We start from the raw sequence: 72,089 nt of genomic DNA on the forward strand, positions 1-72,089 counted from the left end.
GTCATCCCTGATCTCCTGACAGGCTAATGGGAGTTTTTCCTCTCTGTAGTGAGGAAACCATCCTCCTCGATGTCTTTCAGAGTGTGGCTGTGGCTGATAACAACATAATTTCCCTCAGAAAATGTACTGCCCCCCTCCCTCTCACTCACTTTGCAATTTTCTCTAAAGGATGGTGTGGTGAATAACATGGTATTCATGTGGTGAATACTGCTTTAGTGGATGGGCACAAACTACTAAATGAAGGTCCAGGTACAGCTTTTCAATGGCTAAGTCACCTACCCACATGTGGGACACTGTGATCCTTAGTGAGGAGCAAACATGGGAGGCCTTGTTCACCTTAATCTGCGAGATCAGTACTCTCCCCTCACAATTGTGGGAAACCTCTGGGGCTGCAACTCCACACCTGTAGGTCACCTGATGGCAGTATCTGTCTACAGAATCTCCATGGGAAAGAGAAATGTGCAGAACCATCCATGCTTGCAGCCTCTCCTGAGGATGTGACCACTCCCTGGCTGGTCACAGAACAGTCTGGGCTCCTCAGATATGCAAGTGACTCATTTTCCATCCATCAGAGATGAGACTTAAATAAATAAAAAGGTACTTCGTGGGGCGGCTGGGCCTAATGATAAGCAATTATGGGAAACCAAATGAAGGCAGTGCTTTGTGCGGGGCCTGTGAAATTGGTTAAGCAAAAAGAATAATAGCCCGTTTCAGTGATTCATCCCTTTGCTCATTTCAGAGGGAGCATTATCTCAGTTAAGTGATGCAATTAATATGAAAATGAGGGAATCATTGTTTAAGGAGATGAGGGGAGAGAAGGGAGGGGGCTAGATGCCACAGTGGGAAAGAATAAGAGCCACTGAGATGGAAATTTGCATAGGTCAGTGACAATGTGACGCCTTTAGCACACATTCAAAGCTTAGCTTGCATTGTAATACGTCGTCATTAAATTCTCATTATAGTGACCTATGTCCAACACAATTCAATTTTTCAGAATATTAATGATAAAAAGTTAATTATACTGAGGTGAAAACCTTTTGTACTGGGCCCTAAAACAAAACACAGAGAGGGCACTCTGAGTTCCTTCAGGAATCTGTAGGTTGAGCCAGAGAAGCTTAATTCACTGTTTTATTAACCATCATATGATCTGTAAGTGTGTGTGTGTGTGTGTGTGTGTGTGTCCTTTGCAGATCTTTTGTAACAAAGTCAAGGGTGATAAACAGAGTACTTGTCTCTACTCATCATGTATCTTCCTTTCTCTGTTAGTATTTTTCATTCAGTAGTTTCCAGCTCAGAACTTAGAGTGAGTGACAAAAAGACGGGGGTGGGGGGGGGGGGGGGGGGGGGTGGTGTCATCTTTTAGGCTGGATTCTGGTGGCACGGATGTCTTCAGCTCACCTGGTACCCTAGGCATATCATTTCATATCCACAAGACTCTGAGCAGAGAGGAACAGAGGATAGAAACTGTATTTCACAGCAGAAAATTCCATCTAGCTTCTGTGTGTTCTTAGCTCTGTGTCCTTGAGCCAGTGGCCAAACCTCTTGGAACTTCAGCTTCTTCGTAGATAAAAGGTGACGTAACTTTTCTGACCAGAAGCTGTAGTGAATATTCTACTTCAGCTATAGCCAGAGTTTTATCCCAAGCTGAGAGACGATGAAGGCTTGTCTTCCTCTTCATGGCTATGGTGTCAGAACCTCACCCACACAGGGAACACAATGAGTGCCAATTACCCTCTCAAACTGTGTTTTCCTTTTACCCTTCTTAAGACAAAAAGGCAATATGGCCAAACATCTATCAGAGAGAGAGAGCCCAAACTGGAGATCTCCATCTATGGGGTCCCTCCCGCTTGGAGCCCAGGGAACCCGACCAAAGTGGGGAAGAAGTATTTTAAGAGCCAGAGGGATGAGGACACCATGAGAACATGGCCCACAGAATCAGCTAACTAGGGCTCATAGGGGCCCATGGAGAATGAAGTGGCAATCACAGAGCCTGAATGGGCCATGCCCGGGTCCTCTGCATATATGTGCTATGGTTGTTAGCTTGGGGTTTTTGTGGGACTTGCAAGAGTGGGAGTATCTCTGACTCTTTTCCCTGTATGTGCGACCCTTTTCCTCCCACTCTGTTGTCTTACCCAGCCCTAAAATGAGGGTTTATGCCTAGTCTTATGATATCTTCTTGGGCTGTGTTGGGTTGATATCCCTGGGAGGCCTGCTTTTTTCGGAAGGGAAAGAGAGAAGGGGATCTGGGAGACCAGGAAGGTGGAGGTGGGGGGCTGGGAGAAACAGAGGGAGTGGAAACTGCTGTCGGGATGTATTGTATAAGAGAAGAATAAATTAAAAAATGAAATAAAATAACCAAGAGTGTAAACAGTGAGGTCTAGATCTTCATGACAGAAAAATAACAGAGTTTCTTGTCTCCTGCCACATAACCCAACAGTGGGAAAAAAAAAAAATCTTAAAATAAGGAGTGGGAAGTTGAGGGATCACTCATGCTAGTACCAGGACTGTGAGAGGTCAAGAAAAGGTGACTAGATTCCTTAGAAGTGGCTGGGAAGGGGAGACAGCAACCCACAGTAAACCATTAGAAAGACATGGATAGCACCTCAGCCAGCTCAGGTGGGATAGGGACACAGTAGCACTCAGAATAATATAAGAGACACTAATACTGAGAGTAAAAGCAGCTGTGGTCTTTGATCTCTGAGCTTTTTACAGTGCAAACAAACTCTCATTGTCATTTATATTACATACATAAAGCAAGGGATACTGCTTCTTCAGTAGAAGCAGGAAAACTCAACTATAGAAAGTACTCAAAACATGCACCAATACCTACCCTGATGGTGTTGTGTGACATTTTGCTTGTGTTCTGACAAATAAAGCTTGCCTGGAGATCAGAGGGTGCAGCTAGTCACTAGTTAGCCATAGAGGCCAGGCAGTGGTGGCACACACCTTAAATCCCAGCCATAGGGAGGAAGCAGGAAGATCAGGAGTTCAAGGCCACCCTGGGCTACACCAGATTGAACTATTGTAAAAGAGAAACAAAGTCTTGGGTGTGGTGGCTCATACCTTTGATGCCAGCACTTGGGATCTTATGCCTTTGATCTAAGCACATAGGAGGCTCATGCCTTTAATCCCAGCACTAGGGAGGTGGAGACAGGATCATAAAGTGGGTGGGGACAGGATCTCAAGCACCCATTCAGTCTGAGGATTTGGATTCGGAGAGACTAATTAGGTTCACACTTTACCTGCCTCTGTGGTGGAGAATTTAACATCTGGAAGCAACCTGGCCAGCAGACTGTACTCTGCATACACTGGGTTTCATAAAGTAGACAACACTAGGTTTGGATACCAGAGAAAAATGCCAGCATCTCAGTAACAAATCAAAGAGAGAAGTTAGAATGAGAAACCAGAGTATGTGGTGGGGGGGGCCACGGAGGGGGTTATACAGAAAGAAGTGATGTTTATCCAATAAGCAATGGGGAGGAGGCTGTTTGAAGGTAAAAGGGATGTGCAGACATGATGGCAATATAAAAACAACAGACAAGAAATCACAATGATAGGGTAGCAGAGGTAGAGCAGTCAAATGGGAAAGAAGATTGAAATCTGGATGTCACTTACATGCTTCCTGCTGTGACACAAAGTACTCCTGAATCCATCTGTAAGCCTCAGTACTATAAGCCACAGTAGCCCTTTTGGTATGAATAAATCTTCAACTAGCTTGATTTATTTTATTGATCAAAACCTTCTTTTGTTTGTGTGTTTGTTTGTTTGTTTGTTTGTTTGTTTTTTGAGACAGGGTTTCTCTGTGTAGCTTTGGAGCCTGTCCTGGAACTCACTCTGTAGCCCAGACTGGCCTTGAGCTCACAGATCCATTGCCTCTGCCTCCCAAGTGCTGGGATTAAAGGCATGCACCACCACCGCCCAGCTGATCAAAACATTCTTAAAGACAGGTATTCCAGGACAATGACTCCTAGGCATGGGTTATCATACAAATGACCTAAAGTCCATGTGTCATACCAGACCAAAACTTTGGAATTAGAGCTAGCAATTGGTACTTCCAACAAGCAGTCTAGATCAGTCTACCAGGTTAGCAGGTCACACAGCAAAATGCTTGAAGGGACAGCAGCTTGGAGAACACTGTTCTACAGAGCTCAAAAGGGTCTACTTTCTGGTGAGTATTAAATATAAAACTATGCTTTACCACTTTCCTAAAACACTGGCTTGTTTACTAACAAACTCATTCATTAAATATATTTACTAAGTATATCAAATAAGCACATACATGAAGAATAAGGTTGGGTTCCTGGCATTTCCCAAAGAACTGAGTGTGTTAGGTGGCTCAGGGCCTGGATGGCATGAGTGGAGTGAGATCAGGTTCCATAAGGGTGCACAGCATTGAGTATTGGGTATTTGAGTTTGAGTTCTACAATCATAAAAGACGTGGCCTTTGAACTAAGCCCTCAAAGGATGTACAGTATTCAACAAGAAAGCAACAATGTCCTTGCTAAAGGACAGCACAAACACATGGAGAAATAAGAACATAGAAGGCAGTTCCAGCTGATGACACAGGGCACATCATCTGGAGAAGACTACTGAAGGCCTTGAGCATCTTGCTTGGACATTGGCCTATTGTTGGTGGACTATGTGGAGACATTGGATATGTGGAAAGATGAAAGTGGACAGGAGTTAGTCTTATTCTAAGAAAATGAATCTCCAAAGTAAACCAAAAATGAAAGAGGCAGCTTAGGGCTGGGGTGAGTGCTAGGAAAATAGAGCAAACAGATCTGAAAGACCTGCAAAATTAGAAAGGAAAGAACAAGCTAGCCCTCTAGAAAGGCCAACTTAAACCAGCTCTAGCTTGTATCACTGGTGCAGGCTCAGAGATGCATCCAAGTGTTGCAAAGTAATCTATGGCTCATTGTGATGCTAAATCTCACATCCCTAAGTAGAGATTTGAGATGCTAATGAAAGATACAACACGTGAAGTGGCGTAAATGTATCAGACAAAGGCAAAAGTAGACACTATTCAAACAAACTCCAAATCTCCTTACTAAGGTAAAGTAAAAGTCTCTACCCTGCAACCCTGAGCAGCTAAATTTCATCTGTGCTTGGGCTCCCTTCCTCCCTTGGAAGTGAATTTTCTCCTGGTAAAAACCATCTCTGCTTCTACTTCAACTGTTTCTCTTTTCGATTCTTCATTCAGGAACACAAGAACCTAGGGTGCTTCCAATGGCATCCCCTGAACTCAAATATACACCAATATCAGAGACGCCGTTTAACTGACTGCTGAAAAGGTCTAAGTAAGAATGAGCAAGTGCTTTCAGGCTGGAAAGGAATCAATACAACAACTCTCATCTCAAATTTGTCACTTAGTAAACACATGTCCTTGAACAGAGCAATTCATGTCCAAGTCTCAGTTTTTTTCTGGTCAAATGACATTAATGTGCCCACTAATAAGTCTCCCCGGGATTATTATAGCACAGGTCATCAGAGCAATGCTTCAGAAGGGCCAGTATGAGGTTGACAAGGTCTCTTCCTAAGAAAGGAAAGGAAATAGAAGACAATCTGCAGATCAGTGACTCTTGGTGCAGTTGGGGGAGGCTACCCCCACCTTCTATGAAGCCTTTTCCAATTTCAGATGTTCAAAGCTCTCATTAAGTCTGGCATACAATTCAAAAAACCTTAAATCAACTGCCCATCTCTATCATTGTCATCTTAGGCTATAAGCTAACCCACAGCACCAATGGATCTTAGTTCATATATTTACCCATGAGTCATGCATTCCAGCAGTAGGGTGTATTTAGAAAGTGATATAAAAATCTGCATCTTACCCAAGGCTTGATGTCTCTAGGCAAGTTAGTGAATGTTATACAGATTTCCTCATAAGGAAAAGGTGACATCTTCTCTGACAGGAAGAGAGAAAGAAGTACAATATATAGTTCTGCGGGGACAAGACTGGGACCATAATGCTGAAGACATATTTCACTCTTTTCCTTCAGGCAAAGGAGGCTATAGGAAGAGTCATGATTCAGCACATCAGTGGCGTATGTGAGCCCATAGGGAACTTCAGCTGTATTTCCTATAGAGTTCTATGTAGCGTGAATCTTAAAAGGTCTTATTAATAAAAACCACCCAGAACCAGGTATTAGGGTGAATGCTAAATCATCAGAGAAACAGAACAAGTCACATCCAACCTCACCTTGCCAATTCCTCAGCTGATGCTGTTTCCACAGACTGAAAGCCTCTGAATCCTCATCCAAATGGATCTCAGCTGAACTGATGCTAAAACCTAAAAGCTTAAAAAGGCTCTAGTTTCTGGTCCTCATGCCTTATATACCTTTCTGCTTCCTGCCATCACTTCCTGGAATTAAAGGTGTATGTCACCATGCCTGGCTGTTTTCAGTGTGGCTTTGAACTCACAGAGATTATTCAGACAGATCTCTGCCTCTGGAATGCTAGGATTAAAGGCATGTTCTACCACTGCCTAAACCTATGTTTAATATAGTGGCTGTTCTGTTCTCTGACCCCCAGATAAGTTTATTGGGGTGCACAATGTATCAACCACAGTTCTCCACTTGTCTTCAGTTCATCTTTCTCCATCAACTGCTTCCAAGATCCCTGTCAAGATGCTCACACTCAAGGCCCTATCATGACTCATTTACACATGAATGTCACACAGAAACTTCAAGTTCCAAGGCCCTACCCACTCCAGCAATGACTTCTAGCTCCAAAATCTGTTTGTTCTCCTTTCTTTGCTCTCAGAAAACCAACAGTTCAGACCAGAGTTCATCTCTTCTACTCCTCACTTGCAATCCCAAAGTTGAGCCTGCTCACAGGGTGGTCTCCATTCCTAAAGCTGATCTCCAATGTCACATGATGGACCCGTGCCTACAAAGAACAAGAGGTCCCCAGCATCCAGAGGTCCTGACTCACAGCCTGGAACTCCCTGCCATACTATAGAACCCCCTAACTCAGCTCAGTGTAAAGAGAAAGGTCAAGCGGAACCATCCCCAAATCCAGTCATTATACTGGTAGCTGACACTCAACAGATTCATGGAGAAACCAGAAAACTGGGATGTTAATTATCATCATTATATTCTGTAATACAGAGATTAAATGACTTATAGCTAATTATACTTTTTCATCTGTACAGTTGCTAAATGGTAAGATATGATATAGTTGTGAAAGAGAAGGATTTGCTCATGCCCTATGCTAAGCCATGCAATGGAAAGTGAAATTGAAGTGGTAAAAGGATTCATGAGAAAGGAAGCACCACCTCCCTCCTTTGTGGTTCTTACTTGGAAAAGAAACCCAGACAATTGACACCCTGCACTTTGATGCTTCCCAATGCCTCTGAGCTTCAAGGTGTGTCCGAGTGTTCTGGATCAGGTTATAAATCCAAGATGGTCCAGAATCTATATCCCAATCACATGTCCAGGGTCCCAACCCTTCTTAGCTCTGCAATTTTATGTTCAGAGACTTGTCTTCAAAGAGCAAAATTAACACCACTGTTGCCACCATCTTCAACATGCTATGTGTCTTTTATAAATGTATGAGTCCTCATTTCCAGTTTGTGCCATCAATCAAAACAGCACCTATCTCCATAGCACAGTCTCTCATCCACCAAAATCACTCAGTTCCTGGGAATTGTTCATAACATTAACTATAGTGTGATACCAAGCCAAAAGTTTCCTGAAGTCAAATATACCTACTTGACTGAGGGAAGTCCACCCAGGCCAGTTTCTACCACCTAGGCAAACTTCCTTGATTTCTTTTAGATGAGACTGAAACAATCCAGCACTTCACTGTTCACAAGGGAATAGCCTGGCCTTCTACCTCCATTAGTGACCTTTGCTCTAGTATTCACAGTGTTAGACATAAGCACGCAACATACTTACATAGGAGACAATAGCAATGAGGAGAGGTTATCTTAACAGCGATTAGAGGAATCCCCACCCTGAAAACCTTAATTTTTTTACAAGAAGATGACAGATCAGACATTTCAGATCCCAATATGCAAGTTAAAATATGATGTTTTCTGTGATTCCTTCTAAATACATGGAGCAGAAAAGGATGCCTATGAGTTCAAGCAGCTTCCTTGCTATGCTGACTGGACTTATGTCAACTTGACACACAAATTAGAGTCACCTGAAAGGATGGAACCTCAATTGAGAAGATGCCTCTATAAGATCCAGTTGTATGGCATTTTCTGTGATTGATGAGGGTGGGGGGCTTAGTCCATTGTGGGTGTAGTTCCATCTCTGGGATGGTGGTCTTCAGTTCTACAAGAAAGTAAACTGTGCAAGCCAGTAAGCAGCACTCCTCCATGACCTCTGCATCAGCTCCTGCCTCCAGGTTCCTGCCCTGTTTGAGTTCCTGTCCTGACTTCCTTGATGGTAAACAGCAATATGGAAGTATAAGCCAAATAAACCTTTTCCTCATCAACTTGCTCTTTCGTCATTGTGTCACACCACAGTAATAGAAACCCTAACTAAGACACTTACTCTCTCTTCTAACAGACTCAGAGTATCAGGTCTTATATTGAGGTTCTTGATACGTATGGAGCTGAGTTTATACTTGGGGAGCCATGAGGATCTAGTTTCATTCTCCTATTTATAGCTAACCAGCTTGACCAGCACCATTTGTCAAAGATGCTCTCTTCTCTCCAGTAAGTGTTTTCAACCTCTTTGTCAAAAATCAGGTGGCAATAGGTACATGGATTTAAGATCTGGGACCTCAATTCTATTCCACTGGTCAAGGTGTCTATTTTTATGTCAGTATAATGCTGGTTTTGTTAATATAGCTCTGAAATATAACTGGAATCAAGAAAGGAGATACTTCCAGGAGTGCTTTTTTTACTCAAGATTGACTATTCTTATTTTATATGTATGTATGTCTTTCCATGTGCATTTTAACCTTTATTTTTCAGTTTCTATAAAGTATTGCACTGGAATTTTGATGAGGATTACATTACTTTGTATATTACTTCTGGTGGGATGGCCATTTTTCACAATATTAAGCCTACCAATCCATAAGCAAGTAAGGTCTTTCTTCTGGTATTTTTGTCAATTACTTTCTTGAGAATCCTACAGTCTACATTGTACATGTCTTTCCTTTTCTTAGTTAGAGTTAATCAAAGATATTTGAGGAACTATTATGAACAGAATTGTTCCCCTCCTTTTGTTCTTACCATGCTTATCATTGGAATATAGGAAAGCTATTGATTTTTGTATAGAGTTGCCAGTTCTTAAGGGTAAAGCATGAGAGTCCAGGCCAGCAGAAACAGCACCTGTTAATCTTTTGTAATTGACATTCTCAGCAGGTCTCCAGCATGTGAGAAAAAACAGAAAAAGAGTCAAATTTAACTTTATCTGATACTTTCACCACAAGATTAATATCCAATAATCAACACACTTTGATTCATCACTAAGTCAAAAACATCATTTTGACTCTTTCCACTCTTCCCACCACACAGGAAGGTAACTCAGAACATTGTACCTCTATGAACAAGTATCCTTAAGCCTCCTTAGATGGTTTCCTGTTTCAACAGTTCACCATTACCCTCCAGTTGAGCCTTTACAAAATGGAAAGCAACATGGTTTTTGATCCACATTTTTTTTTCCTAAAGAAAAGTCTTAAGCTTTTTAATTCTATTTTTACCAAAACCTCCAATACAAGGTCTTTAATAGAATGATGTAGTGTAATGAAGAAACCTTCCTTGATGATGCTACTTTAGTTAAACCTTACACACAAAAATACATACATACATATGTATAAATATATATATATATATATATATATATATATATATATATATATACACACACACACACATATATACACATGCACACACACATGCATTCATACACACACACACACACATGCTTGACATGTTTGGATTTCTTGGTAGACACTATACTTTTGTACTAGGTAGACAAAATAGTCACTATATGTGTTTGAGGGTTAGCTGGTATCTGTAATGCATGAATATTAATTAGCTGTTTCTGTATGCTGGTTTTAAAAGACATGGCAGGTAGACAAAGTTGGCTTTAAGAGTTTTTTCCTGGAACTAGTTCAGGCAACTCAGCCACCATTTACCAGATGCCAGAAACTCAGACCCAAGAGCCTCTTCCAGGGAGGTTCTACAACTCAAAGCTTGCAGAGAACATTACAAGGCCAGGGTGAGATGCAAACCCAGGAGTTTATAAGGCCAAAGCTCTCTCCTTCTTCCATCTGGCTGCCTCTCAGGTCTCACAAGAGTCCTCTGGCTTTCTCACATTAGCTTCTTCTGAGAAGTGCATTGCAGCCACACTGGTCATCTCCAGGAGGTAAGGAGCCATCTAATTGTGATGGCTATTCTTGGTTGTCAACTTGACTATATCTGAAATGAACTACAATCCGGAAATGTAGGGCACACTTGTGATCAAGCTCTTGAGGCTTGAGTACATACACTTTTAATTCAGATCTTGAGGAGGGAAGGCACACCTTAATCTGGGACACACTTTCTGCTGTAAGCCTATAGATGGACAATGGAAGAAGGAAGGGGTCATTCATCATTTTTTTGTCTGCTTGCCCTCACCTTGTCAGCACATCCATTGCAGCCTACTTCTTCAAGATTCCAGCAATTTACAGAAGACCAGCTGAGACACCCAGCCTCATTAGACTGAGCAACTACTATATTCTTGGGCTTTCTATTCACACCTAGCCACTGTTGGATTAGTTGAACTGCAGCCTGTAAGTCATTCCAATAAATTCCCTTTATATACATACATGTATGTGTGTGGGTGTGGGTGTGTGTGTGTGTGTGTGTGTGTGTGTGTGTGTGTGTGTGTGTGGAGAGAGAGAGAGAGAGAGAGAGAGAGAGAGAGAGAGAGAGAGAGAGAGAGAGATTTTTTCCCATAAGTTCTGTGACTCTAGAAAACCCTGACTAATACACTAACCTTGTATTCTCCACTCAGTGATGACAGGTAGTGGCTGTCTTTCCTTTCTGAAAATATCAGAGCCATCTTCATAGAGAAAAGGTGATGCTGACATTCTACTTTTCTTGGGACTCCCTGGAGAACATTTAATCCCTCTGACCTGGTAGCTACTTAAAAGGAACCAATCCCAGGTCTTGTCAATAGTGATAGCTAGCACCTTGTTTTATGGACCTGAGAGTGGGCAACCCTGCAATGGGCAGAAGAAACCTCTGGCATTGAGGAAGCAAATTCAGTCTCTATGGTTACTATTCATTAACTCAACCGTATTTCCTGCATTATTTGTAGGCCAATATATATATATATAGATAGATAGATAGATAGATAGATAGATAGATAGATGTAGATGTAGTATAGATAGTTAGAGAGAGAGAGAGAGAGAGAGAGAGAGAGAGAGAGAGAGAGAGAGATCAACCATAGCACTCAAAATGAGCTAGCAGAGAAGCCTCTCTCCACTGAAGAACTCTAAGCCCCTCCTCCGAATGAAATGTTGCAGGATTAATAAAGAACCCCCTGAACCACACCTCTGGGCTCTTTCTCACTGACTTCCAAGTGCATTTGTTCAGTTTTGGTGGGACTCCAGCAAAGGGATGGCATTAGTCACCACTGCCATGGGGTTTGAATGGGACAGTTCTGTGACATCCGGGAGTCCTGTTAAGAGATCTGTCCTACATCATCTCTACTATGAAGGAGGGTTTTTTTTTTCCTCCCTCACTCTTTCAAGCCTGTCATGGCAATCAGATTTTATGATCCTCCATCATTTCATCCTTCTCTATAGCTCCCTAAGCCCTGTGCCCAGCTTTGTAAATGATCTCTTTTTAAATCACTCAAATATGAGTGTGCCATCTGTTTCTCCCTGGAATCTTGCCTGATACAATGAGTTTCTAGGGCAGGTGTGACAACAGTGATAAACAGGAGCTGGGAGGGGAATCCCTTTGGGTTTGGGAATGAACACATGTGGCTATCCACTGGGAAAGGAACTAGTGGGAGAGTGAAAGCAGAATGCTTCAGGTTGTTGGCATTTAATCCTGGCAGTTGAGGGCATCTGGGAATCTACCTATAAAGGGCACCAGAGTTAGGGAGCTAGAAAAAGTTCTTTTTTGCCTGAAAAATACCTTAAGCGCGCGTGCACACACACACACACACACACACACACACACACACACACACACCTGTCATCACAGTGTCCACAGTTCTATGCTTGATGCCTTAAAGAGGAAGGAACAGAGTTTTGAAAGGTGACCTATTTAACATTTTTGTCAGTCACTTGGATGACATCCTTTAGCCTATTTTATTCATTTTTAATCTTAATTTTTCACCCCAAATGACAAAAAAAAAAATGTGCATGTTTATCATGTACCACTCAGAGTTTCAAAATGAGCATACTTGGTAGAATGGCTAAGATGAACTATTTAGCCTCCTCTCTATCTCAGGTACTTATCATTTTGTGATGAGATGCTTTAATCTGATTCCTCCATAGTCTCACACTGGCCCATTGTCATTCTTGACTGATTCTGCCAATCACTGTATCTGCTACCTCTGTCAGACTAGAGCATTCCGCAAATCTGATAAGTAGATGCGACCCAAGTGACTGATAAAAATGCTAAATAAGTCACCTTTTAAAACTCTGCTCTGTCCCTTCCCCTTTAAGACATGAAGTATAAAACAGTGGACACCATTATGACAGGTGTGTGTGTGTGTGTGTGTGTGTGTGTGTGTGTGTGTGTGTGTGTGTGTTACAGTATGACTCTTGCCACCATCTCTGAAATTCCCTGTTCCTGCTAACATAGGAAAAGGTCAAAAATTACCCATAATGCTTCATAGCCATGGCAGCTAAAGCGTCCCCTCAGTTTACTCTGCTACTGGAGCTCCCTGGGGCTTCCTGGACACTCTGCTGCTGCTATATCATGCTGATCCATCTTCCTGGTTTTCTTTTAGACTCATCTAGTTACACATCATTAGGCTCAAATAACTACAGCTTTGGCCTGTTGAGCTCTATGGGGGTCCTGAAACAATGGACCAGACATCTCTTGTGACTTAGCTTTCTTATAACTCTCTGAACCTTATTTGTGTTTCTATGTGTGTCGGTCAATCGAAGCTACCTGGAAACTACCCAATATTTTCTGTGGATGATGCTTAATGTATTCAACCTGGCAAATATCTTAGAAAAAAACAGCAGGGTGCATCCAACATTCTCTGTCCCCTCCTATTCAAGCATATGTCCAAACACACAGAAGGCAAAGGCATAGGAAGCCTCTGATTCCTATGACAGAAGCCAGGGTTCCACCCCATCTTCACCCACAAGTGACATTGGTGATAGGAGCAGGTGAAGCCACAGCAGCCCAGAGGACGCTTCTATCCTGGGCCAGAGGTGGCTCATTGGTCCCCTATGTCTATTCTCTTCCTCTCTTAAGAGGAAGCTTTCCCAGAGCACACATGGCCACCGTTAATGATGGCATTTCCAGCTCTTTTATTCCTAGAAGTGATCAGGAGACAGAGTCTGACCAAGGAAATTTAAGAGGTCATGTGTGGGTCCATAAGATGGTGCAGCAGGTAAAGGGGCCTACTGCCAAGCCTAATGACTTGAGTTCAGTCCCCATGTGGTGGAAGTAAAGAACCTACCACAGCAACTTGTTCTCTGCCCTCCACATGTGGGCCACGACATGCATTGCACACATGTATCCATTATCAATCAATCAATGTTCTAAAATTTAGCAAATCTCCATACATGATCATGCTTGCACTGCCTTAAAAGAAGAAGAGTAAATTTTCTTGGTCTTCATCCACTGGTAAGCTACCTCCCTGGAATGTGAATGTGACGACTGGCTCTCCAGCAGCCATTTAGGGCCATACTGTAAACTTGACACCAGACATTAGCTTTGGGGATTGTGAAGGGGAAAGACGGAAGCATGATCTTAGGGCCACCTTAGTGGGCCTCAATTATCTTTACATGAAGAACAGATTTAAGTTATTCATGAAAGCTACATCCTGTCCCCCAGTATCTGTCCCCAGTTGCTTTAAATTTGAAAGGGCTCTTGTTTTCTAACCCTGTTTCTCTACCTCAAAAGGGGATCAGACACCATGATGTAAGAACCTACCACTCTGTTCAGTTGCATGTTCTTGGTGAGCACTAATCATCTATGGATCATAAAGGGGTAAACAGAGCATACATGCCAGGAAAAGAGAAATTCAGCCTGGAGAGTCTTTTTCCTGGTCACCTTTCACTGATCACTTGTTTTCTCTGTTGTTTCATTGAACAGATATTCATATGTACCAACAGAGATGACAATCTAAATGGGGTGAGAGATGTCACAAATAGAAATTTTAATATATGATTGTTTTTAGTACACACAGGCCCAGCACCACTCAGATTTAACCGAATGGCCATGTTTTACCTGGCCACCCTACCTGGGTAACCACAGCACATAAACTGACAAAGACCCATCCCCTGAGAACCCCTGAGGGAAGGGATCACACCAGACATCTGCAGGTTTAAATGGTACCAACCAAGGCAGGGGAAGATAAGACCAGCAAGAGCAGAGATCTTCCAAAGGGAGAATGCTTGAAGTTGTCTAGTTACAGTCAATGCTGATAGAGATAAGCGGGCTGTAGGTGATAGACAATTGATAAATTTTATTTTACATATATTGGGGAACCAACAGAGGCTTGAGTAAGGGAGAGATAAGATCCAGTATATTAGATTTTATTTACAAAAGAATTTACTGCATGCCTGAGTAAAGATGAGACAGGGCTGGCAGGATGGAGGAGCAGCCAAAGAAAGAAGAACCAGGCAACCCATCAGAAGCACAACAGTGCAGGTGGAACTTTGGGTGTGGAGCAGAGGCACTGGTGCCAATAGTGGACTGGGAGAATGCTTCAGAGGCAGCAAAGCAGGGCTGGTGCCAGATCCACTGTGGGGGGCTGCAAACTACATGAATTAACTGTGCTGTGTCTGATGGAAGCTGAAGAACTGAGATAAGGGCTCCCTCACAGAGGTAGTGACACTTTCCTGGGACATATTCCTGGGCAGAAAGCATAGGTTATCACAGAATCTGCATTGCCATATGCCTTCTATTTGAGATTCAAAAGGAAGTGTCAAAAACTCAAACTTGGGGCTGGAGAGATTGCTCAGTGGGGAAAGCACTTGCATGAGGATCTGAGTTTGCCTCCCTTGGAGCCATGTAAAGGCCAGACATGGTAATGAACTTCTGTAATCCCAAAGCTTCTCTTGTAAGATAGAAAGTAGAGACAAGAGAATCCCCTGGAAGCTCATGGGTCAGGTAACCTGTAATGAGCAGCAGTGAACAAGAAATCCTTTATCACACAAGGTAGAAGGCAGAGACCAAGACCCAAAGTTGTTTTCTGCCCTCCACATGTATATCATGTCACTAACACATTTGCACACACATATACACGCACACCAAAAATAAACTCAAACCTTTCTTTTTGTTATTCTTGTTTATAGAAGAGAAAACTGAGGTCCAAGAAGTTACAATGTAGAGGTCACCTCATATCTATGAAGTCGTTCTTTGCTTTCTTAAACCACATTATTTTAAACCTCTTCACTGCAGAATTGAGGCACACAGCATGTGAGGTTACTGGCTTTTGTGCTACTGTGGCTACCACTGTGACATAGTCTGAGGACTGGCAGGGCATGAAACCCAGGATCTAGCGATCAATGTGCCTAGAGCTGAGTTGGAACAAGTTCTACTGCATGCTAAGGTCAATTACACCTCTCAAGGTGAGATCTTCCAGAGAGGTTCACAGCATCCCTCGGAATCATCTGTATTGCCCTTCCTAAATAATTCCCCATGTAGTTAAAATGGGCTCATGGGGGCCCCAAACATCAAGGAACTGATGGCTAATTCATGGAGTACAGCTCAGCCTCCCCATTCAGAAAGAACAACAGGTCTGGCTATCCACCAAGGTCAAAGAGGGTACCAACTATATCTCCATTAAAGAGGGGTCTGAGAAGCAAAGTCACTTTCTGAACCCTGAGTTCTCAAGGCTAAAAGCAAGACAGGGACAGGCAGGACCTGGATCCAATGAGGAAAAGGCATGTAATTAGCATGCATGTGGCAAGTCCTAGGAAAATGCTTCCTCTGCCACTTTTCTTCCTAATCACCAAAGCATTCAGGCCTAATCCATCCTGTCCTGGGAAAACAGCACTGGTTCTAGCAAAAGGAAAGCTTACCAGATGAACACACTTTAGGACCTGCAGTAACAATGGTAGACAGAGAATATCATACACAATTTTCTCTGCCTGAAGTATTTTCCTCCTGCCCTCAAGCATTTTGCAAATTCCTGCTCTTTTTTTTAAAACTGAAAATAGATTCTTTTCCCATACAACATATCCTGATTATAGTTTACCCTCCCTCCACTCCTCTCAGCACCCCCACCTCCTCTCCCTTCTGTATCCACTCCCTTTTTGTCTCTCATTAGAAAAGAACAGACTTCTAAGAGATAAAAAAAAAAAAAACACAACAAAATAAAATATAAGATGAAGAAAAAAACTTTCATATTAAAGTTGGACACAGCAACCCAGAAGTCCCAAGAGCAGGCAGAAGAATCATTTATTCTCATAGTCAAGAGGAGTCCCATAAAAAATCCTAAACTAATAGCTATTATATATATATATATATATATACACACACACACACACAGAGGCGTTTGTGTAGACCCATGCAGGCCCTGTGCATGTTGCTTTAGCATCTATGAGCTCATAGGCTCTTTGCTTAGTTGATTCAGGGACCTATGTTCTGGTATACTCAATCTCCTCTGGTTCTTACCATCTTTCTACCTCCTCTTCAACAGGATTCCATGAGCTCTGAGGGGCAGCATTCAGTGGAGACCTCCAATTTAGTCTCTCTCTCTGTATTATGTCTGGCTGTGGGTCTCTACATCTGTTCCCATCTGCTGCTGGAGGAAGCCTCTCTAATGATGACTAGATTAGGCACCAATCTATTAATATACCAGAATATCATTAGGAATCTTTTTTATTTGTTTGGGTTTTGTTTGTTTTGTTTTGTTTTCTGTTTTGTTTTTTGCTTTGTTTTTGACCAGTCTTGTTTGATTTTGTCCTAGGTCATTAGGCTATCTAGTCTCTAGTTCTCGGCTACCCAAGTGGCATCAGTTATGGATTTCTTCTTGCGGAATGGGCCTTAAGTCAAGTCAGACATTGATTGGTTCTTCCCCACAAGTTCTGGCCGGGGGGTGGTGGCGCACGCCTTTAATTCCAACACTCAGGAGGCAGAGCCAGGTGGATCTTTATGAGTTCGAGGCCAGTCTAGTCTACAGCACGAGATCCAGGAAGGGCGCAAAGCTACTCAGAGAAATCCTGTCTCAAAAAAACTAAAAAAAGAAAAAAGAAAAAAGAAAAAATTCTATAGGTGGAATTTTTAAGGTCACTTATGTACCCTATCATATCATCTGCAAATAAGGATACTTTAACTTCTTCCTTTCCAATTTTTATTCGCTTGATCTTCTTTACTCATCTTATTGCTCTAGCTAGAACATCAAGTACTATATTAAATAGATATGAAGAGAGTGGACACCCTTGTCTTTTCCCTGATTTTAACGGAATTACTTTGAGTTTCTCTCCATTTAATATGATGTTATCTATAGGCTTGCAGTAAATTGTCTTTATTATGTTTAGGTATGTCTCTTATATCCCTAATCTCTCCAGGAATTTTATCATGAAGGGGGGTTGGATTTTGTTCATGACCTTTTCTGCATCTAACAAGAAGATCCTATGGGTTTTTTTCTTTCAGTTTGTTTATATGGTGGATTACATCGACTGATTTTTATATATGGAACCACCCCTACATCTCTGGAATGAAACTTACTTAAACATGGTAGATGATCTTTTTAATGTGTTCTTGGATTCCATTTGCAAATATTTTATTAAATATTTTTGCATCTATGTTCCTACAGGAAATTGGTCTGTAATTCTCTTATTGAGTCTTTATGTACTTTGGGCAAAAGGATAACTGTGGCCTCATACAATGAATTGGGCAATGTTACTTCTGAAACGCTGTGGAGCCCCCAGCTGGATCAGGCCCTCTAGATAAGTGAGACAATTGAATAGCTTGAACTGTTTGAGAGGTACCCAGGCTGTGGGACCTGGACCTGTCCTTAGTGCATGAGCTGGCTGTTTGGAACCTTGGGCTTACACAGGGACACGTGCTCAGCCTGGAAGGAGGGGACAGGACAGGACCTGCCTGTACTGAATCCACCAGGTTGAATTGAATCCCCAGGGGAGTCTTGGCCCTGGAGGAGATGGGAATGGAGGGGAGGGGCTGGGGGGAAGATAGGGGTGGGGGAGGGAGGGGGAGGACAGGGGAACCCATGGCTGATGTGTAAAATTAAAACACAAATATAATAAATAACAAAAAAAACAATAATTTGTGGAGTATTGGCATTAACTCTTCTTTGGAAGTCTAAGTAGAACTGTGTGCTAAAACCATCTAGTCCTAGGCTTGTTGTTATTGTTGTTGGGAGACTTAACAACTGCTTCTATTTCACTAGGGCTTACATGTCTTTTTAAATTGTTTATCTGACATTGAATTAATTTTGGTAAGTGGTACCTATGGAGAAAATTAACCATTTCTTTTAGATTCTCTAATTGAATGGAGTACAGATTTTTAAAATATATCCCTATGATTCTCTGGATTTCCTTGGTGTCTGTTATTATGGCCCCTTTTGTTTGTAATTTTGTTAATTTTGGTATTCCTTCACTGCCTTTTAGTAGTTTGGATAAGGATTTGTCTATTGTAGAGAGCTGCGTGCGACACCCTAGAGATGGCACTGGCTTCCGCCTTCCACCTTCCCGATGGTGAGCGCTCTCAGTGGTAAACAATTCCATATTCGGCTTGGCTTTAGGATCTGGCTTGCTTCCATATACCTGGACCTTTCTGCGATGCCCACGTGGCGGTTTAGGGTTGGCTACCCAGAGGCTATGAGGGCTGAGGGAGGGCTCCCCCTGGAGTCAGAAGATTGTTCAAGGTTCCTGAATAAACTGCAGAAAGAAGAGCTCGGTGTTGCGTCTTCCTTGCTGGTCGAGGCGGTCGTGACAGTCTATCTTGTTGATTTTCTCAAAGAACCAACTTCTTGTTTCATTAATTCTTTGTATTGTTCTCTGTGTTTCTATTTTATTTATTTCAGACCTCAATTTGATTGTTTCCTGCCATCTCTCCCTCTTACATTTGCTGACTTCTTTTGTTCTAGGGCTCTCAGGTGTGCTGTTAAGTTGCTAGTTTGAAATCCTTCCGACTTTTTATGTAGGCGCTAATGCTATGAGCTTTCCTTAGCGCCGCTTTCATGGAGTCTCAGAAGTGTGGGTATGCTGGACATTCATTTTCATTGAATTCTAGGAAGTCTTTGATTTCTTTCTTAATTTCTGTCTTGACCTCAGTAGAGAGATGTTCAGTTTCCATTAATTTGTAAGCTTTTCTGTTGTTGATGATATCCAACCTTAACCCATGGCAGTCTGATAGGATTCAGGAGCTACTTCAATTTTCTTCTATCTATTGAGACTTGCTTTGTGATCAAGCATGTGGTCAGTTTTGGAGAAAGTTTCATGAGGTGCTGAGAGGAAAGTATATTCTTTTGGGTTTGGGTGAAATATTCTGTATATATGTGAGGTCCATTTGGATTGTAACATTACTTAGCTCCAGTATTTCTCTGTTTAGTTTTTGTCTGGATGATCTGTCCATTAGTTTTGAAGTCTCCCACTATCAGTGTGTGAAAGTCAATACATGATTTAAGATATAGTAGGTATTCCTTGACAAACTTGAGTGCCTTTGTGTTTGGGGCACAGAGTTTAAGAATTGAAATATCATCTTGGTGGAGTTATCCCTTGATGAGTATGTAGTGTCCTTCCCCATCTCTTTTGATTGGTTTTGGCTTGAAGTCTATTTTGTCAGATGTTAAAATGGCTATACCAGCTTGCTTCTTAGGTCTTAGAATTTTTTTTTCCTTAGAATGTCTTTTTCCAAACTTTTCCCCTGACATAATGTCTATACTTGATGTTGAAGTTTGTCTCTTGTATGCAGGAGAAGGATAGATCCTGCTTTCCCATCAGTTCAGTTAGTCTGTGTCTTTTTATAGGCAAATTGAGACCACTGATATTGAGAGATATCAATAGCCAATGATTGTTCATTTCTGTTATCTTATTTTTGTTGTTGTTGTTGGTGGTGGTGGTGGTGGTGGTGGTGGTGGTGGTGGTGGTTATGGTGGTAGTGGTTGTGTGTGTGTGCACACTTTCCTTCTTTGGGTTTTGTTGGTGTGAGATTATTCATTGCATTTGTATTCATGGGTGTAGTTAACTTCCTTAGGTTGGAGATTTTCTTCTAACACCTTCTGTCAGGCTGGATTTGTATATAGATATTGTTTTAAGTTGAATTTATCATGTGATATACTATTTTATCCATCTTTGGAAAGTTTTGCTGGAAATAGTCTTTGCTGGCATCTGTGGTCACTTAGAGTCTGCAGCACATCTGTCCAGACCCTTCTGGATTCTAGAGTCTCTATTGAGAAGTTAGATCTAATTATAATAGGTCTGCCTTTATATGTTACTTTGTCTTTTTTTCTTGAAGCTTTTAATATTATTTCTTGTACCTTTACAGGCATCTGCTATTTTAGGTTAGGAAATTTTTATTCTATGATTTTATTGAAAATATTTTCTGTGCCTTTGAGTTTGGGTTCTTCTCCTTCTTCTATTCCTATTATTCTTAGGTTTGGTCTTTTTATACTGTCCCAGATTTCCTGGATGTTTTGTGACAGCAATTTTTTGGATTTAACATTTTCTTTAATGGACGTGTCCATTTCTTTTATCATATCTTCAATGCCTGAAATTTCTCTCTCATCTTTTGTTATTCTGTTGGTGAAGCTTGCCTCCGTTCCTGTGCAGATTCCTAAATTTTTCATTTCCAGAATTCCCTCAGCTTGTGTTTTCCTTTTTGCATCTATTTACATTTTCAGGTCTTGAATGATTTCATTCATTTCTTTCAACTGTTTGTTTGTTTTTTTTTTTTTTTTTTTTTTTTTGGTTTTCTTTAAGGGATTTATTTGTTTCCTCCAATTGTTTGTTTTTTTTCTGGATTTCTTTAAGGAACTTATTCCTTTTTTCTTTAAGGACCTTTGTCTTCATATAGTTGGTTTTAAGGTCTTTTTCTTGTGCATCAGCTATGTTGGAATATTCAGGGCCTGCTCTGGTAGGAAAACTGGGCTGTAAGGGGGACATAATGCCCTGACTGGTATTGATTGTATTCTTACACTGGCTCTAGTCATCTGGCTTAAGTCTATGTGCTGATTTCTGGGTTTGTCTTTGTTGGGTGGGTGTTTTGTACCTTTTCCTGTTATCTGTCTGGACTTTCAGAGTTTAATGGCTGTGTTTTGCCTATTTTATAGGCCTGATCAGCTGGTGTGTTCACAAGAAATGCCTTCTGGTTTTGGAGGCTGGAATGCAGTGAGGAGTAGGGGGAGGAAAGTCAGGAGGGGATGGTCTGTAGGATCCACAAGAGATGTGGGCAGGGGTGAAGGGAGGCTGCAGCTAGTGGTCTGTTGCAGCACTAGGGACAAGATTTGGGGGGGTTGAGTCTAGGGGAACAGAGAGAATGGAAAAATGTCTATATACAGCCTCCTGGTTTTCTCCTCTGCTCCTTTTTTTTTTTTTTTTTTTTTGAGAGTCACATTGAGGACTATCTCTTTGTGGAAGCCCTTCCTCCATGTCCCAGGCAAAGCAATCTCTCCTACATGTGGGAACTTACTACACTGAAAATGACCCTCTCCTGTACTAAGTGTGAGAACTTACTACACTGAAAATGCCCTCTCTTATACTAGAATTGAAGTCCCTACAGACAGAAACTCTTTAAATCTGCAGTCCTAGGACACAACTGGGTCCTTGCACATAAGTAATAAATAAGGCAAACCAATACAATATAGGCCTTGACTTATAAGATTTTTCCCCAGGCATTGCACAGAGTATGACTCCTTTAAGGATGACTGCTAGAAGAGAACAAGGTGTACATAAAAGGAACAAATACACCCAACACTACTCAGCAGCTTCAAGAGTCATTCTGCCCTTTGCCATCTGCCTGGACCAGCATTCTCTACTTCTGACCACATGTCAACTCCAGTCCTCTGAATTTAATACCTGCTGCTTCTCTGGTGACTTAAATCTTAATAAAATGGCTAGGCTCTTGACAGAAGTCACATGCTCTATTTCCATTGTGACTTTCCACTTTTGCCACTTAGGTGTATAACTCCATTAGAGTAAGTTAACTTCTCTGGCTGTTAACTTCCTTGCTTGTACAAACCAAGTAGGCAAGACTTAGTGCAGGAATAAAGATGATTGCCTACCTCATTTGTGACACTGTAGCCATTAAATGAAATAGTACTTGAGTAGTTTCTGATAGTGGTGTTGACTATTACTACAAATCATATTGTGACCCTGCCTCGGTATCTGGGTGCTGTTTCCCCTCTTAGCACAGGAATCTTCATCTTGGTCCCAGACTGGCTGTCTACCCACCAAATAATCCATGGGCAGTCAGAAAATACACTTGGCAATTTTGTGGACCTTACCTTATTTCTGATGCCTGCATGCACATCAAGAGACAAGAGTAAAGATCTGAGTTATCATAGATATTCCCAAATTACCTACGTGTCCTGTCTGTCCAGAGTCAACAACATCTTAAGCCCTAACTTGTGTTTAGGCTGCTTATACTTGATCCTGAAGATATAATAAGTTTAAATTTATAAGTTGGATATAAAAAGTTGGAATTGAAGTTAGATCTGATGGTATTTTCTTTTTTTTATTTTTTCTCTTTTTAAAATTTTTTTCTTTATTATTATGTGTTTTAAATTTTATACATCAGCCATGGGTTCCCCTGTCTTCCCCCCTCCCGCCCCCAGCCCCCACCTTCCCCCCAATCCCTCCCCTCCATTCCCATGTCCTCCAGGATCAAGGCATCCCTGGGGATTCATTTAAACCTGGTGGATTCAGTACAGGCAGGTCCTGTCACCTCCTTCCAGACTGAGCAAAGTGTCCCTGTGTAAGCCCAAGGTTTCAAACAGCCAGCTCATGCACTAAGGACAGATCCTGGTCCCACAGACTGGATGCCTCCCAAACAGATCAAGCTATTCAATGGTCTCACTTATCCAGAGGGCCTGATCCAGCTCTGGGCTCCACAGCCTTTGGTTCATAATTCATGTGCTTCCATTCATTTGGCTATTTGTCCCTGTGCTTTTTGCAATCTTGGATTCAACAATTCACGCTCTTGCAGACCCTCCTCTTTCTCGACAGTTGGACACCTGGAGCTCCACCTGGGGCCTGGCAGAGGATCTCTGCATCCACTTCCATCAGTTATTGGATGAGAGTTCCAAGACGACTGTTAGGGTGTTTGGCCATCTGATCCCCAGACTAGGTCAGATCAGGCTTTCTCTCGGCCATTGCCAGCAGACTACAGAGGATATATCATTGTGGAGTTCTGGGGACCTCTCAAGCACTCTGCCTATTCCTGTTCTCATGTTTTCTTCATTTATCATGGTCTGTTATTTCTCATTCTCCCTTTCTGTTCTTGATCCAGCTGGGATCTCCTGCTCCCCTAAGCTTTCTTTCCCTCAAATCTTGCCCTTCATTACTCCCACTGTCATCCAGGTTGTTCATGTAGATCTCATCCATTTCTATATTTTATATATGTGGTGTTCAAAACCACCTGCACACACTAACACATTTTCATTTTGCTTGTGAGAAACTGAGGCACCAAGAGACATCTTATCTGTGAAAGCTGAGCATGTCAGACTGTGTTTGGTAGAGGTCGCTTCTTGGGCTTTACATCCTTAGAAAGGATGTATTACCACTCCTGAAGCATCCCATCTGTCTGAGTTCTAGACACCAAGGAAGGAAAATCAACCTTGTATGGCAAAGTTGGTGTGAATAATTCTCACTGTCCTCTGAGCTCACACTCTTAAGATTTTGAGGCACTAAATCATACTTTAAAGAAAGTATGTGAAAATTGAAACTTGTTTTCAAAATGTGTATGGATAGAGGTTAGACAAGGAAAGGAGGACTATGTAGGAATCCTAGGGCCAATGTTTAGGTAGTAGGTATCTTGTGCACAACATATCCACTGGCAATTGTAGAATTAATTCCCATTGTTGCCTGGGAGCCCTGCCAACCATATGCATCAGTCATATGATGAGGAATGAAGATTTGGACTGAGGTCCACCTTCCACACTTGTATGAAGTGAGCTCTGCAGTGCCCGAAACAGCTTTGTTGCCATCAGCAACAACAAGAGGCCCAGGAGAAAGGGATAGGAAAGGATTCTCCCCTACCACCCAGGCCATTCAACGTGAGTGAGGATTCGATCTCACACAGACTCGTGTTGTATTTCTTCACCTGCCTGACGTAAGTGAGCCCCATTCAAGAAGAAAAGTGGGAGCCCCTCATAGCCATACTAAGAGGCAGTTGTGGGTCAGGCAGCTGGGTGTCAAAGGATGAAAGAAAAATAAATTAAACTCTCTCATCTGGAAAATAAATACCAAATAGCTGAAGATCCTGTGCTCTGCATGAATGAATAAAGGAGGTTCAATTCTTTAATTACTGCCTCCAGCCTCCCCGTGGAGATAAAGAGCAAGTTGGTGGAAGGAGATAATCGAGGCATGAAGCACTGCATCTCTTCCTCAGCTCCTTTTACTCAATGAAATAACAAAAATATTTCCCCTTAAGTAAGTACCCATTTCTGGCATGTGGAGGAAAAAATATAGATGGAGATGGTGGAGATGAAGATGTATGTACATTTGAGACACTATTTCCTTCTCTGTCTCTCTGACTCTTCTCTCTCTCTTTCTCATTCTCTCCCTCCCTCCCATGTGTGAGTATGTGTGTGTGTGTGTGAGTATGTGTGTGTGTGTGTGTGTGTGTGTGTGTGTGTTGCCCACACACAGGACCTTGTGCTTAGTATGCTGAGCTTCATTCACTTGAGACAATGTTTTCATCTTAACATCTCTGTTCAAAAGAGGTTCAAAGGTTGGTAATCCTGAAAGAAACAAGAGTGCAATGTAAACATGGGGGAGCAAAGAAAACACAACAAGGCAATATGCAACTGTGAAGTGAATTCTGATACTAATAGTAAGTAAACACTTAGGTCTGTCAGGGGCACTGAGATGATCTCTGTTCAGTATCATTTCTCCTGATATTTCACACAGCCCATACCCCATTTGAATAAATTTGATACCTCCGATGAATTGATCACTTACATTTTAAAAATGTATCTAATTTAATAATTAAGTCTGTAGTAGACACCTGCAATACGCCTGGTTTGTTGGTTATTCTTGTGATACACAAGTGAATATAATGTTAAAGAAAAATCCCAGGTCCTTGCAGAGTATAAATTCTAGTGAGAACATAATTTCAAAACAAATTCTAGCAAAACTAATGATAAGTAAATTATATGATGATAAGTGTTAAAGTAAAAAAGTAAAGAAATGTAGCCATGGACTATGTAGAAATGGTATGTGTGAGAAAAATAAGCTGTAGGCAGTATGAGACTCATGGAGAATGAGCTAGATAGAGGAGACAGGAGTGATCCATGTGGACATCATCCTAAGGAGAGCACTGTATGCAAAGGTTGGAACATTGAGACATCATGAGGGTACATGTGGAATAGTCACCTAGAGTGAAACAGTTGGACATGATGCAGAAAGACTGAGGCAACTGAACTGGGCAATGGGATCCCTTGAGGGCTTTAACCAAGAAACAACCTAAGTCACACATAATTTTTGGCTGTTTAGCTTACTGTAAGATGGCCACTTTCTAGACTACTAGAATTACTGGAAGCATCATCCTGTTTACCTTCCAGCTACAGCACAGGTCTAAGAACAAAGTGTCAGCTTTTATTCACAGAGTTGAGCCAGCTGCTTGCCACCCCTATACCTCCAGAGGGAAAACAAACCTCAGGATGGACACAGGACTCCTCCCCACACTCTACCATAGACCACTGTGTCCCCGAAAGTCATGTTGTAGAAACTGATCCTCAACACAACAGTGCCATGTGGTAGACTCTTAAAGAAAAAATGACTAGGAAGTAAAGATGAGGGTGAGTTACTGTAGTCACTAAAGGAATAGGATAGAAATGAGTGTCTGATATAACAGCACGTTTAGGACCCTTCTATGCTTTCCTGCCATGTTATGCCTTCTTCCATAAGACTGTCACCAAATCTGACCCCTCACACTCACAGTTCATCACCTCCAGGACCATTACCCAAATAAACTTATGATAATAATAAATCACTTGGCTTGTGTATTGTCATAGGAGAACGAAATAGACTAAATCATTGAGTGTTAAGAAAGGAAAGTGTCTGATGAATTAGTTTTATGTTTTTCTTATATTTTATGTGTATGGGAGTTTTGCCAACACGTGTGTACAGTGGCTATGAAAGGTGTCAGATACCCTGGAATTGAAGTTATGGATGATTACTAACTGCCATTCGGGTGCTGGGAATCAAACCCAAGTCCTCTGGAAGATCAGCCAGTGATCTTAACCCCTGAGACATCTCTTCAGGCTCTAACTTTATGTTTCAACTCTCCTTTGTTAGCCAGTTATCCCCATAACACTAAAGATGAACTTAGCAATTCAAAGAGAGGGAACCAAGACCATAGGACTTACTATAAATTTATTCAAGGTACAAAACTAGTCCAAGGTAGAGTCAGGATTCAAACTCTCATTCATTCTATTTGTTACCAAAGAAGGAAGTTTATTTTTTTTTTTAAAAAAAACTGAACTCAATTTCATATCTACTGTGCTTTCTGTATCATTTAACACAGTGTCTCTTCTCTTCTGTGGCTCTTGCTATAACTTACATATCGATTTTGAACTCACAGCTTTGGGATACAGTCTTGTATCCCAAACATAATGTAAAGGACTTATTAGATGTTACTCGACTGAGCACTTCTAAGCAAGGGAGAGATACTTTCCCAAGAACTGAGAATTCCTTTCCAATGTCCAGTCCATGTCTTCTGAGGATTTGTCTCTGCTGACTTCCCCAGTACGAAGTAATTGCTCCTAATTCCAAAACTTCACAGCTACTCAAAAGTAATAAATATCTTTTATGGAGCCCTGACTATGGACCAGACATTAAACCTTGTAGCATCTACAATTCTCAGTAGCCATTTGAGATAGATGCAATAGTCTCTGTCTCTTGAAGAAGCTTAGACATTCATTCATTCATGATCATACAGCTTTCCCCCTGAACACCATGAAAACTCCTCTCACTTCAGTAACATCAGGAAACCCAGGTTCAGGATCATTTTTAGAACTCCTTAGCATGTCTCAGCGGTAGGAAAGCCTTTCTTTCTGTCACATGGAATCCCCTGATAGTTCTAGGGGTCATAGACAGTTCTAGGCCTGTCAAGGATCCTGGAGGCAGGGATATTTACTGGCTGTGCTTCACAGACTCAAATTCCTAAGCCATGAATCATTGATCTTATGTAGACTGAATTATATAACAAATGAGAAACTATTTTGTGAGTCGTGGATTCCTGAATGCCAGTTGCTCCAAGATGCTCTGATTTGTGTTTCATTGCTATCCAGTCTGTGCCTTCACTCTGCTAAAAGCCTGCAAGGAGGCAAGTATTGGATGCAACTTTGTGCTACCATGTATTCTGATCATCAGGAAGAGGGGTTTGTTTTAAGAGTGGTACAAAAATAAGGAAGAGAATTAAACCAGAGTATTTGAACATTTGTGTCCTATGTCCTGCAGGATCTAACCCTTTAAAAGAGGAGGGAGTGGTTTCAGGCATCTATTAGACTCCCCTCTCACGTTGAGGACTTTACCTGTGAAGGCCACTCTCTTTCTGTGCCTGTATCAACATGAAAAAAAAATCAATAGATGCTGCAAGCTGCATGAGGAGAGACTGCAAAATGGAAGCTTACCCTCCCTCAGTTAGAGCAAAGATAAAAAGGAATTGATGAAAGATGTCTGAGAGCAGAACTTTCATCAACACTAGGGTGACTCATAGCCCTGGGACAGCAGGTCACCTGAGAGCCCTGAGGGGACCCAGTGAACACTTTATCCAGGAGTCTTTCAGCTGATAAGCTCAACAGGGCTACACTTGGGATTCAGACTGGCTTCCTGTTGTTCTTCCCCGGGGACTGGAATGTTTTGCTGACAGCCTCTGCCTTCTTTTTGAATAATCTTCCAGAAAACGTCCTTATGGATAGAGAATCTGGCTCATTAGCTCCCTACTACCCACAAGTTATACACAAGGACCTTCTGCTGCCCCCTAGGGGAAAGCGCGGGGAGCACACAGCAGTCCCCAGTGATAAAGCTAGCAGTAATCATGCAAGCTTCTGTTAGGGGAGCCTCTGGCTCTCCTGTTACCCTTGGCATGTTCTCAGGTGTGAGAAGGCCTGTGACAGAGAAATGGCTTCTCCATTTCTTCTTCAGGGAGAGAATTTGTTCAGTAGTCTTGAAGCACCCTGTTCAGGGTCCCACAGGATCAAACAGGAGAGGATTTGAGAGCAGGACCTGGGGACAGATCAATTGTTTGTGACATCCACTGAGGCAGGTGAGACAGGGAAGCAAATGTGGGATTGGTTAGTAGGAGGGATGTGAGTGTGCACTTGAACACAGACGCTCCCCCTGGTGTTGTGATTCCTGGCCCTGGAGAGATTCAAGCAGAAACACAGCGCTGACCTACGGGATGGAAACACTACGTAAGGGACAGAAACTGCTAATCCAGCTTGTGTGCACTGAAGAGAGGTGCCCAAAGTTATTTGTAATCTGTTCACACTAGCTGGTGCTGGGAGGGCTCACCCATTCCAGGATAAGCAAATCCCCGAGATGTCAAACCAATAAAAACTCAAATTAAAATAATATGATTACTAGAATATAGGTTAAAATGAAATTAGAACAGGAGCATAATGGAGGTGAGACAGTTTAATCAAAGAGGCATGAGGATGGGAAAACTAAGGCGTGGGAGAAAGTTAATCAAAATGAAAGGTACATGGGAAATCCATGTGGAAGCCTACTGTCCTATAACTCAGTTCAAAACTGTAATTGGAAGGGATAGTAGAACAACGTGATATGAAAGAAAAATGGGGAGTGCTGGGGCTAAAGGTTTTAGCAGGAGATGGAGGAGAGAAGGCAGTAGAGGGTGAGATAGCTACAACTCAGATGTACAAACACTCTTTAGGAAAGCCCACTACTATGAAGACCATTAAGAGCCTAATCTTAGAAGAGTTTGAACAGCGGTATCCTGCACAAGTAGACCACGCTTCTTGCAGAAGAGAAAGGTTATTAAATGAAAACCTCAGTGGCACCCAACGTGTTGGCAAGAATTTCCACCTAAAACCTGAGAAAAAAGATTCTAAGACGGAGCTAAAAACAGCTTCCTAGTTGTCTCCCTCAAGTTAGCGGCAGCCTGCCGGTTTGAGCTACTGTGGCGGGTTCCTGGCGTGTGCGTCTGACCTGCAGTGTGGCAGGAATGAGGAATCTACAAGCAACACTTTGCTCTGCTGCATGGTGGATTTAGCCTTTGCGAGTTAAAAAAAAAAAAAAAGTTTCTGTGCTATGTACTGCTTTGATAGAACTGCTTCTGATAGTTGATGGTACACATGGCTCCAGACCCAGAGCTGGCTGTAAACTGTACCATCACCATGTTGGGAAGCTGAGGTGGGCGGAGCCAGGAGCCACAGTGGCGTTTCAGTCTTACAAAGATGGATATTACACAGAGACTCTGGTTTGTCTTGTCTTTGGAATTTTTAACTACAGAAAAAGATTTGATTGTAAAAGCTGTTGAGTTAAATAAATATGTAAATTTTAAAGGTAACTTGACTTCAAAATTTGGATATAAGGATATGTTGCTTTGGAAAAGAGTCTCTGCTTTTGTTTCCACAGAAAGCCAGAGGCTGTGGATTTGTTCCAGATTAAGATACATCAGGTTTGATCAGCCAAGACCACCTGAAAGGTCTCTGATGACACCATGGCCCAGACGATCCAACATCCAGAATGGTTTCAAGGCAACTGGCTCAGAGGTTTACCCTCACGGACTACTCCATAATCCTAAAATTTTCTTTATGTCCCCATAAGATACAGCGCCCCCCTCCAGCAGGAAGTAGTAAGAGAAACTACGCCCAATTTTCCAAAATTATCAAGCTGGCTTTGGAGATGGAATTGGCTCACTTCTTTTCTAAATCCAGACATATTGCTAAAAGAAAAGGTTAAGAGATTCTTGTGTCCCAAATCAGAAGAGCTCTCTGGTGTGGGACAGAGAAAAACCAATATTTTTCTTTAAAGCAGGTTGATTATAAATGAGATCTCTTTCTAAAGAAGAAAGGGGAATATGATATAGATATAATAGGATGAAAGGGTAGATTAGGGAACTTACTTCTAAAGAGCAACAACTTGTCTAAAATGTTTTACATTGGTTTAGATTTTAGTCTATTGATACAAACTTAGTTAATTTTGTTATACTGTGCATATTTCTACTCATGTTTAAGGTATTATGTTTGTATAGCTCATTTAAAATTGTAATGGATAATTAAAAATAGATTAATAACTGGTCATCTATGATTATCATACTCATAGCCATGTTAGTTAAGTCTTCTAGGTATACACAGAGATATTTCAGATAGACAGGTAATCTTCAAACACTTCAAAGGTCTACAGAATATGGCATTTAAAATATTTTTAAAATTTAGACTTTCTGGACAGTGAGACATGTCTGCTCCTGGCAGCACCGATTTACTTCAGAGAGGAGGATGGGCATTGAAGATACTTCATATGGAGTTTATCTTCACAAAAATAGCCATTTGGGCAAGAAACTGTTGCCTGGACTGCTCGATTACCTGGACATGCTGAAGGTGACCACTGAACTTTGCTTGACAAAATGGTCCTTCAGTTTCCTGTTTCACAGAGGAAACTGCCAGACATTCTACAGGACACTGAGAGAAGTGACTGAGAGACTCTAGCCCTGTGGGCTGAAGACAGATGCCCTAACTTTACAAAGGAACATTAGGTGACTGTTCAGACTGCCAGCTGTCTCTGTCTACCCTGCAAGACTCCCGAAAGTTGCTTGCATCCTTCTCCCGGTTCTCAGGTAATATTATATCCTTCTGAGGTCTTTGATGTGGTTGAAGACTAGATAGTTATAATTTCCTCAGTTATGATACAAGATAAGTTAGATATAAAACCTTAGACTCACCAATATAATATAGGATATCTTCTTTAATATTGTAACTGTAATTCTTGCTTGATAATTGTTTTGTTATATGTAATTTTACTATGTAAAAGTTAAAACCTTCCTTAAAAAAAAAGAAAAGGGGAAGTGCTGTGGATATCGCTCTGTGTAAATAAAGTTCTGATTGGCCAGTGGCCAGGCAGGAAGTATAGGCGGGACAAGAGAGAAGAGAATTCTGGGAAATAGAAGGCTGGAGAGACACCGCCAGCCGCCGCCATGAAAAGCAACATGTAAAGACACTGGTAAGCCACGAGCCATGTGGCAAAGTATAGATTAACAGAAATGCGTTAATTTAAGATAGAAAAAGTAGATAACAAACAGCCTGCCACGGCCACACAGTTTATAAGCAATATAAGTTTCTGTGTGCTTTCTTGGTTGGGTCTGAGCGACTGTGGGACTGGCGGGTAAGAGAGATTTGTCCTGACTGGGCCAGGCAGGAAAATCTAACTACACCTCAGCACTAGGTGCAATATGAGATATCTCCCTATGAAATATCAGGTAGGCCCTGGGGGTCTCCAAAACTTAAGTCACTGCCATTGCTCCTGATAGTGCAACAGAACTAGATGGTGAGACCCTCCTGCTGGAAACACCACATGCTTTGGCTGCAGAACATCAAGAAAACAATCTCAAATAACTGGGAAACTTTCTTGCTGCTGCTTAACTTTCACGGTGGTGTTGTGCAGGCCACGTGGGGGGAAAAGATACCAGTACTTATATCCAGCACTAGATTCTGCATGATGCAATTCTGACCTTACAAGTGAGGTGTGCTCACTGGTTTAATAATGGCGTGACTGTCACAAGGGTGACCAACCACTTTTGATAGGATTTGAGGCCTGTCTGTTCCACAGGAAGGACTTCATAACTGATATCTCTAATCCTGGTCAAAGCCCATGAATAGAGAAGTCATAGGACTTATAAATGGAACCTCCTGTTGCTATTTTGCTAAACGGTTATGTAGTCAAAGTGCCTTCGATCAGAGAAGCTTCTTTTGTGCAGTGAACAGTGGTTAATGCAAATAACCATAAATGTTCAAAGTCCTAAGAATAAGTGACTGTTAATGCTCACACCTAAAGGAGTCATCCATCTCATCTCCTCACAAAGGCCAGGGAAAATCACAGAAGAATGTCCAAAAGAATGCAAGAGATAGAGGAGTGCTGTGGAACGTCAATGTCTTTCAAACCATAAGGTCACAGCACCTGTGGTTATCTGAGCAAGATCTGATAGGATCAACCAGTAACAGCTCCACCATGGATGAGAGGGACTCCAATGGCCTCACCCTATAGGAAGAGCTAGTGACATGACATCCCAAGAGTGTTCCAGTAAGAGTAAGTTTTCTTTGGTGGTGTGGCAAGTGGTGCATTGCCCATGCTCTAGTTGGGGGCCAGAGGGCCATGTGCATATTAGCAACATGAACTGGACTCAGGGGGTTATGAAATGAAGGAAGAGAAGCAGGAGGAGGAAGAGGAGAAGGAGGAGGAGAAGCAAGAGGAGGAGGAGGAGCAGGAGGAGGAAGAGGAACAAGAAAAAAAGGAGGAGGAGAAGGAGGAGGAGGAGGAGGAGGAAGAAGAAGAAAAGAAGAAGAAGAAGAAGAAGAAGAAGAAGAAGAAGAAGAAGAAGAAGAAGAAGAAGAAGAAGCAGCAGCAGCAGCAGCAAAGGACATGAACTTGAGAGGGAGATGTGTTGGGAGGGGGATCCAGAGAATGGCGAAGGGGAAATTGGGTGTTGATATAATCAAAATAAATTGCACACATGTATGAAATTCTCAAAGAATAAAATTGAATTATTATTTTAAATAGTTGAAGAAAGAATCTTTGAATAAGTTGCTTTTAATAAAAACAAATAAATAAGATTAATAAATAAAACCTTAATAAACCCTCTCACTTGCTCAAGCATCCTAGAAGGGCTGCTCTCAAGAATGTTGCTCCACTGGAGGTAGTTTGTTAGTTACTCTCCTTATTGCTGAGACAAAATACCTGACAGAAGCAGCTTAATGGAGAGATAAATTATTCCAGTTTAAAGTTCTATGGAAATATGAGGAAGTCATGGCAGCAGGAACACGGGGCAGCTGATCAGATTGCATCTGCACTCAAGAAGGAGAAGGTGATTGAAGCTGCCACTCCATTAACCAGGACCCTAGCCCAAAGAATGGTGCCAACCACATTTAGGGTCTTCCCTATCAGTTAACCTAATCTATATAACCCCTCACAGATATGTCCAAAGCCTGTTTCCTGGAGGTTCTAAATTCTGTTGTCAATCCCAATTAACCATCACAGTAGTTCAGAGTTCTGGAAGTTGTGTTGCTCAGTCCTGACTGCACATCAAGATTAACTGGAGAACCTCTTCAAAAATATGCCAACTTTCAAGCCTTATGTCAGACAAACTGAGTCAGAGATTCTATAATAGCTTTCAAACTGTCCCCTAGACACTAATGCAGGATGAGAGTGAAGAGATACTGCCTTTCAATGGTGCTGAGCTAAGCAGTTAATCCTGGATCACTTGGAGTGATCATCAAATGGTAAGCTCTGGGCTAAAATTTACTAAGCATGTGTCTGAATCAGAACCACCTACATTCTTGAGATGCAGAGATAAATGGTATCATCTTGTCCTCGAGGGTTTCGTCACAGTATGGATGAAATAGATCATCTTAATGGAAAAGTCTGTTAAGCTTTAGGATAGAGCAGACAGAACACTATGCAGGGACAAAAAGGTGGTCAGTCTTAGAGAAAGGACCGTGAAAATGAATCAACCCCTGAGCTGAGTGTAAAAAGAGAATACAGAGAAGCCAATGAGCACAGAGACTGGAAGAACACTCAAAAGTTGGGAGAGTAATACATGAAAAAAAAAAACATACTGGAAGAATAGCCTGAAGCTTTCACAGGCTTTAAAATAAAATTCAACCCAGTGTAAACAACCAATGAATTAAGATGTCCACAGGTGGGTTGGGGATTTAGCTCAGTGGTAGAGTGCTTGCCTAGCAAGCACAAGGCCCTGGGTTCGATCCTCAGCTAAAAAAAGATGTAAGATGTCCACAGGTAAGGCTGGGGACTGTGTTAGGGGAGTGGTAACCCCATAGAGACCTACAAGCGAAACTGGAGGTAGATGGTACCTTTGAAAAGGTGTTGAGGTGGGGGGGGGGGAGTGAAGAGATCCCTAAGTGGAATTTTTTTCCATTGACATTATATGCATATGTATTATATCAAGAGCTAGAATTTAATTCATTCTCACTTATCAGGCTCTTTTCTAATTACTTCATTTATTCTTTTTATACAGCTACAAGTCATGCACTATTGTAGAAGTAGTGAAACTAAAAACAAGCAGTCAAAACTCTCTGTCCTAGGGAAGTTTCCAGATTATTAGAGGAGAATAATACATAAAATAATTGAGAGTCTGATAGATACAATAACAGAAATAAGTCAGTGGCAGCAAATAGGGTACATTAAAGTGTCTAGTCCTTTGATATGTCAACTTGTCAAAGCTGCAGATCCCCAATATTTAGTGGAGCACTACCCAGGGAGTTACTGGAATGACAACTGTAGGTATGACTGAACTCCACTAGCCGTTGACTTTGTCTAGATTATCCTAGACAGCTTTGGTGGATGCATCGATCAGTGGGGAAGCCATAGAGTGGAGCTGTAGCTCCCTTATGGAAGAAGAAACTTGTAGAGAGCTGCGTGCCACACCCTAGAGATGGCGCTGGCTTCCGCCTTCCACCTTCCCAATGGTGAGCACTCTCGGTAGTAAACAACTCCATATTCGGCTTGGCTTTAGGATCTGGCTTGCTTCCGTATACCTGGTCCTGTCCGCAATGCCCATGTGGCGGTTTAGGGTTGGCTACCCAGAGGCTATTAGGGCTGAGGGAGGGCTCCCCCCAGGGTCAGAAGATTGTTCAAGGTTCCTGAATAAACTGCTGAAAGAAGAGCTTGGTGTTGCGTCTTCCTTGCTGGTCAAGGTGGTCTCAACAAGTGGTGGCCCGTACAGGGAACTTCACTACTTTCAAGGAGGGCTCAGAACTTTCTGCAGTCAGGGTGGTGCACTGGTAAATCCCAGGTAAATTGGGAACCCGCAACAAAAGCGGGGTTAAAGGAATTCCTGGGTGAAATGGGAACCCAAGACAAAAGCAGGGAGGTTTTTGCTCTTCTCTGTAGACAAAGAGAGAGCAGGAACCAAGGGCTAGTCTATAGACGAGCCAAAAGTGAAAGCGAAAGATTGTCTAAAAGATTGAAAAGTTTTAGACATGGGCACTTCTCCTTCACACCCAATTTTCCTGGCTCTTAATGAGCTACTGTATTCAAAGAAATTAAAGATAAAAAGGAGTACCCTAGAGAGATTTTTGCAGGAATGTGATACCATTGCACCCTGGTTCACTCTGGGAGTCTCTCGGTGTCCTCTTGGGAGAAGTTGGGCAGGGATTTAGACTTTGCCGCTGAGCAAGGGACATTGAAAAGTGGAGTCAGACCAGTATGAAAGCTAGTGAGAAGCTGCCTTGAGGACCAGAGGTGTTCTGAAGCAGTGGAGAATGGTCAAGCAGCCTTGGAGATACTTCAGGAGGAGAGATCTAAAAAGGCTAATAGTGAAAAGGGATCTAAAAAAGGGGGAGAGGAAAAGATAAAAAGGCTGTATCCTGCTTTGCCAGATTTGGAGAACTCAGAAGGTTCTGAATCAGAGGATTTAGAATCCATCATTGAACAGATAGATAAGACAACAATTGGAAAGAAAAGGAAAGAAAGAGAAAAACCTAATAAGGGAATTTCCCCATCTACATGCTGTTCTGTGCCAACTGCCCCTCTGTCGTATGGGAGTGGCACTTCTGGAAGCTCTTTCAGCCCGGATGTGTGGAGGACAGTTAGAACTGCATTAAACTTAGCATGCCCGGTGTTTCACGATCCTCAAGGACAGCGGTATCACGAGCCTTTGGATTTTAAGGTGATAAAATCCTTAGCTGAGTCTGTGTGGACGTACAGAATCACAGCCTCTTTCACAGTAGCCCAAGTGGAGGCCTTAAGCAGGCACTGCATGATACCCAGTGATTGGAGCAGGCTTGCACGAGCATGTTTGAGCCCAGGCCAATACTTAGACTGGAAGGCCTTCCTGATTGTGTTTGCTAATGAAGATGCTGCGGCCAATAAGAGCAAATTGACACCCTTTGGCAGATTGTCCAGCTCGGCTGTCAATGGAAATATGCTGGGTTGTGTGTGACTAGTATCCGGTATGAAAACTTTACCCATGCTACAAATCTGTCTAAACAGTTGTCCAGTTATCTTTTAGGCAATTGGACGGGAGAATTCGACAACCTGATGAACCAGCTAAGAGTGGCTATCGTTACAGTGAATTCAACCCGGGTGGATGCTGGACTGGCAGAAGGATTATCTACATGGATCTCTAATGCCATGAATCATCTCAAGGAGTGGGTGGGCTTGGAGGCCTTAGCAGGCCTTTTGGTGCTGGTTTCCCTGGCTTGCCTGTGGTGCATCTGCAGAGTCAGGGCCTCTCAACAGCGTAATACAGCCATGATCATACAAGCCTTTACTGCCATAGAGGCAGGACAGTCCCCTCAGGCCTGGCTGGCCACCCTTAAAGATTATTGATGTGCAGGATGCGAGGCTGGTGCACTGCACTCGGGGCACATGCCGTGATCAAGTCCCGAGAAGAGCATGTCTGATTGCACGTGGGTTCATACCTCAGTTCCCACCTCTGCAAAAAAGGGTATCAGATAGGTCAAGTGTTTTCTGGGTGGATGACACCTGGACAAACACCAGTACATTGTCCTAAATTTTTTTCCGCAGAGATCGGACCTCTCCTCTTGCCTGCTTGTTTACAATAAGAAAGGGGGAACTGTAGAGAGCTGCATGCCACACCCTAGAGATGGCACTGGCTTCCGCCTTCCACCTTCCTGATGGTGAGCACTCTCAGTAGTAAACAACTCCATATTCGGCTTTAGGATCTGGCTTGCTTCCGTATACCTGGACCTGTCTGCGATGCCCACGTGGCAGTTTAGGGTTGGCTACCCAGAGGCTATTAGGGCTGAGGGAGGGCTCCCCCCAGGGTCAGAAGATTGTTCAAGGTTCCTGAATAAACTGCTGAAAGAAGAGCTTGGTGTTGCGTCTTTCTTGCTGGTCGAGGTGGTCGTGACAGAAACTCTGAACTACAGCATTAACCTTCTGCCCATGAACCCCAGCCAGCCCTTCCCAACGGCCACTCAGTTTGTTTCCAATTTGTCTGGCCGGTCTCTATAATTATATAATACAATCCTCGATATATCTCTCCATTCACATGCCCTACTGCTTCTGCTTCTCTGGCAGGGGCCTGGCTGGTGTACAAGGAAGCTACTGTTTAAAAGGGAAGTACAAATGAATCTCACTTGTAAGGTGACAGATGGAGAAGAAAGCAGAGAAGGTGAATAAATAGGATGTATACAAGGGGAGAGAGAGTTCCAGACAAATTAAAAAGTGTAATGCCATTCTCCCACCCAGTTCTTAAAATATTATGATAACATCATCAAGAATTGTGACAGGTCTGGAATTTTTCACTGCTTGCTAAAGAACAAGTCAGCTCACCACACAAAGTTGCTGCCAGAGGACACTAGACTATGGCATCAGGAGCATGGGTGCTATTTCCCATGGCACACTTGGCAGCATGAGCCTCAAGTACCCATCAGTTTTCTTTGCTTCCTTACATCCCACAGAGACAATGTCAATGGCATAGTATCAACCTTACAGCTGAGAAACCCAAGCTTCAGAAAACTCCAGTCTTTTACTATGACAACCTGCAATCTTTCAACCTATATCTAGGAAGAAGATGGTATATTTGCCATACTGCTCAGAAAGTAAACCTGCCCTCTCTGGTGGTAGGAATCGCTATATTTCTTGTCTGTTTTCATACACAGGTGCACAAGTATTCCAGAATGAAAGCTCCTAAGGGTTACAGGACAGAGAACCTAAAGAAAAACATCTCCCTTTTAACAGATAAGGAAATTAAGACACGGATAGTATGAATGCTTTGCCCGAAAGACAACCAATAGTAAATGAAGGCTGTGTGTTCATTGGTCTTCTTTGACTGAACTACCAGAAGCCCAAAGTGGGTAAACTGTCAGACAGTCAGAGCCTGGAAAAATGCTTAGAACTTCAATCATTGCCCCTCAAAATAGATGTAACTGAATAGAATGATGCCTGGAGAGAGTCTCATATAAAAAACAGCAAAGATGGTTCTCACTCACATCAAGCTGAGATTATGAATGTCTTTTAATACGTGTGTGTGTGTGTGTGTGTGTGTGTGTGTGTGTGTGTGTGTGTGTGAATATACATATGTCCATGCCCTTCAGACGCTTCTATTATGGGGGGAAGCAATGAAATCAGAGATTTCATGGGACCAAGGAGACAAAAGAACAAAACAAGCAAAACTGCAAGTGAGTGTCTACAGAATGCTTGGCGACGTCAAATTCATCTCTCAGAACTCTGGGACATACATCACTGTGGAAACTGGGACTTGGAGAAGAGCTGTCCTCAGTCTCTGCAGTCACATTCAGTAAAAACACATGCAATAAAAATAAGAATCAAAGACAGCTGTGCCCTTTTTCCTGGTCCCTTTTTTCCTCTCTTGATACCCTCTGCTTAACAGGATTTTCAGGTACAAGAAATGGATTCTCTGGATACTTCCCTCCATCTGCCTGCTACTACACCTAAAGTTTCTTACTGAAAAGAAAAATTCTATGATTCTTACTGAACAATGAAATTTAAACTATCAGTGGATTTTTATGGTAATCTTCCTTAAACTAGGATAAACATACAAATAATAGCTACCCCCCAAAAAAAAAATTATAAAGCAAGGGAGCACTTGCAGAGGAAAAGACCACATTAGCATAAGAAAAGTGAATTTGGTTCACCCACTCAGAACTATTTTAAAAAGCTATTTATATTGCATGTAAACCAGCAAGTTCCCAATTCATTTTACTTCCCCCAAACACTGTCTCCTCTTCCCCAAAGGAAGAAGTTGAATTAGATAAATCTCATCTCCCTGTCAGCTCTGCTACCCTAGCACAAATGGACAAAAGCCCTTGAAAACATTATTTGTCCACATTTATTAAATGTTCATTCCTCCCAAAACTCCTGTGAGACTCACATAAAATAATATTCTCTACAACAGTTAGATTACTATAGTCCAAAGAATTCCTGTTTTTCTGTCATAATTCTGAATTCTCTGTAGCAATCAGGTCATGGTAACAAAAAGTAATGAACTCCAGAACACCACAGCACAAAAAGTGACAGTAAGTGAGTGTCAATGATGAGTGAGGTGAGTTTGGTCATATTGTGTAGTTATAACTATGAGACAAATGTTAGATATTATACTGTTGTGGTTTAAGTATGAAATATGCTAAAGGATTGGTCCCAAGCTGGTAGTGCTATTGAGAAGTGAATGGATCATGAGGCTGGTTCGTCTAATTAATGAATTACTCCATTGCTAGAGTCATAATCTGATTCCAGTATTGGGAGGTGATAAAAACTAGGAAATGAGGCCATGTTGGAGAAGTAGGTCTTTAAAGGATATACCTTGTCTCCTGCCCCCTTTCTTCCTCAATTCTATATGATGAGCAGCTTCTTCTGTCATACACTCCCACTGTGATGATGTTCTACTTCACCACCCTCTCATTGCAATGGAGCCAACCAACAACAAGCAAAAATTATATTTTCATATTATCATGTTTCTCTCAAAGTTCGTTATGTCAGATATATTGTCACAACACCAAAGTTTAGCACACATATATACTAAGTGCCATTGGATGTCCAAATGGAAAATTCCAAGCTGGAGGCTAGCATGACACTTTGCATTTTGAGATGTCCCTTTCATTAATAGGAGGAGCACACGTATGAGAATAAGAATTGGGAAAAAAATCAGAAATCAGCACTATTATTTGGATGAGAAACGGCAGTGTCCCTGACAAGCTGAACATCAGTAGAGCTAAGTAAGTGTGTAAACTCGAGAGTTTTCAAAAGATGAATTAGTAAGAGCTTATGTTAAATGTAATGCCAGGAAAAGGTGGCTAGATAATACCGTAGTTTCAGATATAAGCAAATGGTCATTTACTAAATTAAGAAAGTTATATTTGAAGGGGAAAGTCATATTCTGTTTTAAACTTTCTTGATTGCCATGACAATACAGATGACAAGAAGTAACTAAGAAGAAAGTGTATGTGTATAATTTGGTTTACAGTTTGAGGGTAGAACCCACAATGGTAAGAAATACACGGTTACAAGAAAAGCTCTCCACTGAGGCAGCAAGAATGTGAAGCTGCTTGCTCACATCTGGGCAGGTTAAAAAGCAGAGACTGAACAAGAAGCAGAGTCAAACATTAAAATTCAAGGCCTGCAAAACAAGTGACTTCTTCCTATGGTGCCTCACTTCCCACAGGTTCTATACCTCCCAAAACAGCATGAGTCTGAGAGGAATAGTTTACATCTAAACTATAATATTCTACTCCTGGCATCTATCTGCTCATAGCCATTTAATAATGCAAAATCCACCATGTCTAAATTTAAAAGTCACCATTATCTTAACAGCTCTTAACATAATCAAAAGTACAAAGCTTGAAGTCTCTTTAGAGACTGAAGACCAACTCTTAAGTCTCCACTACAAGGTATGATGTGCCTCTTGTTGACCAGGCCTTACCATCATTTAGAGAACTCTTAGTTACTGCCAAAGTATGCACGCCACTACTACAACCTTAGAGTTACCATGCCAAGCTGATAATTGTGGTTCACAGGCATCAAAGCTGGGTAAGACTATAACCAACTATTCCAGGGCTACTGAAGTCATGGAACCTACAACCATCACTTACTAAAACAGCATAATCCCCAACTACATTGTAAGTATTTGTCCTTACACCTAAAGATAATTGTAGTTAGGCCCCAACTTGAGGGTTAAGGGATGTTTAAGTGTCCTGAAAAGAATGTCAAAATAATAATCGATTAAATAAATAGAGGCAGAAATAAACAATAGAAACCAATAGAAGGGGATATGATTTAGAAATGGAAGTAGAGTTCACTTGGGAACACTGTGATCAGAAGATCAACATGGAGAATGAAGGGAAGGGACGGGAGCAGTCAGAGAAGAGCTGCAAGTAGAAGACAGGTTAGCAATTTCTATGCTTATATTGCCCTACAGTAACCACTTATTAGTCCTACAGCATGAAGTCTAGAATCCTTTCTCCCATTATACATATAAGGAAACAGTTTCAAATTGGTTCAAGGGATCTGCATAGCCTCATAAAAGGTTAATACCAGGATTCAACCTGAGTCTTCAGTCTCTAAACAGAAAGCTCACCCTTACCCACCTCCCCTTCCTCGTCCTCCTCATCATCATCAATCTTAATCCTCCTTTCCTGGGTGCTCTCTTGCCTCATCTCCCTTTCTTGTCTCCTGCTCCCTTTCTTGCTGTTGCCTGTTTTGAATGCTGCTCAGGTTCTGTTGCAAAATCAATCTTCAAATTAGTGTACTGAAACCCCGTGGCACACATTTTTCAGCTTAGATTTTTACATTCTATCAAAGGACAGATTCACCAGCAGATTAAAGCCCTTTGAAGCCTTCTGGAGTTTTATGCCTGTGTTGTTTGTACTTAGCGACCTCTCAAGTTCTGGATGTTAAAATGTGGTTTCTTTTCTTCTTTTCAATTTTGTTGACAATTTCCATTAGAGCCCTGTTATCCCTCTGGATTGCTTCAATGTGAAGCCGCATTAGAGGTTAAAGATTGCATTTGCCAAGGTTGGAAGCTGACTTCAGCTTCCTAAATAGAAGACTTCACCCTAAAGATGGGATTGTCTGTGCTGTAAGTTCATTTATACTAGGCATCTGCTGTGACTTAAATATCCCCCAATGATCATATGAGGTAAATTTGATCTCAAGTGCAACAGTGTTGGGAGGCAGGTCCTAATGAGAGGTGATTAGAGACAGTATCACAGGGGGAAGTCGGGTATTACGAGTGCATTTGCTGTCAAAAATAAAATGAAATGAAATAAAACCTTCTGGTTCTCCCCTCTCATCCTCTTTAACCTGTTATCTTCCACCACAGAATGAAATGGCAAGAGGGCACTCACCAGTACAGACGCCAAACTCCAGAACAGAGCACAAAAACATTTCTACTCACTATAAACAGCCTAGTCTTAGATGTGCTATAATTTGGATTTTATATATCCAAAAGTCATGTGCTACAGGTTTGGTCACCAGCTCATGGCACTATTGAGAGACATTGCCACTTTAATAGGTGGGACTCACCAGAAGAAAGTTCACAGAGGGTGTGCCTTTGAACTGGGATCAGAGTGCCTCCTCCTCTCTCTTTCTTCACATCTTGGCCACCATGAAGTTGGTAGCTTCTTCTGCCACTCATTTTCTGCAGGGGTGTGCCTCCTCACTCCAGACCTCATAGCAACTAGGCTAAGCAACCATGGGCAGAAAACTCCAAAAATATGAGCCAAACAAATCTTCCCTCCTTAGAGTTGCTTATGCCAAGTTAGAAATCACAGTGATGGAAAGCTAACACTGGTGCTGTTCACTGTTTTATAGCACCAAGGCTCGAAACTAGAAATTCATGCTAAGCAAGAACACTAACACTGACATTTGAACTAAATCCTCAACCCAGGTATTGTTGGCATCAACCAATATACTTACTACTAGATCATGAAATCAAAACATTCTGCTTCCACTAAAAGGGACTTGAAATCATCTTTAAGAGAAGAGCACAGATAGTGGGCATTATATCATTCAACAAAATGCCCTTCATGTGTAAAATGAATGTGAGTGTATGAATGAACAAGAGAGTAAGTGAGGAAGAATTAATTAGGCTACACTTCACTTGAAATCCACTAGCAAACAAAGGTTTAAATGGGAGTCTGAAATTTCATAAACTAAATATGCCAAGTTCCAACCACCTCATTAGTATAAAATAATACACTAGCCCAATTCATTTTGGGTGCTCTAGTGGAAAACTTTGCTACAAATAAATTATGCGTATGAAAAGATATCTGCTTCATTGCATTAAGTAGTACTCTGGTGGCCTAAAGTGTTAGAGATAGCCTAAGGCACTTCTGGGTACGTGCACTAAAATCATGCTGTTGTTTAAATAAAGATGGAGGATTATTACCAGGGCAGAGAATTGCACAATGGAGTGGAAAAGCATGAATTAATTCAATTTTTGAGGCAGATTCCAATCTACCATATCCTGGATGTGTGACTTCATGCCCAGTATTTACCCTTGTTGAATTGGTTTCCTTGTTTTCTGAATGAGAGGGATAAAACAACAAACTATCTCTTAGGATTGCAGCAAGAGTTATACAAAAGTGGTCACATAGGCATCCAGTAAGAGGTAGACTTTATCTACCCCAAACTCTTTAGACCCTGTGTACCCCTATGTTACTGATTAATGGTATTTTATTCTCAAGGCTTAACATAAAGCAGCTGGTCTGGGAGGAAGCAGTAACCATTGTCCACCCCTGTGTCCATTCCTTCCTCTTAATGCATGACTTTCAAGAGCAGAATCCACTGTAAAGTGTAGGGAACTCTGAGATGGAAGTCTTCTCCATATGTCAAACAGCTGAGGAAAGGAGCTACCCAATAAAGAAGGCAGTTAGCTCAACAGCTGTTGGCTGATTACCACACTTCCTTTATACTGTATTTCTATGGCTAGAGGTGGCATCAGTGAGGGCATGGGAATGGGCAGTATGGCCTGGCAGGCCAGGGTACAATACAAAAGCTCACTTAGTAGAAAACGGGCAATCCATGATTGTCATTGTCGAAGATGTATTGAATCTCCTGCCCCAGTAAGCCATAAAGTATAGAATGGTATAGCTTAAAATAAACATGGCCCTAAGACTGGGGTAGTTTGACAACATCTAGTAAGTGAATATCAGTGAGGATGCGTGATGCTGCAAACTCACATGACCTACTCAAAGAACCCAACTATAATTACTATGAATTTCGTGCATGCACTTTCTTTTTTAAAAGGGAAGCTATTTCAATCATCAGCTAAATGCATCTTTATATTTACCTGGCTCTGCACAGAGTATTAAGGGAAATAAATTTGTTTAACGTTGTCAGTGACTTCATGGGCTTCATAAACAGTTTAAGAACCAAACATCCTTGAGAACTAGTTAACAATTCAGTAGATATTAAACAGATGTCACTGAGGTGAGCAAGAGGCTACATGAATTATCCAGTCAACAAACAATGGCATTTTTAGCAACTACAAAATGTGAAGCACTGTATTAAAACCAACAAATGTGAATAATTTAAAAGGCACTAAGTTAGCTTCAAGATTATCTTACTGTCTTGGATGATGGCAATTAAATGGAGACACATCATACAATATAGGGTCATATTGATAGGAACACAGGCAAGACACTATGACATCATGGAAGAGTAACATATGCCTGCCATTAACAGGACTTTATTAGAAGAGGTGACATACTCTAAATGCTGAGTGGTAATAATTTGAGATATCTCAGGTGCAAAAACCTTCTGCATTCATGAGATTGGAGGGCAGGAGACAGAGTTTACAATCAGAGTCAAATTTGCAGACTTATAAAGCTACTTTTCTAGAGAGAAAGAAATTTGATTGGCTGATTACATTTCCATGAATTTCAAAAGCTTCACTTTGCATCTCTTGAAAAATGCAGATTATAGACTGTATACCAGAAACCAAAGCTAGGGAAAAATTACTAACCACAGAACAGATCCCCTGTCTTAAAGAGACCAAAATCCAACCTGCTGGAGAAAAAGATATACCACATTCAGACCCTAGGACCAGAATTAAGGACAGGGTTACAAGATCACTTCCAAAAGAAGATAGCAGCCACCAAAAAGAGCTGCAATTAATAGAAATCCTGCCACAATGTGCAAGAAACAGATACATCATCACCTTCCTGGTAATTAGGATCACCTAGGAAGAGAAAGAGGAAGAGACTGAAAATGACCAAATTAACATCCTGACTTGTCCATGTTAAAATACAGATGTTACTGAGCTGCTGTGAAAATGACAAAGACTGGATTTCCTGAAAACAAACACAGGACTCCCGAAGAATGCAAAGGAAGGGGAGTGACATTCTCATACATGTGACTGGCATTGAACACCATGCAAAAGTGAGGGAAGGACCTTAGCACAATACAGTTTGTTCAGAGCACTTTGGAGCATTCAATCCCAGCTGCAATCACCAGGAGAGACAAAATAATTAAAAACAACCAAGGATCAGACTTTATCCTAAAAATTTTGGGACGCACTGAAGGGCATGAGCCAGGAGAGTCATGTTAGACCTGCTTGTAGAATACCTTCAGTGTCTATGTATATGGAGGGTTCTGCTCAGTGGGAGTAAATACTAAGAGAAACATTTAGGAAGTAGATGTGACACATGTTGAGCTTTGAGGAAACTTCTGAGTTTTGAGATCTGGGATATAAATTGGATAAAGGTTGCAGGAAAACCCAAGTTATGACACAGAGTGGAGAGTTCACCTAGAATATGCTGGAAGGAAAGCGGTCATAGACATAAGCAGTGAAGAAAGAAAATGGAGATTTTGCCACCAGCTTGCCTTCATTCAGAATCCCGATAGTCCTAAGACTCAGACACATGACTTCCAAGTCCTGCTTGATTTAGATCTGGGTGGACAAACAGCTTTTGTAAATAATGTTTCACTGAAACAGAACTTCTATCCATGTCTGTACTGTCTTTTTCTGCCTTGACACAGCGGTTGGGTTAAGTGTCACTGCAGAGACTAAATGGCCAGATATTTGGCCCCTTATAGAAAACTGTTGCTGATCTCTCCCTCCTAATGCTTGGGTCACTAAATCATGGAATAAAAAGGTGTCCCTGGAGGTTAAGGTGTAGGTGAGTCATCTTGGGCTAAAAAACAACATTTTTATTACCATGTGACAGGCTTCTCTATGAATCTCTGTTTTCTCATCTGTATAATGGGTAAAATATAGCACTTGCCATGCATAGGGCTGCTCTAAGGATCAAATGACTTAATGTAACACACTCTCAGCAGAGAAGTACTTGGCCCATCATGGTAGAGTGGTGGCCATCATTTTTGATGTCTTCTGTTTGATCGAGAAAAAGAAAGAGGGAAGGAAAGGAAAAGCCAATCTACTAGTTTAGCTCCTATAAGGAAAAAAAACTTTAAGAACAGGGAGATTCATAGATCACTTGAAAGATAGACCATCTATTTTTCCCCAAAGGTGAGCATCCATTAGTTTCCCAGGAGTCACTGGTATCACCATCATCTGGTGCCATTGTAAAGGGCCAATTTCTAAGCTTACCTAAGTCTTGTTAAAACACATCCCCTGAGGTGATGGCCAGGACCTTACAACCCATAAACTCCAGCAAGTAATTTCCGCAGGAAGTTATTGTGCAGCAGCTTCTTCTAAGATTGAAACATTCCATCCTGTAGGGAAGCTCATTAAGACTGGAAATAAACAACTCGAATAGCTCCAGAAAGTCCATGTAACTGACCAGATTCACAAGGGCCCTTCTTCCCCTAAAATACTACAGCAGTAAAGACTACCGAGTGTCACTCTCAGACAAACCAAGCTGCAAAGAAGACGCTGAACCCAGACTTAGCTTAGACACCAGACAAGCAGCCTAGAAGAAACGAAGACAAACAAGTGGCCTGGAAAAGATGCAGAACACCTGAGCCACCCGGAAAGGACACTCTCCAACCAGCTGTGCTGCCTGCATGGCTGGTTCATGTGCTCCAGCTTTCCAGTTGAGGCTAGCTGTCACCCATACTGTGGTGTTGAAGGAGCCCCCCCCCAAACAGTGGGGTCTCCCTCCTGGACCCCAGATTAGGCACAAACCACACCCCAAACACCTGTTTTCTCAAAGAGATCCTTTCTTAAGCAGGGAAGAAAAGTTAAAGTGACTGCGTTCTGACTCAGGCAGAAAAAAGCAGCAAATGACCTTGCAGGTGTAATTTTTAAGAAGAGCAAAAGGGAAGGTCTGTGTTAGAATGGGCTTGGGTGTGGTGGTAAGGGAGATAGGGGATAAGAGAGAAGGGGTATTTGTCTCAGAAAGATAAAGGACTGCCTCTGGATAGAAGGGGGACAGACATGGCACATAGGCGAATGGTGGTTTATAAAGGTAAAGGGGGAAACCTGTGTTATGATGAGGTGTTTAATTTTAATTGGCCATGTTATTAGGTGAACCAAAGTGGTTTTTTGATTTCTGAACTTTGGTAGTCAGCCTCAGGAGGAGGAAGTGGCCAAATAAGGAAATAGACCTGGTGGCTAGCTTTAGGAATGTAATCTAATGGTTTTCAGTAAGGCAGAGGAAATGGGGGAGAAGGGGAAGGCCTGTCAGAGCTACATGCTAGGCTAGTGTCCCTTTAGGGTGGGCTTTGGTGATGCATCTGTCTTTGAGACATTTCTGCTCCTGTTAAGTAATCATTCACCCAATGCAACTCATTGGTTTACCAAGTTGGTCTTTGCAGGTTCTGTACTTGGGTCTGTCTTCAGTTCCCTATCTGGGTGAGCAGATTTGTGTGTGTGTGTGTGTGTGTGTGTGTGTGTGTGTGTGTGTGTGTGTGTGTGTATTGTGTCTTCCCAGGAAAAAAGCTGTGTCACATAACAACAGAGAAGACTTGAGAACCACTAATATGAATCTGTGCTTCCTGGATTAAAAAATGGAGCATTCCCTTAAGAGAGAATAGTTTACTGTTTTGTGTCTTTTTTTTTTTTTTTTTTTGGTTTTTTGACACGGGGTTTCTCTTTGTAGCTTTGGAGCCTGTCCTGGACTAGCTCTGTAGACCAGGCTGGCATGGAATTCACAGAGATCCGCCTGCCTCTGCCTCCCCGAGTGCTGGGATTACAGGCATGCGCCACCACTGCCCGGCTTTGTGTCAATTTGAATGAAGACAAGAAATTGTGTATTATGATTTGGAATTTATCATTCATAGATGATAGAGCTCAGTGTGAGGGTAAAAAGTAAATTTAGCTCTAAAGGTAGTCTATCTCAGATACGTTAAATTTTACACAAAGTAGAGATGTTGCCTATTCCCAGAAAAGTAGGTGATAGTTCAAAACTGATCTAACGTGTGGAAATTGCTGAAGGAGCCTTCCCATATGCCTGGCTATATTAAACTACTGTTTCAGCATGCCACAGCCACTTGCACCATCTATTTTACTTAGGGATTGTGGCAAAGTCTTATCTTATATTAGAACATACAGGGGCTCACAAAGGAATTGAATGTAAAAATAGTATATGCAATTTGAGCCTAACATGTAAGACCTCAAAGGAATTTTGTGCTGTTTCCCCAGATCTACCTACCTCCACCATCTTCTCCACAAATAAATTATAAATTCCAATTCTTCTCCACAAATAAGTTCTATCCTCTCTTGTTATTAGACCTAGATACAAATGTCTGAAGAAACAGTTATGCGCCACTTATACTTGAACTCCACTCCCGACTCAGAAGGCTGTTCAGGACCCTACTTCCTTCCTCTAAGTCACTCTCTCAGAGGCCCTGAGGACCTGCTCAAGACACTTAGTAGATTGTGGCTGACTCTAGAGCCTATCTACCTAGTGTCCACTCCTCCAGCACCAGCCTCAGCCTCAGCCCCAAACTCAGCTTCTGATTAATCTACACCAGCTGGCACGTAATGCTCTCCTGACCACCTAAAGTCCTGAGCTGTTAGCAAATTACCTAAGCAAGGGCCATAAGAGTGCTTAGGCAGTGGTTCTCAACCTGTAAGTCATGATCTCTTTGGGGCTCACATATCAGATATTTACATTATGATTCATAACAGTAGCAAAATTATAATTATGAAGTAGCAACCATGAAATTTTATGGTTCAGGATCACCACATCATGAGGAATTATATTAAAGAGTTGTAGCATTAGGAAGGTTGAGAACTACTGGCTTGAGGTATGTCCTTTCTACTCTGTTTCCTGGCTTTCTCTACTACTACTGCTATTCCTTCCTCCTCGTGACCATTGAAGAATATATAGGCCTTGAAGGAAGTTGATCACTAAAAGAAAAACTCTCTCTCTCTCTCTCTCTCTCTCTCTCTCTCTCTCTCTCTCTCTCTCTCTGTCACACACACACACACACACACACACACACACACACACACACACACACACACACACACACACACACACATACACACAGAGAAAAAGCTAAGAGAATTTCAGAAAGAAGCAGATCCCACAATCCTCTGTGTTTTGTTTTATTTTCTATTTCATGACCAAAAGCAACCTGGAGAGGAAAGGTTTTATTTTATCATGCAAAATCTATCACTGGATAAAGTCAAAGCAAGAACTATAATCAGGAAACCTGAAGGAACAATGCTTATTAGCCATGCTTTTAATGGCATGCTCATCTTGATATTTCTTATGACTCAGGACCACCTACCCAGGGTTGACACTTCCCACAGTGGACTCAGCCTCCTACATAAATCATTAATCAAGAAAATGCCCTGTAGACTGGCACATAGGCTGAACTGGTGTAGGCACTTTCTCAATTAAAGTTCCTTCTTCCCAGATATATTTAGGTTTGTGTCAGGTTGACAAAAACTAAACAGCACATCATGCCAGAATATATCTTATATTTTTACATCAGGATTATGTAATTCAAACTGAGTGGGATTTCTGTTACAGCTATGAGCAATTTAATAGATACAAAGACCTCTGATAGATGTCTCTCATGGGGACTAATGCCATATTATGTTGCCCAAAGCTGCCCTCTACAGATCTCTTGAACATTGATATCAGACTAGGTTTGGATACTGTACCACTCACTAACTCTATGATCACACAAAAATCATTTGACATGCTTAAATTATAGCTTCTTACTGTAAAATAGTGGCTGGCTGCACACCTATGTACAAGCATGCCACACTAACGGAATTCAGTGGGTTGTATTAAGAAAAAAATTGAAGGGGAGACATATTGCGATGCCCAAGAGAAGTTGCAGAAGAATAGTGGATATGACCAAAATACATTGTCTACACATAAGAAATTTTCAAAAAATAATTAACTACATCAACAAAAACCTCCATGGGATTACTGTGAACACTAAATGACACAAGGCATTTAAAAACCTTCGAGGGTATAGGTCAGTGGTAAAGTATTTGTATAGTATGTACCTGGCCCTGGGTTCAATGCACAATTTTGTACAATACATTAAAATAAATGTATGTGAAATGTTTGGTATAGAATCTTACCAAAGAACAAGCCCAGTCCACATTAGATGGTAGCATCATTAGCTTACCTCTTCTGAGACTCTTAATGGTGCAAGATCCTTTAACCAAGAATTCTGAAGAGCCCTTAATATGCACTACTAGCTTTTTACCTTCATCCCTCTCTTTCTGGCCTGAAAGGATCTCCCAGAAGTCACTAGGGGTTCATCTTCACTTTTCTGCTCATGATATTGAATTTACACATGCTGGCCTGCCTCCTACTACATTGGGGTCAGCTACAGAATTTATTAACATCTGAAGCAGACCTTTTCTTCTCATCCCACAGAAACTTCCTACATCAAAATTTGAATAAGCCTGAGGTTTTCCGGCACAAAGTTGATGACCACTGCCCCCTTCTCAGATCCCATTTTCTTAGGGTCATTTCTACATAGTTATTGCTTCTTTGATCAAATTACCAGCACACAGATAATTACACTTACCCAGCAGTTTTCATCTCCAAAGCAATGGAAAGGCCATCCCGTCTGTCTATTCAGTGAATTTCCCATCCCTAATAAAAACAAGTTCCAGCACCAACTTCAAAAGCTGAGGCAGGCAAAGCCGCCTCCCGAAGAGCAGGTGCGCAGCATGCATATTAATGCGAAGAAATCAGAACTGAGAGGCAAGGAGGAGACTTCAAAGGCACAGAATGTGGAGTCAGGAGATAAAGGGTTGCCCGGGACATTCTGACTTTGCACAAGTTGTTTAACCTCAGAGTCTTACTTGCCTGGTGTGTGAAATGGGGCTGATAAACATGTCTAACCCCTACTCTTAGTTCTGAGTGCAGCGAAGGAATGGGAGAGAAAATGACTCATTAGGTGATGCAGATGCTTTGCATTCAGCATGACTTCCCAAATGGGTTATTTTTATACAAATATTGAGACAAGGACAGGGCTCTATCAATAAATGCAAAGATTTGCTTCCTCTGCTCTTGAACAAAATATTCCAAAAGTGACTTCTACTCCAAAGAAAAAGTGGGGAAGTAGTATCTCACTGTCCACTGACTGAGCAGAAACAATAATCAGCTCTGCTTGAATGTTAAAACTAAACTTATAGAATCCTAACAGCTGCCCTAGAAGACTGGGAGTGAAACTGAAACGTGGATGCACTCTTCCCATAACAACTCAGTTCTCAACTAACATTTCTCCACATCTGATCTGGCAACCACCAGGGATGTTTCATGGGCATGGACAACAGCAGAGCTATTTTCATTATGCAAGCCTCTCTCTTGCTCCTCTGTATGTGTGTGCGTGCATGCGTGTGTGTGTGTGTGTGTGTGTGTGTGTGTGTGTGTTTCATTTTTTTCATGAGAATATACTAAGCTTATCAGAATAGCCAGAGCCAAGGTATCATATAACAGTGAAACAGACTGAGTCAGAAATGGGCAGACAACCTTGTAGTCCTCCATGAAACTAGAAGAGACTGGGACAGATGTAAAATAATATCCCTATTTTCAAGATCTGATTATTTTGGAAAATACGTTTAAAAGAATATTTTAGTTTAAGGTCAGTCAGTAAAATATACTTGTATCACTGGCCTGATGACCTGATTTTGATCCCCAGAACCTTAGCAAAGATAGAAGGAGAAAACCAAGTCAGAAAAGTTGTCCTCTGATCTCTACACATGCTACACACATACACACACATCATGCATGCACACACATACACACACACAATGGATGCATTCATATATACATACATATCACACATAAATACATATACATAAAATATACATGTGTACCCCACATACACATATCATACATATATACACCATACATATACATCATACATGCACACATACATACTTTATACAGGAACACATATATACATCACATATACACACCCATATGTACATCATATACATCATCATATATACACACAGCATACAAACACATATGTACATACACATCATAGAAAAACACACAAACATCATACGTGTGCACACCACACACACACACACACACACACACACACACACACACACGACTATTAAAGTATAAAATGTTACCTTCTTTTAAACATGTATGTATGAGTCTGTTTGTATGCAAGCCACATGTATATGGGTGCCTGCAGAGGCTGGAAGAGGTATCAGAGCTGCTGGATCTGGACTTACAGGCAGTTATGAGCCACCAGATGAAAGTGCCTGGAGCAGAACCCAGGCCCTCTGGGAGAGCAGAGAGAGTTCTTAATTTCTGAGTCATCTCTTGGTCCTATGTTACCTATTTTTAGCAGTCACTATAATTTGCTATTTTTTAGTGATTTGACACCTTTTTGACTCTCAGCTTCAGCATTTAAAATCGTGAATCTCAGTAGCTGCAGCAAGTGCAAACAGAAGCTTTCCAATATCCTCCATTTTTTTTTCCAAAGGCTTCAAGCAGCCTTGACACCTAAATCCTAGAGAACCTCTGCTGGTAGACTGACATTGGAACTAGCTTCCTGCTTTCAAACAGAGAACAAGAAGCAACACTACAGGTGACCAATAACCTCCCACAACAAATGTACAATTATGTCTAACGTCTAATAAAGAAACAGACTTTATAGGTTGGGACACATAACTCAAAGGAAATACTTTTGAGACCAAAAAAAAAAAAAAACAAAACAAAAACAAAAACAGATCTTCCAGCTTGATTAACGATTTCCATACAGTTACTACCCTTGTTTTCGACCAGACACTTCCAGCAACCACATTGTCCTGATGTGTTTTCGGAACCACTCAAACTACAGCATGCAGAAATCTAATAACTTGCTTGCTTCTAAGTGTCTTGTATGAGATCTGGAAATATCAGCGGTTACGCAGGTTGTTTTAGACTGTCCTGAAAAACAGCTCATGAAATTTCCCATGTGATGAAGATCAACAGCCATTCTGTCAAAAATGCTTTACCTACAGAGCAAGGGCAATATCTGTTCCTGTCTGTCATCCTTCTCCTACTTTTAAAGCCCCAATTTATCTCTGAGTCCAAGAAGACTTCTCAATAGTCCAAATCAACTAGGGGAATTTTACTCAACTTGCTCTCAAAAAAAAAAAAAAAAAAAAATCATGTGACCCCAGTCTTAGAAAGCAACTAGACTGAACTTACAAGAAACCTACTTGGGATGTAGATGTGTTGTCTAGAAGTTTGCAGTTTTCTTGAAATAATGAGGCTACCATTATAAAGTAAAAAACAAAGGTAGTTATCGGAATCTTTATGTTAAATGGCTATTGAATCAGAACCAGCAACTGCTTGCCTCCTAACACTTTTATAAAACAATATATCCCATGTTTCTTTAGGTTGTTGTCATTCTGTTACTTACAGCCTACTGTACTAGCAACTGACACTAAGGTTTTCTGTAGATTACTCTGTTATTTCTATGCATAAACAATGTAATGTCTTTTGTCCCAGAAATGTCAGCAATAGTAGAATTAGTAAACAGGTATTTTAAAGGAGCTATTCTGAATAAGGTCAATGAATTTACAAAACCCTATAAATATGATAAGGAGAAAATTTTAAATGATAAAAAGACTCCAAAGAGTTTCCTAGAGCAGGAAATATATATATATATATATATATATATATATTGCATAGAAGTACAAACAGATTAGAAATCACATGGGAAAAAATAAATTTGCTCTGAAAACATAACAATAGATGTCACAAAAACTTAAGCAGAAAGAAAAAGGATAATGTGGAAAATGACACAGGGATAGCATCAGTACAGCAGGGACAACACCACGCATTTCAATTTAATATTAATGCAACTTGAGTCAGAAAAGGAGAAACAGGAAGAAATATTTAAAGAAATAAAGGCTGACATCTTATCCACATGTGATTAAAACCATATACACACAATCAAAAATTCTAGAGCAAAGCAAACTAAAAACAAAGAAAATATTAGCATGGTATGCATGATAAAATTACTAGTACTTAGTAACACAGAGAAAACTTTTAAAAGGAGCTCTGGGTACAAAAGCTACATTGCATTCAAGAAAACAAAGATAAGAATGTCTGTGGTGTTCACATCACAAAAAGCACAAGACAAAAGACAATGGGACAGCTGTAATGTGCCAAAAGAAAAGTGACGTTGTGGATCCAGTGAAAATAGCTTTCAAAAATGTTCTCACATAAGAAAAATACTGAGAGCCGAGTCATGAATGATTTTTATATTGGAAAGGTTAAGGAAAGTTCTAGGGGAAAAAAGAAAATGATATCACATGCAAACTTGAGTCCACTCAAAGCAGTGGTATGTCAGTTTGGAAGATCTCTGTCTGTAAAGAAAAAGATCTTTTCCTTATGTTGTAATTCTTCAAAAGTATTTAGAAAAAAAAATCAAGAAAAATAGGACATCATATAGCTTATTAAATGTACTATAAGGCCTAGAGACTTGGTTCAGAACACCAGTTGCTCTTCTAGAGGATTGGGTTCTATTTCCAGCATGCATATGGAGGCTCATCACCATCTGTAACTCCAGTTCTAGGGGTCTGACATCCTCTTCTGGCCACTAATGTCACCATCATGCACATGTCATACAAAATATACATACAGGCAAAATAAAAGATAGGACCATGGAGGACAAACTAGGTTGGGGATTTAGCTCAGTGGTAGAGCGCTTGCCTAGCAAGCTCAAGGTTCGGTCCTCAGCTCTGGAGGAAAAAAAAGTTTCTAAAAAGCAGACAGAAGTGGTATGTGGGGTACACATATGATGGGCATACCCAGGTGGTCTAGAAAGCCTTCAGAAGCCACACCCTGGTTTTGACGACCCAGCTAGGGAAGATGGGTACTTGGGTCTCTTTGGAGCCCAGCATTATGTCCAAAGATGGCAGCAAGCCAATGTTCACCACAAAAGCCTTCTTGGGTAACATGAGCACCCTCATCCCATCCATGTCTTTGCAAAGAACCTGGGGCTTAAGAAGTAGGAAGTAGAGCTTCCCTTCAGGCTGTGGCTGAAAAGGACAAGAACACAGAGAAGCTGAAGGCCTTGAAGGGGGTAATTATGCTGTGTCAGGTGTGGTGACCTACAGTTAACAGTGCTTGATATTCAGGACCAAGTAGATGCTTGGTGGTGTCTTAAATACCCATCTTACCAAAGCCAGGACAGTCAAGCAAAAGGACTTTCTCTGACTTTACCCCTTGAAACTGGAAATAACAGTCAAGGGACTCTCCCTGTGTGTCTCCTGTGTCCTGGAGTCGTGTTTGGGACACTGAGAAAGAATCTTGACTGCAGCAGAGGCATCTGCTCAGATGGAAATGGGAAGAACCAGCAGCCCTCAGTGTTTATCTCTCAGTGGGGAGGTCTTCTTATGAAAAGTAAATCTCCTAAAATTAAAATAAGAGCACTTACTGCTCTTAAAGAAGAACCAGCTGGATTCCAAGCACCTATGTGGAGACTCACAACTGCCTATAACTCCAGTTCAGCATCCTCTCTTAACTTCTGCAGGTACCTGCACACACATAATACACTACAGACAAGTGCACATATGTGTGTGCACATACACACACACACACACACACACACACACACACACACACACACATGCATATATGTGCACAAATAAAAATGGATAAATAAAAACTAGGGGTAAGTAGAAATAAACTGTTGAGTCTTACATTGTAAAATTGGAAGAATAGAGAATAGTGAACTATGTAAATATTAATAATAAGAACACTAGAGTGGCTTTATTCATATCAAGGTAGACTTTTAAGAACAAATTCATAGTTGTGGGGGACTGAATGAGAATGTCCCCCATAGGCTCAGAGGTTTGAATAACTGGTCCCCTGTTAGTGGTAATATTTGGGTAGAGTTAGGAAATGTGGTCTTCCTGGAGTAAATATGTCACTGGGAGCCGAGTTTGAGGTTTCAGAAGTTACATGCCATTCCTACTTGCTCTCTCTGCTTTCTGTCCATGGTTCAAGACGTAAGTGTTCCTACCATGATGCCTGGCACTTACTGCCATCTCTCCTGCCATAATGAACTCTTAACTCTCTAAAACCATAGCCCCAATTAATTTTTCCCTATAGAAGTTGTCTTGTATGGTGGTTTGAAAGAAAACAGTCCTTGAAGGGAGTGGTACTACTGGAAGGTGTGGCTTTGTTAAAGTTGGTATGGCCTTGCTGGAGGAAGTGTGTCATTGTTGGGGGAGGGAACTTTGAGGTTTCCTATGCTCAGGATATCTACCGCCCACTGTCTCAGTTGATTTCCTGTTGCCTGCCCTGCGTGAGGTAGAACTCTCAGCTACTCCTCCAGCATCACATCTACCTGCATGTCATGATGCTCCCTGCCATGATGATAATGAACTGAACCTCTGAAATTGTAAGCCACCGCCTCAATTAAATGTTTTCCTTTATAAAAGTTGCCATGGTCATGATATCTCTTGACAGCAACAGAAACCCTAACTAAAACACCTTGGTCACAGTGTTTTATCACAGCAACACAAAAGTATATATACACTAGCTCTAGTAACAAAGAAGGAGTTGGGTTTGTTTGTTTGTTTGTTTTTTGTATGTTTGGTTGTTTGTTTTTCTTTTGATACAGGATGTTATATAACCCAGACTAGACTAGTGTTCACTATGTAGCCAAGAATGATCTTGAACTACAAAAGATATTTTTATCTTAACAAGAGGTCTAATTTATCAAATGCTAATAATTCAAAATATATGAGAAATTAATAGGTTACAAAACACATGAAATAAAAACTGATAAATATGAAAGAAGAAATTAATAGATTTTCCATTATGATTATGTACTCTCCTCTCCTAGTAGCTAAAAAAAATTAGACAGAATGAGATTATAGAGTTAATAACACTTACCTACAATTTGGTTTAATTTATTCATCAACACAATTATTTGAGTTACTTTTCTGTTCCTGTGATAAGACACTATAACCAAGGAAACTTGTAGAAGGAAGAATTTATTCTGGCTTGTGGTCCTAGAGGGAAGATCATCCATCATGGTGGGGAGGTGCCTTTGTTTCTTTCATACTGCTGTCAAGACATCGTGACCAAGGCAACTTTTAGAAGAAAAGGTTTATTTGGGTCTTACAGTTTCAGAGGGTTAGAGTCCATGACAATCACCTATTATTGGGAGCAGTGGCTGAGAGCAGATATCTTGACCAACAAGTCAGAGACAAAGAGAGCTAACTAGAAATGCCATATGCTTTTTAAAAGGTTTTAAACCTCAAAGCCCACCCTCCAGTAACACACCTCCTCTAACAAGGCCACACTTCCTAATCCTTCCAAAACATTTCCACCAACTAGAGACCAAGTATTCAAATATATGAGCTGATGGGGGCCACTGTCATTCGAATCCCCACAGGAGGCATAGTAGCAAATTGTAGGTATGGCAGTAGCTACAGGATGCTGAACACTCACATCTTCAAATTCAAGCATAAAGTAGAGAGCAAATTAGAAGTAGTGTGAGGTTTTTAATCTCAAATCCCACCCTAACTGATATACTTCCTCAATCAAGGCTACACTACCCAAATCTCCTCAAACAGTACCACCAACTGGGGGTCAAATACTGAAGACTATGGGGAACATTTCTCACTCACACACACACACCACAGTAACCAAACAAGAGCATAATTCAGAGACTCCAAGTGCACTTGGAAAATCTACTAAATATATACCATGCCTGGACCATAAAGGAAATCTCAAAGCATTTCAAAGGATAAAAAGTATGCAATCCATCTCTCCAACTATTATAAAATGAAAAAATACTAGGAAATTCTCAAATATCTGAGAAAACAACATATTTCAAAATAGACTGTGTTTCAAAAAGAAATTGACAAAGGAGATTAGAAAATACCCCCTATCAAAATTTAAGTTATACAAATAAAACAGTGCTCAGAGGAAATTTTACAGCACTGAATGTTTGCATCACCAATTCTTTAAATATCCAATATCTGTAATCCTTACATCCACCCTGAGAACATAGAACAATAAAAACTGAACCCCAAAATACAAAGAAGTAATAAAAAGTATTAAATCAATAAAATGAAAAGCAAACAAGAAAGAAAAATCAATAAAACTGTGGAGACTTTTCAACCATAACGTTTTAAAAGATCAATACAAGTGATCAACCTGTAGTGTGATTGATCAAAAAGAAAGTCAGAAATAACAAAAATCAAGTGAGACATCATAGAATTTCCCAGGAAATTACAAAGATAACCACAGAACAACATATGGATTATAAAAAATGTAATAATGTACAACGACAAGGAATTTGACACCTTGACTGAAATGTATGAATCTGTCAAATGACCACATCTCATACAAGAAACCTACTAAGCCTGACATGAGTCAAAAGACAGATTAAAACAGTTGAGCATCTCACAAGGCAGGACACTCCCCAATGAAAGCATTCTTGGCATGGGAAGGAGTTCAGATTCAGGGAGTTTCACTGGTGAATTTAGTAAACCTTTTAGAAAAGAAGTAACACCAGTGTCACACTAAATAGGAGTGGGTATACTTCCCACTCCATTTCTGGAGTCATTAATGACCATTATTTTGACAATGGAAAACTATTAAGACTCAACAACTGTCAATAAAACATGGACATGTAGAGTCTGTCAATCATAGGGGTAACTCAACATGAATTACTGAAATATAATATGAATATTAATTAACTTCACACTCCAAAAGTAAGTATAATTCAGCACATACACAGAAGAAAGGAAAAAAGACAATGAGGGTAAGCTCAATAGATAAAGAAAATATACAAATAAGTCATATAATTAAAAACTAGAGGAAAGGGGGAAGGAGAGATTGGTCAGCAGTTCAGAGCACACACTGCACTTGTGGAGTACCTAGCTTCCAGTTCCAGCACCCACTTGGCAGATCATAACCATCTTTAACTCCAGTTGCAGGGGATGGGATGCCCTCTTCTCACCTCCACAGGCACTGAACATGCTTGTGGTGGACTTACATCCATGTAGGTAAAACACTTAGACACATAAAATATACATATCATGTAAGCAGTAAGACATGCATACCATGCAAGCAGTAACTAAAAAAGTTGGGGTGCTATTTTAATTTAGATGTGGTACACCTTAAGACAAAAATTGGTATGAGAGACAAGATGTGGTACACTTTAAGACAAAAATTGGTATGAGAGACAAAGTAGGACATTTCATTTCAAAAGACTGAAAAGGTTTGCCCATAGGGAAATGAACCTATCATAACCAGGTATAGTCTAAATGCTGAAACTATCAGTGTTTGTTATTCAAATCATACAGTATTTGGTATTTTGCTGCTCACCAAACTCAAGCATCCTCTGCTAAACAATAAACAGAACACAAAGGTTTGGGCCTTTAAGCTGTGTCATCCTTTGGAATTTTGAAAGCCAACAACTGTTGGCTAAGCTTAGGTTGCTTTGATCATGGGCCTCTTTCTCTCCTATGAATTAACCTCTGGGGGCATAGTAAAATAATTTCCTCACCCATCTTTTCCTGATCCTTTACATTATAACAATCTACTCAATACCCAACAGTGTGTTTCTCAGAGTGGCACAGACTTCAATGACTAACAGCCCAGCTCTGGCATCAGTCAGCCAGAATTCTAACCCTTTTGCTTCTGTCCCTTCTACACTCAGTTGTGTGATGCTGAGCAAGTAGTTGAACTCTTCTCTGCCTCCTTTCCAGATGGCAGAACCTGCACCACACATTCTTCCTGAGAATGCAGAGTACAATGCCCAGCTAGGAGCTTATACTCGCAAGTATTTGTTCCACCTTGCTTCACAGCAGCTGCTATTCTGAGCCTTCTCCTTGCTTCCATCCCCCCTGCCCATATAAAAGTGGCTCCATATCCCAATTTTAGAATCTGCTTTTAGTGCTTCTGTTCAGGGAAACCTTTCTCCTGACTTAATGGTTTTACATGCTGGACTTCTATACTATTCCTTTCCATTTGATCCCTCAAATATTTTGGCTTCTTCTGCAGTTCAACAGACTCTAGCTGTAGACCTATTCATTTGGACATTCCAAGGTAGAGATGCTGAAAGTGCAGTTGCCCCTCCCAAATTTACTCTGGAAAGCCTCGTCACAATGGAAAACACTTTAAAGAATATTCTATGACTGCTGCCTGTGGATGTGGGCCAAGAAAATGAAAAGAATAGATGTATAAGCGGGAAGGCTTGTGGCAAATGGAATATACAATCAATTTCCCCACTCAATCTAAGGTTAGGAACTTCTGATACCAACCAGAACAAAACAAGCCTTGGATCAAAGTGTTCTGATTGTTGTGCTTTGGCAAGCACAATGCAGAGATGTAATTGTGCATGCACTGTGCTTTGATGAGTCAAAGACGCACCTCCCTCAAACACACCAGGGGCCTTGTCAGAACAGACAGATAACCAACTGACTCCTACAGATGCAGCTGTATATGTCACCTTGGGGAAATCAAGACCCCAGCTGCTGAGAAGAACAAAGACGAGATTTTGCTGGAGACAATTTTGTGTAGCATAGGAAGAATTTCTGCTGCCTTCAGCTTGGTCTGTGCAAAGCAGCAAGTCATTGGCTCTCATGAGTCTGCTCCAACATTTACTCTCGGTTGGAGGAGACTTTGCCCTCCAACGCATATTTAGAAATGTTGACAGGTATGTTTGTTTATCAAGACTATTGGCATCTCATGGGCAGGAAAGGTGGGGGATGGCTGCTAAACCATCCATCCTGAACACCAGAAATGCTGCAATGAGAGACTGCCCCATAGGAATGACCAGGATGAACTCCATGGCTGACAGGAGGCACAAGAGTGCTAAATGTTCCATAACATCCCTTGGTCTGATTCTAGTTCCCCCAGCCCTGAATCCAAAGCCTTTTGACAGTAATCAATGCTCCTACCAGTGACAACCAGGCTGTGTTGGAGAACATCCTTTTGCTGATCTCCCCTTTTGCTCTTCAGCACTCTGAGACAGTAGTGCAGGTCCACTGTTTTCTTAATATTTACCCCCATAAATATTAGTGGATGGCAAAACTGTTGATCTTTCTTCTTCAGCAGCCTAAAACACCAATTGTAATTATTTGATAAAGTCTTCTTCATAATCCAGTGAATGCTATGGAAAGTCTGACAAGAATAATGCACATTTATACCAATCCAGTTTTAAATAAAGTAGGGTAGCTCCATAAACCCATTTCATGGACTACATAAATTTACAGATTCTGTGTTAGTCATAATTCCTGTTTCTGAAGTTCAAATCTCCTCCCCACACACACACATACACACATGCTTTTTGTTTTGTTTTGTTTTGGTTTGGGGTTTGGTGTTTTGAGATAGAGTCTCACTATGGAGTACTGGCTATCTTAGAACTCACTATGTAGACCAGACTGACCTTGAACTCATAGAAATACACCTGCCTCTGCCTCCCAAGTGCTGAGATTAAAGATGTGTGCTATCACACCTGACCCTTTCCGACATTCTGTACTCTTATAGAAAGGAAGAAGGAGTCTGCTCTCTGTCCTACAAACACAAAATGACCCTCTCTGTTAATTTTAGATAGAAGAGCAAATGAGCCACCATTCCTTTTTGCATAAGCTAGCAATGTATAACTCCATTGTGCTCGTATAAAGCAAGAGCCCCATTTTAAAATTTCTTAAATTAAAAATGAGAAATCCTAAAAATAAATGCAATATGAAGCAGGCAAAGTTGTGTTATAAGTTAGTGCTTACCCACTCAGAGGAAAGCTGTTTCCACTGACTTTAGGTATTTTAATGTTCTTACTTCTCTCAGAAAACAAAAATGGTGATTATAAGGGAATTTTAATATTGAAATTGTTATCTGGAAACTGCAAGGCCTTAGACAAATGTTTTTGGGAAATTGTTTTTCTAGGATTATATTGGCTTTAATGTAGAGAACCAGGAAGGGTGATTTTATAAGTTTAAGAATTCTGAATGTAAAATGATCTCCCACCCAATTTTGTGTATGGAAAAGGTTATTAATTGCATAAGAAATAATGCCCATTGCCATAGTAACAAATTTTCCTCCAGTTTACACCCATTTTACTAGGCCTGTATTTTTCTGAAGGAATGTTTCTTTGGTCTCACTATTGGGTGACCAGTTATTCTTTGTGTGCACAGCATGCATGCATGAGCACAGGCACATGTATGTGGGTGCCTGTAGAATCTAGAAGAGAGCATCAGATCACCTGGAGCAGAGTTGCAGGTGGCTGTGACCCACCCATCTTGGGCCCTCTGGAGAAGCAGCCAGTGTTCTTAACTGCTGAGGCAGTGCAGCGGCCTCCATCTTTAGCTTTAAATCTTATCCTAAGAGACTTCAATTCTGGAAAAATGGTGACTGTTGGTCACTCTACCATGAAAACAATTAATCCACTTTTCCTAAGTGGCTATTCCTTTTAAAGCCCTCCACACTGGCTGAGATTGATTATAGTTCAGCCTAGTTTCCTCAATCTTTATGATTTTCCTCTTTCTCAATCTTTATGATTTTCCTTTTAAAGATATGGCTGGGACATGGGGAAGAACAGAGACTTATCTTTCATTCCACACAGCTTAACATTATTATATCAGAAACATATATATTGTCTCCTACAACATATCTTCTTTACTGTTCTTAAAATGTCTCACTTGTTTTTTTCAAAATTGCATAATGTCTAAGTACTGTTTTGTTTTGTGTCTGTTTGTTTTTGTTATTCTTATTTGCCTATATGCAAAGGAATATAAAATAATGAATTATCAAAAAATCAAGTTGAATGCTTGTTTATCTAGGGCCAAGTGGACAGGTGTCTCATAAATGGCTATAAATTTTTGGAAGTGTGTGAGGTTATTTTCAGTAGGGCAAGACCTGAGATGAAACTGAAGACTAACTTCTGGCTTTTAACAACAACAATAATAGCAATAATAATAATAATAATAACACAGAAATAATTTAGAGCAATAGGAAACTGAGAATTAGAGTCTGTCCATTTGGACTACCAAATTTTATAGCCTACATGAATATGCATTGCTTGCGAATGCCCAAAATTGGCACAAAGGAACAAGAAAGCTCAAGGGAGAACACAGAATTTATAACAATCCCTAAAGAGAGGGTATGGAGATACATGTGCTCTTGTTTCATTTTAAAGTTATTTATTAATTGGGAGAAATGCAAACATGAACGAGGGTTGAAAGATTAATACCATAGGATCCCACACATCTGTTTCTGGCTCTCAACTGTTATCAGTGCATGGTGAACCTTGTTTCATTCTTTTTCTTCCTATTCCTTAATCCAACAAGTCTATCAACATCCTGGGCATTCTGATTAATTTATAAGTATCATAGTATGTATCTATTTAAAGAAAATATTTATAATTAGTTGATGGTGGTTGACATGGCAGAGGGTTGACAGGGATGAATGAGGAGGGATACTAAATAGATATAGATTTTCCTTTTGGTGATTTAAAAAAAAGTTCTAAAATTAGAAACCAGTGGATGCTTTACATTTCTATGAATGTAATAACAAAGTGCCTCGAAATATACTATACTTAAAATGGTGAATTGTCTAGCATATAAATTATATATCAATAAAGCTAAGGTAATAAATGGAAAATAATTGTACTTTTGTTTTCTGTGCTTGTGATGGTTCTTGAATCTTTTTCCCATCAGTGAGAGATTATTGACTGGCTCATGAGCCATTTATCAGTGACTATATCACAGAGCAGAGAGACTCTCTCTGCAAAGTACACACACAATTCCATAATACTGTTAGATGTCTAAAAAAAAACTAACACTAACTTCCTGGTGTTATAAAATATCCATATCCATTCTGGCTGGGCGGTGGTGGCACATGCCTTTAATCCCAGCACTCAGGAGGCAGAGATAGGTGGATCTCTGTGAGTTTGAGGCCAGCCAGGGCTACCAAGTGAGTTCCAGGAAAAGCACAAAGCTACACAGAGAAACCCTGTCTCAAAAAACCAAAAAAAAAAAAAAAAAAAAAAAAATCCATTCTGATCAGAGCCCATTTGTTTTATTGTAGTGGTTAACATGTCTCTTAGTCTCCTTAGATCTATAGGTGCTTCCCTAGACTCCTCTGTTTTTCTTTATAAAATATTTGTTGAAGTAATATATAACTATTTTGCTAGAATTTCCCATATTATATACTTTTTAAAGTGTACTCATATGTAAACCCAGGATTGTGTTCTGTCTCTCACATTTTCTGAAAACTGTGGGGTCAATTCAACAGCTGGATTACATTTGAGCTCCTTTTTCTTTCATATAGGATTGCCTCTGTTAATATGATGGATTTCCATGGGATCAAACAAATCAACAACTCTTCATGGAACTCCCCACGGGATTTCACCTAAGAAATTGGTCATCATCTTATATTTGCTTATTTCGTTTCTTCATACAAGGTTTCACTCTGTAGAACCGACTAACCTGGAACTCATCATACAGCTCATGCTGGTCCCAACTTGTGGCTCAGCTTCCCAAATGCTAGGATAGCAGTCACAACACCTGCCATTGACTTTATAGATTAATTTGGAATTCAAAGATTATAGCTCTTTTCTAATTCAAATTCCCTTCCTTAATTTGCTATAAGGCATGCTTTTAAGAAGAATGTTTCCATTCAACTATTTGGTTGTCTCAAGGAATAGCTTGTCTACGAAAAACAAGATGTTTCATCTTTACCTTTATTTCCAAGTTTCTCACTAATAGATGCTCTAGAATTGTCCAAAGGATATAGTGAATATTTTGTTTTAAAATATCATTATTAACACAAGGATTTTTTAACACATATGATGTATTTCAATATTTCTTTGATGCTAAAATTTCCTGCAACTTCTCATTGTTCCTAAGTCATTAAAACATGACCCCAATGGCTTTTGATAGCTTCTTTTCTTTCAGATATAAGAAGCTGTTCCAGAAGTACCTAAAATGTTTCCTGTTCCATACCTGTAATCATCTACTTCTCAAAGAAGTCCCCAACCCTTGGGAATGGCATTTGAAAGACACAATTTAGATGTGACGAGTCTTCATTCCATCTAAATTGGATTTTCAGTAGACAGAACTTCTGTTTTCTTTTTAAGACAAAATAAATCTAGTTCATTTCACTCTTATCTTTTCTGTCTAGTACTTTACCTTATCTGCCTACTTCCTTTATTATTTAATTTGGAATTGCAAGATTACAGTCCTATTCTAATTCAAAATCTCCCTCTTTAGTTTACTATAAGATATATTTTTATATTGAATAAATAACCAAATATTTGTGTATAGCACACAAACATGCACACACAGGCTAATGCACAAGCTAATGCACACGAATTTGCACATATACATGGTTTAGAGAACAGGAGTGTTGACATATCCAAATAATAAGCATCTCATTGTAAAAATGTGATTTTAGAAAACTGTAAGATTTGTATACACTTACAAGGGTCAGAAACCATAAGGGGATTAGAATTAAGATTTAGAAGACAGACAACATAGATAAATAGATGAGTAGATACATGCTTGCATGCATACACACACATATGCATATATGTATGCAGAATCATCCTTTCTTTCTTCATCCCATAAAACAGAACACAGGGGTTTAGAGAAAGATTAGAGACATTAAGTTCTCAAAACCACATACTTTGGGAATTTAGAAATTCAGACTCATGTAGTCAGTTCATGTAGTCCTTTTGATTTGAGGAGCGCAGTATGATAGATGCGACAGATGACTGGTTTTGAAATGAGAGCCAGGCTGTGTCTTCTCAAGATAAAACACTGCTGTTAACTATGAGTCTCCTCCTGAACATAAGACCTAATCCAACTGCCCCACTACCATAGAATAAAAATAGTGCATTTGCCCCTCAGCTGCAGTGGAGTTGGTGAAGGAAGAAACGCCTGGTGTGGACCAGAGCAGGTGCAGGAAGCTATCCACTTCCCTTCTTCAACCCAAACAACCACCATCACAGCTTCCCTATGGGGATCCTGAGAATCAGGGCCTACAGCTGGGCAGCCCTCATGCCAAGAGCACATAAACCCAAAATGGAAACTGGAGAGAAAAGGAGGGAGACTTGGCACATCAGTCCTCTGAGTTGTTTTGCATCAGTTGGAGCTGGGGAGACAGACATAAGAACATCACCAGCTCGTGTGTTTCCTGGCAGGGACACCAGCCATAGACTTGCCTGATCCAGACACATTACTGCAGCAAACAGTTTGCATCTATAGCTCCATTTCTTTAATTTACCAGAAGTAAAAGAGAAGTTTCAGAGGCCCTTGGGCCTTGGGCATTGCCTCAATCAGGACAAGGCTGATAGGTTGACTGACAACCCATGGATGAAGCTTCATTATATATTTTTTTAGTTTTTTGTTTGTTTGTTTGTTTCAATACAGGGTTTCTCTGTGTATCCCTGGCTATCCTTGGACCCACTTTGTAGACCACAGAGTCAAACTCACAGAGATGCACCCACCTCTGTCTCTCGAGTGCTGAGATTAAAGGCGTGCACCACCACCACCTGGCTCATTATGCTATTTAATCCATATATGAGATCATTGCACACACTTCTTGGAGCCACCACTAAAAACATTCCTTTGCCAACTTCACTCACGTCTGCTCACTGTAGTGAGTAGCCATTCCAGTCTTGGCTTGGAAGTTCCAACCCCCATTGAGGCTTCGGTAATGGTCACGCCTACAAGGCAGGGCTGAGAAAGGACACTGAAGACCCAGGATCTGAATGAGAGGGATCTCTTGGTGCACGGACCCTGGACACTGGAGGTAGACTGAACAGTTCACCAGAGAACACCATCTGACTGCGCCATACCTTTTCCAGACCCTACAACCTACCTATTCCTTCATTTGTTAGTTATGCCACAAAATAAACCTCCCTTTTAACTACATGGAGTGGCCTTAATAATTTCACCAATAGCTCACACTTTGTAGTGGCCCAGGCATATCAACCTATCAGGGATGGTGTAGAGGGCACCCTTGGTGAGTGAATTCTAGGACAAGCCATGGCCTGCCTGGCTGAATTGAGGGCCCAAGGAGAAAGATTTACTCCTCTGCTGCCTTAATCTCCATCCCTGTGTGTCTATGTGTTATCTTGACCTATCAGCGAACATTGAGGGAACTTCAGCCTCTCACTTTGCCTTTTCAGGACAACCCTGAAGTACACAACAGGAAAGAGAGATGATAGTGACTTTCCATGAATGATAGGACATGATTTTCATTGTTTTAAAATTCTTCCACACATCTCCTCTCTGCTTCTATTTTTCATGTATACATAAGCAGTCTGTCTTTCTGCCTTCCAAAGCAACTATTTCACAAGTTCTCTCAGAGGATTTCATAGAGAGAGGAAAAAACAGAACTACATGGCTCCTTCCCCCAGTGGTTCAGCAAGCCTTTCAAGCATCCACCCAATGACAAGCCACAAGGAGGAGAGAAATGAAGAGCAGTGTGCCAGTCATGCTTCCTGTCACTATGAAAACTCTGAGGAAAATGAGTTAAGAGAAGAAAGGTTTATTTTGTCTCACAGATCTAAAGGAGTCAGTCCATCATTGGCAGGATGATGCAGCAAAGCAGAGTACTTCACACCTGTGCAGCAGAGGTGGAAAGAAAGAGTCTCTATGTTCTCCAGATTCTCCTTCTCCCTTTTAATCCCCCAAGGAACAGTGAAATGGTGTCACTTACGTTTAGGACAGACCCTGATGATGCCCTTTAGACAATCCTCTCTGAAATACCTTCAGTGATAACCCCAGAGGCATACTTCACTGATCTTCTGGGTCTATTTCACGATCAAGTTGACTGCCACAACTAGTGATTCCCCAACCCTCCTGGGAACAACTTAGAATCCAATAAGTGAATTTACAATGACATTGACTCCACAAATATCTATTAAAGACATAAAACTTTTAAATAATTCATTCTGTTATAAATCCAAAGAAAGTAGCCAAAAATATTTCAAGAAATTATTCAAATTTAAATAGCCGGGCAGTGGTGGCACACGCCTGTAATCCCAGCACTCGGGAGGCAGAGGCAGGTGGATCTCTGTGAGTTCCAGGCCAGCCTGGTCTACAGAGCTAGTCCAGGACAGGCTCCAAAGCTGCAGAGAAACCCTGTCTTGAAAAACCAAAAAAAAAAAAAAAAGTTAACAGTCTTATTGTATATGTGATGTTGTGGATCCAGGTCTTAAGATGAAAATCAAGTGGATCCACATCTAAAGACATAAAATCAAGTGGAGGGTCTATGAATGAATAACATTGACTTCTTAGCAGAGTACACTAAATTATAGGGAAATGGAAGAAAGCCATGTTTTATTGAACTTCTATGCTTCTGGTACTCTACCCATAAGGTCAGTTATGAGTCTTTCAGCAGAATTGATCATGTAGGCTATAGCCTAACAGAGCATCTTGTCCCACATTATTTTAATAGAGCCATAAATGTAAGAAAATGATAGGTCTAGATAGGGCACACACCTGTAACCCCATCATCACTCTACAGATAGAGGCAAGAGGATCATGAATTCAAGAGTACAGGCTATGAAGCCCCTGTATCAGACTTATGAAAGAGAAGAAGTAAATGATGATGTGGGTTTTTCGTACAAGTACATTCACTTGTATTGTCACACTCTACCCATGGTCCTGTGTGGAAGACTTCATTTCCGGTTCATGGATGAAAAATGAGGGGCTGGTGATAATGACTTTTACAAGAACACAGCCTGCAGATGGCATCCTACCCAGGTGTTTCATTTCCTAAATCCACTGTGTGCTTCTTTTTAAACCAAGCTGCCTACTCCAGAGGAACTGTCATGCTTTGAACACAGAAGACACACCAAGAGGAGGAAGTCAAAGATAAACAATGCTGCTGAAGCCCACAGAAGCCTTGGTGTGTGATTCCCAGAGAAGGACTATGTGGGAGAAACTGGGTCTTACCTCCTTGAGCAAGAAGAGCAAGGCATGCCTCCCAGTGCCCCTGCTGACTGTCAGTTTCAGTGGGAGACAGCTTGTGAGGAGTCTCTCTTTTCAAAACACATCAAAGAGCCTTAATTGCTCAGGTCCCCTGCAAATATCCAGGCACAGAGTTCCACTTATTACAATTTCCAAATGACTGAAAAGCTTTTCCTTCTTTTGTGATGCCCTGAAAATTGGAGTGAACTAAGAGAATTCCATTCTCCACTCACAACTGAAATCTACAACTGGGTTTTCTGACAAGCACAAAGAAATCAAGGAGCAAAGACTTTTTTTTTTCCTTTTCAGCAGGAAAAGTAAATTGCTAGCTGTTATGAAATTATGCTGTTACAATTTTGACCCTAAGTATAAATCCATGTATCTGCCAGGTTAGTTTACAGTTTATACACACATGGTTGTTCTAAACTGAGAATGTCTCATTACTCTGCATGTCTCTGGACAAGTGACAAAAGATCAGGCTCAGCTGGGCCACCTTTTGGCAGACAGAATCTGGGTGATTTATGAAACCTTGCTAGTCCCTCCCTTGTCTACTTTCCAGAATATTGACAAGTGCTTTGTGTCTTAATACAAAGAATCATGGCTGTGTAATCATTAATAGAAAATAGCATTTATCTCTAGCTTGTCATTTTTTTTTTGGTCCCATCATTGGGCTAGGAGCTATTATGGCCAATCACCTTCCTGAAACTCTGTGATAAAATAGTAAAATTGATGCTAGACAGGCAAAACCTAGAAGTCCCCAAATTGTCTTAGTGCCTTTATTTATATAAAAGTACTGGTTGCAGATTTTACTTGTGAGTATATCAGTAACTGCTGCAACTGTGAGAAACATAAAAACAAAACAATGTGATCATCGCAACCTTTAAGTCAGATAGGCTATGGTTTAAAGCCTCGGAGCCTAGGTCATCAAAGAGCAATTAATCTAGCAACTGATGGGAGAAGATGCAGAGAACCACAGCCAAATAATATGGGGAGCTCAAAGAATACTGTGGAAGAAGAGAAGGACGGATTGAAGGGAAAGAGGGTTGGAGGAGCCAGAGGGGTCAAGGACACAAGAAAATCCACAGAATGAACTAACCAGGGCTCATAGTGACTCACAGAGATGGACCCAATAATCAGGGAGCCTCTATGAGTCTGACCTAGGTCCTCTGCATGTATGTTGTGTAGCTTGATGTTCTTATAGGACTCCTAACAGTATGATTGGGGCTGTTCCTAGCTCTTTGGCCTGATTTGAGGACCCTTTTTCTCCTACTGGATTGCCTTGTCCAGCCAGCCTTAACATGAGGAGGGTGTCTAGCCTTACTACAATTTGATATGCCATGTTTGATTGGTATCCTTGAGAGGCCTGCCCTTTCCTGAAGGGAAACAGAGAAGGAATGGATCAGAGGGAGAGGGGAGCTATGGGGAAGGGTCTGGGAGGAGAAGAAGGAGTGGAAACTGCAGTTGAGATGTAACACATGAGAGAAGAATAAATATAATTCTCTCAGGCTGACCTGAGCTCCTGGGAGCTCTGGACTTAGGAAACCTGAATGGGACCTACTTAGGGAGCCTGCATGGGACCAAGCTAGGCCCTCTGCATGTGTGTTTCAGTTAAGTAGCTTGGTCTGTGAGGCTCCAAACAGTGAGATCATGACCTACTCCTGGCATGCTTAGCTAGCCTTTGGTGACCTGTTCCCCATGCTGGATTTCCTTGCTAAGCCTTGATGCAGGGGGAGGAACTTGGTCCTGCCACAACTTGATGTGCCATGCTTTGTTCAAGCCCAAGGAAGGCCTACTCCTTCCTGAATAAAGACAATGGAGGAGTGGATGGGTAGCTGGGTAGATGAGAGGCATGTGGGGAACAGGAGGAGAGGAAGGAGGGAAAACTGTGGTCAGTATGTAAAATAAATGAAAAAAAATTAACAAAAAAACTAGCTGGCACAGTGATGGCAAACGCCTTTAATCCCAGCACTTGGGAGGCAGAGTCAGATGGATCTCTGTGAGTTCGAGGCCAGCGTGGTCTACAGAGCAAGATCCAGGACAGGCACCAACACTACATGGAGAAACCATCTTGAAAAACAAAAACAAAAAAACTGTCAAGACCTTGGTAACACCCTCTCTAGACCTTAGTTTTTCATCACAATAAAACAAGCAGTTAAAAGAATCATAGTAAGAGCTGTAGAGATGGTTCAGCAATTAAGAACACTTATTGCTGTTAGAAAAGATCTGCCTCCCAAACAGTTCAAGCTATTCAATTGTCTCACTTATCCAGACAGCCTGATCCAGTCGGGGGCTCCACAGCTTTTGGTTCATAATTCATGTGTTTCCATTAGTTTGGCTATTTGTCCCTGTGCTTTTTCCAATCTTGGTCTCAACAATTCTCGCTCATACAATCCCTCCTCTTTCTCTACAATTGGACTCCTGGAGCTCCATCTGGGGCCTGGCCGAGGATCTCTGCATCCACTTCCATCAGTCATTGGACGAGAGTTCCAGCATGACAGTTAGGGTGTTTGGCCATCCAATCACCAGACTAGGTCAGTTCGGACTTTCTCTCGACCATTGCCAGTAGTCTACAGTGGAGGTATCATTGTGGTTTTCTGGGGGAACACTTTGCTCAGCCTGGAAGGAGGGGACTGGACTTGCCTGTACTGAATCTACCAGGTTGAGCTGAATCCCCAGGGGAGTCTTTGCCCTGGAGGAGATGAGAATGGGGGGGGGGGGGCCTAGGGGAAGGCAGGGGCAGGGGCTGGAGGGGGGAGGACAGGGAAACCCATGGCTGATATGTAAAACTGAAACACAAATATCCGTATAAAAAAATAAAATTTGAAATTAAAAAAAAAAAAGA

General features: G+C 41.1%; 1 protein-coding gene across 1 annotated transcript; it reads left to right on the plus strand.

Moving 5' to 3' along the window:
- The first annotated feature begins 33,247 nt into the window (after positions 1–33,247).
- On the plus strand, positions 33,248–55,410 carry Psmg3 (proteasome assembly chaperone 3). Its single transcript, XM_036200348.1, is given in 5 exon segments — positions 33,248–33,316; positions 55,046–55,090; positions 55,092–55,268; positions 55,271–55,295; positions 55,298–55,410. Coding segments are annotated over 5 exon segments (429 nt in total).
- The last annotated feature ends 16,679 nt before the right edge of the window (positions 55,411–72,089 follow it).

The sequence above is a fragment of the Onychomys torridus genome, chromosome 10, assembly GCF_903995425.1.
Source record: "Onychomys torridus chromosome 10, mOncTor1.1, whole genome shotgun sequence".
Lineage (NCBI taxonomy): Eukaryota > Metazoa > Chordata > Mammalia > Rodentia > Cricetidae > Onychomys > Onychomys torridus.